Source organism: Lynx rufus, unplaced genomic scaffold (genome assembly GCF_022079265.1).
Source record: "Lynx rufus isolate CCGP_SWC_20201006 ecotype Redwood Valley unplaced genomic scaffold, mLynRuf1.p SCAF_4, whole genome shotgun sequence".
NCBI lineage: Eukaryota > Metazoa > Chordata > Mammalia > Carnivora > Felidae > Lynx > Lynx rufus.
The window spans coordinates 15,447,796-15,517,565 of NW_025814856.1; the positions used below are offsets into that span (position 1 = coordinate 15,447,796).

Here is a 69,770-nt window from a genome sequence, read left to right on the forward strand (position 1 = left end):
GGTAGGTCACGGTCCTACTTGGACATCCGGGGAATGAGCAGAAGGCAAGGGCAGCTGGAGCCGGTTTTAGGACAGCTTTTCCCTAACAACCGGAAAGACCGCCTTCCACCTCCCTCAACAGGAGGCGCGACCCAAGGAAGGGAGGGAGGGGACTGAGTCGGAGTAGAGGAAGGGTCCGGGGCACAGTTCCATCCACCCCACGCCCCTCACTTTGTGGGCCCTCCTGGGCCCACCCCTCCTCTGCCCCAGTCCTTAGATTGACAAACAGGCTTGAACTCATCGTGACTTTCAGGTTCTGACTCCACTCATCACATCCTGGGTGAAGACACCTGCTCCCCGGCCCAGGGGCGTCTGTCATGGAGGGAGTTCCGTATGGGCCATGGATAAAGTCCAAGTAAAGCGAACGCCCTGAGCGGGGAGGGAAAATGTGCAAATTCAGACATTGGGATTCCGTTCACACGTGTATCCCAAGGTTCCAAATACCTCCAGCTAAAAGGCTACCAGTCTTGCCACTGTTGTGATTAAATCAGGTCACTGCTTTCCTATCCAAGGGAAAGACAGACTCCTCAACAGGAACATCGGAGTTTCATTGTTGACTTTCTGATGAAGGCACAGGAGATGTGGAGATGTGAGCAAGGGACGTGGCCGTGAACGACCGGACTGCTCTCCTTCATAGCTTGTTCGCACACCCCTGCTTAACCTGAGAGCGTGGAGAACTCCCACACCCTGAGATGCTGCCGATCCTGAGAGGAAACAGAGTTCTTTTGCTTTTAAGTAAAACTCACTATGAAAGTCTTGCTTGGTATTTTCCTGAAAGACAGCCAAACTTGAATATTTCTGTAGATAGATGTTGCGACGGTGCCGTATTTTCTTTTCTTTTCTTTTTCTTTTTAGATAGAGAGACAGCGAGAGTGAGCACATATGGGGAGGGGCAGAGGGAGAGAGGATCTTAAGCAGGCTCTATGCCCAGTGCAGAGCTCAACGCTGGGGCTTGATCCCACGACCCTGGGATCATGACTTGAGCCGAAATCATGAGTCGGACGCTCAACTGACTTGAGCCAGCCAGGCGCGCCGTGCCTTAGGTTTTTGTCTACAAGCGTTTTTTCCAAGGCTTACTTATTTTTGGCTTCATATTGTCACTACTTTAATTTGATCATAAGTTCTGTGTCATTGTGGTTCCGTCATGTTTCAGGAACTTGGTTGAGTTTCTTTTTCTTACGATGGTAACTCGTGTTTTAAACGCTTGAAAGTCTTTTCAAAGGAGCCAACGGAAAGGCCTTCCAGGCCATTGAGAATCTTGGGCTATACTGCCTCCCTGTGGTCACCTTGGTATCCAACAAGGGCGTCCCGCAGCCAGCCTTGACTCGGGTGGTTACACATTCGGCTGGTTCATGTTGGTCTCTGCTGCTACCATTCCTGTTGTGGACAAGAGATGGTTCCACAGCAGCTCAGGGTAGATAATGCTCAACTCACTGGCCAGGAAAAGGAGCGCCAGTGGAGGACACGAGTCGATGCCTGCGGTGAACCGAAGGTCCCAGCTCTCTCGGGCCAAACTCTGCAGATCCCTGAACCCACAGCCTTGCAACAAAGTCACAAACTGTTTTGTGACAAAGCATTTTTCGCCATCCAATGCCACGAGCCCGTCTTGCATGACTCCCATGTGTATCCAGCAATGGCTGTGGGTACCTAGTATTCGAAGCGATCCAATACGGTTGCCATGTGGGTGGATTTCTTCTTTATTCACACTTCCCTTTATTACTGTGTTCCCCTCACTTCGATTCCTCTTAATGGTATCGCATCATCTGAAAACAAGAAGGTTGCTGAGGACCAGTCAGCCTGACCCCTCACTTTATGGAAGAAGAGCGGAGCCCGCCCGCCCCCAGTGCCAGACGCACTGACACAATAGGTGTGTGACATAACAGTCCTGGCCTCAGTTTTCACAGGTTCCCCCCATTGCACCTGCCAGCCAGCGATGCACCATTGAGGAGAGCAGGTGGGAGCCGTTCTAACTCCCCTGACAGCCGGCACCCACATCGATGAGGGAGAGCGAGATCCGGAATTCGTGGGGACCATGCTTACGGCCGCTGGCTTCGTCTTAGCTGCTCCTTGGAGTTACCTGGGGGAGTTGGACAAATAGTGATACCCAGCCCCACCCGCAGCACTCCGATTTGATGGGTCTGCAGAAGCTCGGAGTTCTAGGAAGCTCTAAGCGCAGCCAACTTTGGAAACCACTGCTTACAGCCCATCAAACCAAGCCTGCTGGATGCGGGCTGCTGTCTGAGGGAGAATCCTGCCGGCCTAGAAGTGGGTGGCACACAGGCCAGGGAGGGTCCGGATTCGACTCCTCGATCGTCCCAGCAGAACACGAACTCCATCTTCCCACAAGCTGGTCTTTAAAGCATATGCATCTAGCTTTAGTTGGCAACGTAAAACATCTCTCTTTGAGGCACCAAGCATCATGCTTTCATTTCTGCTTTCGGGTTACGTTTTAACCCATCCATTCCAAGTGAACAGTAAATAAAGATGGGGTGTCTGTTGCCCACGCGGAGCTTGGTGGCTTCAAATTCAAGACAGAAGAAGTCTCTCGGGTAGGAAAGGTCTGTTTGCGATGTGTTACAAATGAATATTGGTATTGCTCATGTTGGCAAAAGAGTTCTCCCCCCACCCCTCCCCGCCCCATTTCCTTGTCCCTCCACGAGCCATCCCTTCAACTGCGTCCAGTAAAGCATTACCCCCGAAGACCTGGAAAACTCTGGAAGTCTGTGTGAGCCCTGGGTAAGGCGACGATAATCGTACAGAGGAAGCAACAAGTCAGCCTCAAAACAGCAACGGCCCGTATTCACCCTAGAATTCCTGTGCTTTGGTTTATTTCCACTAGCTAATATTCTTCAAAAACCCCTTTCAAGAAAATTATGATTTTTTTGAAAATATTTATTTCTATTTGGAAGAGCATCAGCGGGGGAGGGGCAGAGAGAGGGGGCCAGAGGATCCAAAACGGGCTCCGCGCTGACAGTCTGACAGCAGCGAGACTTGCGTGGGGGCTCGAACTCACACACCACGAGATCATGACTTGAGCCGAACTCAGACACTCAACCGACTGAGCCACCCAGCTGCCCCAGACAATTATGATTTGTTTCCCAACAGATCATCAAATCGGGACTCTCTGTTGATTGATTATCTCACTCCTTCCAAAGGGTGGAAAGTGGAGCCTGGTGGACAAAAGAGTGGGGAGTTCAAAGTCAGACTGATTTGAGGTCCAGCCTTGAGGCTGTAGGAGCTTGGGGAGGTGACTCAGAGTCCCTCTGTGGACCTCAGAGTCCTTTCCTGTCATTCTGGATACTATTCACGTCTATTAACATCTGAAAGTTATGTCGGTATATAGTATCTAGACCAGCCCTGACCCGAAGGACGCTCTGTAATGACGGAGATGACTCCAGCCTGGTGCAAAACGTGCCTAGTGTGACTACGGGACTGGATTTTTCATTTCATTTCATTTTAAAACATTCAGTGCATCTATGAACGGACAAGGCTAAGTCTGGCATAGAGTAAGTATCCAAGAAGCATCAGTATAACTTGGACTCTGGGATCAGGGGTCCCTAGGCAAGTTGTAATGCTTCTAGCCTCCGTTTCCTCATCTGTGATATGGGGCCAATAGCAATACCTACTACCTCATACGTTTGAGGATTTAATGAGAAATCGCACATTGGTTTAAGGCAGTGCCTGGCACACGGAAGTTCTTGGAACCGTTAGCTACTTTCCTAATAGGGGCTATTTCTTCTTTAAATTGGAATTGCCCTCCCCTAAAGAAGGCTTCTCAGCGTGGTGGGCAACCCAGCTCACTTTCTGCAGTGGAATGGAACCCCCCGCGGACCCGAGGGGGCTCTCGGGCGTGAACTCAAACACCGTGGATTTACAGCAATGGACGGAAAGGGTCTCCCAACTTGGTGGCGTCGTGTTCAATACGTCCGAACTTGTGTAGTGCGTTTGGAAAGGCTTTGGGTGGGGGTGGGGGGTGGGGGGATTAACCTGAGAACGAAATTCTGGCCGGATGTCGGCCCTGCAGCTCTAAGCAAACTGGGAAATGAGGGAGGCAGGCCAACTCCCCACCCCCTCCCTCTGGGATTCCGACAGAAGCAGCAAGGTGGGAACACGGTTCTCATGTGCATTAACTGTGGGCAGCCCATTCATGCATTCATTCATTCAGTGAACATTCGTGGAGGGCTTGTGCAAGACACGGGGCATGGGGTAAGGGAGCTTGCCCATGGGGTAAGTGGAGGCACTGTGTGGTTGAGTGAGAGCTGCATAGAAGCACCGTAGGTAGAGGCTACGAGAAGGCACAACTATGCCAGCGAAAATAGGCAAAACGGGGCAAGGCACCATCCAGGTGCCTAAAACGGCACAGCCTTGTGAGTGAGACAGACAGACGGACAGTCAGTGCGTCCTCTGACCATTCCGTAAAGAAAGCCTGGCTACAATTGTCTCTCGGTTCCGTGCGTCCTTAAATAGCTTACGCTGAACAGAATGTTCTTGTCTCTGATTGTCCCAGCACCCGCTGCCCTTTGGGGGAGGGGGGTCATCGAGGGGTGGGGAGAAGACCTGTCTACACACCGAGACACCAGCCTCCTTGGGTTCCTGGGGCTGGTTTTGTAGTTTCCCTGTCTCTGCGTTTGCTTTCAGTTTGTTTGTACCACAGGAAATAAGTGGAACGTCTCCTTCCCACCCCTGCTTCTGCCTGCTAGGTCGTCTGCCCTGGAGGCAATAAAGTTACCAGTCTCTTATCATTTGGGAGGTACTTCCTGCGCATCTAACCAAAATCACATCTCTCCCCTTATCTCCTGTGTTTCCACAAATCACAAACGCTTGGAGTATTCTTTACCGCACCTTGGTTTTTTCCACTTTACGATCTTGGGCAGATTCTTAAGCTCTCCGTGCCTCATTTTGCCCGTCTGTGGAATGGGGATAATGATCCCAACCTCACTGATTGTTCCAAGGAGGAGATGAGTTAATAGGCTAATTGGCATATGACAACCACCCAGTGAATTTTGGCTATTAGTATTTCTTACTGTTTGCCAGGCAGATTCTATTTTCACGCAAGTGAACTTATTTTTCGTAATGTCTATTTATTTATTTTGCGCGCGAGGGAGCATGCGTGCGCACACACGCAAGCGGAGAGGAGTAGAGAGAGGGGGAGGGAGAGCCCCAGGCAGGCTCTGCACCGTCACCACAGCCCAGTGTTAGGCTGGAACCCACGAACCGTGTGATCATGACCTGAGCCGAAATCAGGAGTCGGACCTTACCCGACGGAGGCCCCGAGGCGCCCCACAAATGAACTTATCAACTTTTTCTTTGATTTCTGGGTTTTATGACATGGTTAGGAAAGCCTTCCCCATGCTGAGATTGCAAAACTCTCCCGGTTTTATTTCTAAAGCTGTTATGGCTTCATCTTTTACAATTTGTATCCTGGAATTCATCTTGCAGTGCGGAGTAAAGTGGGGATCCAAGATTTTTGCCCCGGATGGCACCCCATCCTCCCAAGATGGTTTATTAAATTATTTTCCTACTAACTTAAAATGCCATTTTTTTTTTAGAGTGGAAATGATGCTTTCCCCGTTTCCCGTTCTGAGACTCACATGTGTTCTCTAAGCTACCATTTTATTTATTTATTTTTGAGAGAGAGTGGGGAGAGGGGCAGAGAGAGAGAGGGAGACACAGAATCCGAAGCAGGCTCCAGGCTCCGAGCTGTCAGCACCGAGCCCGATGCGGGGCTCGAACCCACCAACTGTGGGATCATGACCTGAGCCGCAGTCAGATGCTTAACCGACTGAGCCGCCAGGCGCCCCCTAAATGTCGTTTTTATAATATTTTCTCTCCTGCCCCCAGGGTTGGCCCTATTTCTGTATTTCCAGTTAAATGACTACGTGCCCAAGCATCATTTCAGGTGCTTTGCTCCTCGGGGAGGCCCCTCAATGCGTGGGGCGAGTCCTTCTGGTGCCCCATACAGGGCACACGGCCACTCTTTCCGTGATGTGAACATTGACCAGTGGAGCCAGGAAGTCAGAGTCCCCCGCCCGCCCCGGACTGGTGATCTTGTCCTTGCAGTGGTCACAAATTAGAGCGAATGCCTGGTCCCGCAAAGTCCAGGTGTGTGCCGTGTGCTGCCCGAGGTGAGCCAATCACATTCTTGCTCCTAAAAGCGATGCCCACGAATGCACCCCAGAGTGGCCGGCAGTGCCCCAGAGGGGGGACTGGAGACCGCCGGGGGAGATGCCCCAATGCAGAGCTGACTGGTGATGAGGAACCTTGGGGTAAGCTGCGGGCAAAGTCCGGGCTAACAGCACAGCCCCCGCCCCCAGCGGGGACGGGAATCTGTGTGATTTTCCTCAGATATTCCCGGCTACCCAAGAGCCAAGGAAAGGGGTTTCAGTGCTTGCCATGATGATGTGGGAAACTAAGGCAAATGAAAACTGAAATTCCCTTACTGCCTGCAGCCCGTTGGCGAGTCCTTGCAGCAGGCAGCGTGACCTCCCTCCAGGAGCTCAGCTGCCTCAGTGATGACACTTTGCTGGGGGCAAAAAGGAATCTTGGCTTCACATTATCCTGACCCCCCCCCATCCTATAAGTCTACTTTAACATATAAAAAGTCCTTTGGAAACTTCCTTTATCTCAACTCCCCCAAGATATATGCTGGCAATCATACTCCAAGCATATGGCCCCTGATATACATCTGAATGGTCTCATGACTGAGGTTTTACTGAACGGTAATAAATGACGTTTTCCTAACACTGAGGCCCTCAGGGTCCTGGAAACCTTGCTTTGAAAATTCCTTAGACCCTTACGCTGTCTCTAACCCCCTCCCAGCCTGAAGGTATATAATCAGTTACCTGTCACAACCCCAGTGCAGCTCTTTCTGCCCACGGTCCTGTCCCCGTGCTTTAATAAAATCACCTACGTGCACCGAAGATGTCTTCAAGAATTCCTTCTTGGCCTTCGGCTCCGAACCCCACCATCACCCCGAAACCCCATCACCTGGGGCCCCGTCTTTCCCAAGAGAAGACACCTCGCAATTCCTTCTCTCCTGTGATCAACCCCGGGGGTGTCCCGGCTGTCCCCATCACTGCTAGGGGAGCCTGAGCCCTCCCTAGTGCAGGCATAAAGTCCCCACTTCTCCCACACTCAACAAGGCTTTCCACTCACTCCATATTTTTTAGCTGCCCTTTTCTTTTTCCAGACGACTTGATGGGTTTTCATGCACAGATTGTTTGCCAGCAGTCGTAGACTGTTTGTGACACCCCAAAATTCATATGTGGAAATCCCGCCCCCTGATGTGGCGGTGCTGCAGGGGGAGCTTTGGGAGGCGATTCGGTCGTGAGGGTGGAACCTCACAAACGGGATCGGTGCCCTTGTACGAAGGGACGAGAGAGCCTGCCCCTCTCTCTGCCCTTCCCCTGTGAGGATAAAGTGAGAACACGGCCATCTGCAAACAAGGAAGTGGGCTCCCACCAGACACCGCATGGCCTGGCAACTTGATCTTGGACTTCCAGCCTCCAGGAGCGTGAGGAGCGCTTCTGTTCTTTCAGACCCCCCGGTCTGTGGGATTTGATATGGCAGCCAGAGCTACGACCCTCTCTTCTACGAGGTGTGCGCCCTTTAGGAAATCGCTTTCTTAGGGGACCTTATGTTAACTACACTAGACTATGGCTTTTGGAAGACGAGCCCTTTCACCCCTCTCAAAGTACTGCCCCCACCCCCCACGGTGCCCCTCGTCTTTGCTCCTCTCCCCCCTTCACCCGGCACGGAGTTAACTCACAGATGACAGTGGAAAGGGTCACGAATTCGGGACTTGCATTTTACATCATTCAGTTCTTTACCTAACGTTTAGTGAGAAGCTGCCCATGCTGCTAGGGCACAACGTGGGCTGAGTCCTGTGATCAAGGAATGAGGGAATCCAGAGCCAGGAGCCAGCGAGCCAGCCGGACAGTCCCAGGGAGAGGGAGGGAGGGAGGGGAGGCGCGCCCTCCGCACCCCCCCTACCCCGCCGAGGAGGTGTCTTTGTCCCGACCCTGCCTCCACGCCCCCATCATTCTACCCCTCCCCCCCACACACACCCCGCCCAGTGCTGCCCTATCAGAACTGGCTTCCTGGCTGCAGCCTGTGAACAAAAAGGAGCCACCCAGTGTCTCAGGGTTATTTACATCAGGCCCGTACACAGAGGCACCAACGAAACTAGTCTAGAGCCCAACCGACTTTCCTTTGTTCTTTTTTTTTTTTTTTAATTTTTTTTTAGTGTTTATTTATTTTTGAGAGAGAGAAAGAGCACGCATGTGAGCAGGGGAGGGGCAGAGAGAGAGAGGGAGACACAGAATCCGAAGCAGGGTCCAGGCTCCGGGCCGTCAGCCCAGAGCCCAATGTGTGGCTCCAACCCACGAACCACGAGACCATGACCTGAGCCAAAGTCAGGTGCTTTAACCAACTGAGCCCCCCAGGCGCCCGCGAACTTTTCCTTGTTCTGAGCCCACACACCCACATTGAGTCCCACTGGGGGCAGCATACTATGCCCTCTGACCCCACATTTGTGAGCGTGTGTCCCCTGTCTCCCCGGCAAGGTGCCCTTGGAACATAGCCATGCCAGGCATTTTTCTCAGTGATCCAGCTTGTGTGTGTGGGTGGGGGGTGGTCACACAAGGAGGAAGTACAAGGACAAGTGTGTATATGTGGGAGGAATTTCAGTGGAAACAGTGTGTGAGAAACACAGAGGAAATTCAGGGAACCGTCGATGGTTTTGTGAGAACAGAAGGAGAGAAGAAAGCGGGAAGAGACAGGACTGCAGAGGGCAAATGAGGCCGAGGCTCACACAGGGTGCCGAGGGGTGCGGCTCGTGGCCGGGTGGGGGGTGGGGGGAGCGGTTTGAAGCCAGGGTACTCAAGACATCTGATTGGCCTCGCCTTGCAGAGAATGTACTAGAGGGGGGGATGGAGTCAGAGACCCCAGGCAGAGGTTTGGCTGTGCTCCTTCTGGGACAGAGCAGAGGCCCCCGCCAAGGTACAAAGCTCTGGGTATAGACAAGTGAATGGATCCAAAAGCTCCCGGGGACAAGGACTCATCAGGACTTGGATTGAGGGTGGAAGGGAGGGGGGAGGCCAGGGCCTGGGCCGCAGCCCAGGCAGACGGGAAGTACCGGCTTCAGGTGCAATTTTCAGGGCAGGTTGAGTTAGAAATCCCGGGGGACACCCCGGGGCAGTGTCAGGAGAAGCTGCCTTGGGCCCAGCAGAGCACATGCGCGGAGGAGACCCACAGTCACAGGCAGCGGACATGGGGGGGGGACAAATGGCTCCAGACAGAACCCAGAGGAGGAAGGGCAGCAAAGAGGAGAAGGGATGCCAGGAAAGGCAGGGCCGTGCAGAGAGGAGGCCACCTTGGGAGGGACAGGAAGTGTCCTCAGCGGCAAGGGCTGCAGAGATATGAAGCAAGGTGAGGGCGGAAAAAACATCCACTGACTCTGTGATGCAATCAGAAAGGCAGAATCACTTGATGGCCCCTGCCTCGTCTCTTCCTGCGCCGACTCACGGCCAACGACGCCGAATCGTATTTCCTCTCTCCCCGTGGAAAATCGCGCACTTTGTGCCCAAGTTCTAGACCCTCTGGAAGGGACAGCACCAGCCTATGTGGTTTGAAGGTCCCGGTCAGCTGGTTAGGGGTCCCTTTCAACCACCCTCTCCAGAGGGTGTGGCTGAATCCTTTGGGACAGGAAGGTGATGGGGGCTCTGAACTCTGGTGCAGAGATGGGAGCCCCAAGGGCCATCCCGTCCCTGGGGGAGCACTGGGCTGGGAGGCGGCAAACCTTCAGTCCAACCACAGGGGCTCACAGGGGCCTAGGCCCTACAAGGGTCCCCCGACAACCACCAGGGAAAACACTGTCCTATGCACATAAAATCTGTCACGATTTAATTTTGTTAAAAGAGGGGGCGCCGGGGGGCTCAGTCAGTTAAGCATCCAGCTTCAGCTCAGGTTATGATCTCACGGTTCTTGAGTTCGAGCCCCGCATCGGGTCTCCGCCATCAGCGTGGAGCCCGCTTCAGATCCTCTGTCTCTCTCTCTCTCTCTCTCTCTCTCTCTCTCTCCCCTTCCCTCGCTTGCACTCCCTCCCAAAAATAAATAAAATATTAAAAAATAAAATAAAAGGAGAATGCCACTTGGTTTCTTACCTTTTGCTTCTATTCACAAAAAGAGAGTTTTAAAAATCTATTTTAAATATGGCTGCTCTCAGACGAGCGACTGTCCAACCCGCCTGACCCTTTGGAAACAGGAGTGTGGCCACGTAGGTGGGGAAGAAGAAAGAGGAAAGAAAAAGGTGGAGGATGGGGCCAGGGGCAGGGGATGGCGAGGTCAAGTTCCTCTTCGACTCTTCACTCTCAGACAACAACGGGTGAGTTGCACCAGGATGGTCACGCAGAGTGAGTGGGCCCTGTGCCCTCGCGGGGCACGTGACTCCCCCTCCTGTGCACACAGGGGGCTTGTGGTCTTATGACACGGAGGTTTCAGAAATCTTAGTTTCTGGTTCTTGTTATGCAGGGTAAATGAAATCTGTGGGAAACCCAGGGCCTGCCCACCCCGCCCCTGCAGTGGGTGCCGTGGGGCTCTGCCCGGATGTCCCTTTTCAGGGTCAGTGCACTCACCCTCCCAGCTGCTGGGGACGGGGACCACCTTCAGCCACTGGGACCTTCCCCTCCCGGAGACAACTGAGGCCAGCAGCTGTCTGGTGTGTGATTGGGAAGGCCCAGCCTCCTTCCTTCCTCGTGGGACAGCACTGCAGGGACATCCCAGGCCCAGAGCCCCTCGCAGGGTCAGCTGGGGCTTCGGGGTCCGCTTCACCCTGTGTCCGGTCCTGCCTCACCTACTCCCTGACAGGGATGCCTCCTGGAAGCCCTCCCCAACAAGGCCTCTCTCCCTGCAGCTGTCCTGCTGAGCTCTGGACTCCCGGGAATTAGATCTAAAATAGTCTGTCTCTGTTCCTCCCCCACTTGCACTCTCTGTCTCTCTGTCTCTCTCTCTCAAAATAAATAAGCAAAAAAATTTTAATGCATTTTTTTAAAAAGGGAGGTGGCGTCTGGGTGGCTTAGTCAATGAAGAGCCTGACTCCCGATTTCAGCTCAGGTCATGATCTCACTGTTCATGAGTTCGAGCCCCACATCAGGGCTCTGTGCTGACAGTGTAGAGCCTGCCTGGGATTCTCTCTTCCCCTCTCTCTCTGTTCCTCCCCTACCTGTGTGCTCACTCGCTCTCGCTCGCTCTCTCTCAAAATAAATAAAGAAACTTCTTAAAAAATGCATCTAAAATGGTCTGGTTCCTGGTTTCAACTTCCTCTTCCACAGAAGCTCGGCCCAGATGCCGATAAGTAAGAAAATGTGTCCCCCTTGCCCCATCTCTGAGGTTGGGACTAAAGAAGACGTTAGGAGGAGAAGGGAGGCAAGGAGAGGCCATGGCCGCCCCACCTGGCTAACTCCCACCCAGGCTTTCTGCTTAGATGGCCCCTCCAGCCGGACACCTTCCCCGGGCCCTCTGGACCGGGCCAGGCACCCTTGCTGACGGCTCCCCAGCTCCCGTGTGCTTCCCCCGGGACAGCACGAGACTCCCCGGATTATTATCACTTATGCACCTGACCGGCTCCCGTTAGGACATCGATGTCAGGAAGGCAGAGGCCAAAGAGTCCTGCCCAGGGACTACGCAGAGGCCGCCATCCCCACCGCTAAGATTAAGGAGTCAAGGATCGGGGAGGGGGTCTCTGTAACAAGAGCTGCATTAGGTCAAGGTCAAGGGACACACCAGCAGGAGTCTGCTGTTAAGGAGATGAGCCTCCAGGACCCAAAGCGGGTCGGAAGGCGGTGGAGAGTCCATACAGAAGGGCAAAGGGGAGCGATTTCCCAGACAGCAGACGTGAAATGTCTGCGAAATGAACAAATAATACTTCTCAACAAATAACTCACTGCGCCTTCACTCCATGGGTATTTAGTATTTTGATCACTGTCTGATGTAAACAAAAGGCACACGCATTGAAAAAAGGCCATGGAGCGTTCACTCTGACACGGGAGCAGACAGCAAGGCCTCAGGTCACGAGTAACGGGGACCCGGTGCCGAGAGGTCCCCACAGAAAGCTAGCAGCTGGGGAGGAGGGGGCTGGAGGAAATGCGCCCACAGGCGGGGACAATAAGGAGGCTCATCTGGTTTTGTCTGCACTCGAAATGGTAGAGGGACCATCTCTGAGACCCCAAAACCTGTGTCTCATGCAAACATGAAGTTCAATTTTATAATACCCTCAAAATGGGAGACCCCCAAACTAAGATTCAGCTCAGGCCACAGATGCCCCTCGTGCTCCCAGAAGAAACAAAGGCAACAGTGCTCAGAGGGGACTGTTCCCACTGCAGGGCCACAGACCCTTGCTGCGGGGCCAGGAAATCCCCAATAAATAGGAACTCACACGGGCACTACAAAACAGGCGAGAAGATGAGTCACCATGAGTGGGCAGGCCTAACGGCCCCTCGGATTAGAACCCTGAAAGTCTTCAATAAGTCATTCGTAGATTAAAGGTATTTTTATAGGGGCGCCTGGGTGGCTCCGTTGGTTGAACGTCCAGCTTTGGCTCAGGTCATGATCCCACGGTTCATGAGTTCGAGCCCCACATCGGGCTTCGAGCTGACAGTGCAGAGCCTGCTTGGGATTCTCTCTCTCTCGCTCTCTCTCTCCCCTTCCCCTACTTGTGCTTTCTGTCTCTTATAAATAAATAAATAAATAAATAAATAAATAAATAAATAAACTTTTAAAAAAGTATTTTTAGGGGCACCTGGGTGGCTCAGTCGGTTGAGCGCCTGACTTCAGCACAGGTCACGATCTCACGGTTTGTGAGTTCAAGCCCCGCATCGGGCTCTGTGCTGACAGCTCGGAGCCTAGAGCCTGCCTCAGATTCTGTGTCTCCTTCTCTCTCTCTCTCTCTCTCTCTGCCCCTCCCCTACTCATGCTCTGTCTCTCAAAAATAAATAAACATTAAAAAATGTTTTTAAGTATTTTTAAACCTTTTTTTCCCCTAAGTGTATTTATTTATTTGAGAGAGACAGAGACAGTGTGAGCGGGGAGGGGCCGAGACAGAGGGAGAAAGAATCCCAAGCAGGCTCCACGCTGCCAACGCAGAGCTCAACGTGGGGCTCAAACCCCAGAAACCATGAGATCGTGGCCCAAGCCAAAACCAAGAGTCAAACGCTCAACCGACCGAGCTTCCCAGGAGCCCCTCCCCAAAACATTTTTATAAGGAATCCAAATCCTAAAAACAAAAACAAACCGGAATATCATTACCAGGAGCCACTCGGTGTGTACAAGGGTGTATGTGACTCTTGTGCAATTTGTCCTCTGGCCCTCGCTCAACACACTGCCCCAGAATGTGAGAAGCCCAAGAAACCCTTCTGGAACAGGAGGGCTTTTACTCAGTAGGTGTTTTTCCTGTCTTTTCCTAGGGATACACACTCCCCTTCTACCCACTTGTCTCCCAACGGGAGAGTGTTAGGATTAAGATAACTCTCAGGATTCACTGATTTTCCCTCTTTCTTCAATGCTGTGCCTGTATTAGGATCAGGTTTAGGCATAACTGTAATGCCCACCGTTCAAAGTTTTGAAACAAGGTTGTACCCTATTTCGTGTTCGGTTGCTACTGACAGATTTTGAGAATTTTTGCTGGTGAAGCTGTCGTGTGGTCATTTTATAAGGTACCGATGGGGGGAGAGGCCGTGACCCTGCTTCCCTCCGCCACCTTTACTGGAAAGGTCTGTGCGGATGTCTTTTTAGATTGCATGAGGGTTTCAGAAACTCCAAGCGTGGCTTCAGCTGGGGCAGCCCAGGAGGTAATGGTGCCTACGTGTTGTCCACCGTATCGCAAGTAGGGGGAGAGTGGACACCTCCCACTCACCGGCACGCGATGCGTCAGCTGCCCCAGCTTCACAGAGCAGTGGATGGCATTTCTCCACGGGAGGCTGTTGGTGACCTTGGGGAGGCCGATCTCAGGGGAATGGTGGAGACAGACGCCAGGCTGGAGGGGACTGAGTGGGGAGTGAACGATGATAATGTAGGAAGAGTGGGTTTGGACGACGAATGAAGGCTCCCCAAGAAGAGGGAGGGTATGTCGTTAGAGCGGACTGTGGGGTTAAGGATGGGTTTATTTTTTTTCTGTTTTTTTTTATTTTAAATTTTTGTTTTTTAATATAATTTATTATCAAGTTGGCTAACCTACAGTATATACAGTGTGCTCTCGGTTTTGGGGGCAGATTCCCATGATTCATCGCTTCCATACAACACCCAGTGCTCATCCCAACAGGTGCCCTCCTCGATGCCCATCACCCAGTTACCCCTCCCTCCCCGTCAACCCTCCGTTTGTTCTCTGTATTCAAGAGTCTCTTATGGTTTGCCTCCCTCCTTCTCTGATTGTAACTATTTTTTTCCCTTCCCTCCCCCCATGGTCTTCTGTTAAGTTTCTCAAGATCCACATACGAGTGAAAACATGATACCTGTCTTTCTCTGACTGACTTAGTTCACTCAGCGTAATGCCCTCCAGTAACATCCACATTGCTGCACATGGCAGGATTTCCATCTTTCTCATTGCCAAGTAGTATTCCATTGCAGATATAAACCACATCTTCTTTATCCACTCATCAGCCAATGGACATTTAGGCTCTTTCCATAATTTGGCTATTGTTGACAGCGCTGTTGTAAACATTGGGAAAGATGGGCTTACAGTCTTTATTTAAGGGAGACACCAGGGGCGCCTGGGTGGCTCAGTCGGTTAAGTGTCTGACTTCGGCTCAGGTCGTGATCTCACGGTCCGTGAGTTCGAGCCCCGCGTCGGGCTCTGTGCTGACAGCTCAGAGCCCGGAGCCTCTTCGGATTCTGTGTCTTTCTCTCTCTCCCTGCCCCTCCCCCACTCACACTCTGTCTCTCTCTGTCTCTCAAAAATAAATAAACATTAAAAAAAAAACTTTAAGGGAGACACCAGAGCATTTCAATATCGCGAAGAATCTAATAGATTCTGGCTGCTGGCGATCAGAGTGCAGGAGGAGAAATGAACCTTTACTATCAGAGGAACAACTCTTCCTACGGAGGAGGGAAGAATGGAGATGCCACCATGCATTTGAAGCCAGAGCCCAGGGGGTGGACAAAAGCAGAGATGGGCTCGCCTCCTGAGCGTAAGTGTGGACGGTGGCGGTGGGCGTTCGAAGGCACAGGAAGAGGTTTCGGGTGCTTGGAACAGCTGATGGAAAATAGGAGAAGGGGACAATTTGGGACACTCAGAAGAGTGACTAGGGAGACTAGAGGAATTTCTAGAAGCTAGCTGAGATGGGAGACCACAAATTAGTGATAGGTCTTCTCTTTGTGGCTTAGGTGGTTTCAACCAGCTATCCTCAGACTCACGTACTCAGAGAAGGAGTGAAAAGGAGAAGCGGGTGGGGAGGGTCGATCTAAGGCCGGGGCTTCAAGGGAGGGCCAGGTATTGCCCAGAGAGAGTGGCTAAGTGATAGACTTGGATCCCAGCGAGACAGGAGGGATGTGACCACCCGAGGGGCTCGCGGGCAGAGGCTGGGGGGCTCGAGGAAGGAGCACGGGCAGGAGCAGAAAGTAAACGGCGGGCGGGGGTGGTGGTGGTCAAAGCAGTGGAAGCTGTAATCAGGAAAGTGAGCAAGTGTACTGCAAGGCTTCGGTGGTGAATCGGCGTCAACGGACCTCAGGGAAGTCAAATTCGTGAGTTAATGGAAGTTACGAGCTGGTACAGGACGAGGGTCAACACAGGTGGTTAAGTCGCCGGGGACATGGAGGAAATTGGGATGGACCGAAGTTCATTATCCATGGCTTTAATTTTTAAAAAGTGGGGGGTGGGAGGGAGCAGGCAGGCAGGCGGTGGCAGGGATACAGTGGAGCAGAGGGTGATACAGTTACAGGACTGGGGACCGGAAGCATACCTGGGAACAAGGGTGGGCAAGTTGCACCGGGGCCAGGGACATCACCTCCTGACCCCCAAGATAGGTGTGAGAGGGAAGGGGTACCGCCAAGGGATGAGAAACGTTAGGAACATTCTGGGAATATTCCGTGTCTCTCACGGACTTCAGATTCCAGAGGGCACAGAGGAAGAGCGTGGGGGGGGAAAGGGAGCACGGAGAAGTGAGCTGAAGGCAAAGAGGGCACGAGGGAGATGGTGATGAGAACCAGAGAAGGCACATGACCTGAGGAGTTGAGGAGGATGGGCCATGATGGCAATCCCTGGTCTCATGTGTTCCAGAGAGCTCGAGCTTGGCAGGCCACAGGTAGATGGTGGTGGGCAAGATGGTCAGAGAGGGATGAAGTGTTGCAAAGCGTTATTCTTCTCCAGCAAGCCAAGGGCTCAAGCCTCTAGAGACAGATGCCTCCCTTCTGAGGTTGTGTTAGCTTGGCTCCTTCGAGATGTGGCATAGAAGAAATGCATTAGAGGAAATGTCTCTGAGAGATCGTAGGGAGCCGGAAGAAGCTGGGAAAGCCCCAGATCACAAAGCAGATCTGAGCCCCAAGTAAAGGAGAGAAGGAGGGTCAAGGCTTGGGGGTGAGGGGAAGCACCAGCCAAAGTCACCGTCAGAGGAGCCGACCTCCCAGGACTGGGCCTGCTCCGGTGTCCCTAAAAGGGTCACTGGCCGGAGCAGCCCCCGGTAAGCATGGCCTTTGGAGGGCACGCGAGGATGTGTTTCAGGGTGAGGCAGCAGGGGCCCTCAGTTACACTCCCTTCAGAGTGGCGGAGGCCCGTCCCCATGGCCGCCCCACGACACAGTAGTGTGTGTATGTCAAAAGCAACGCTTCTCAAATTGTGTTCTACAGAACCGTTGGCCCGTAAGGACCTGTTTGCGAACATCAAAGGGGGTTCCGCGATCAAACCACTTTGGGAAACACTGCAGACCCTCTCTTCCTCAGGGAGGATCGCTATACTTATTGGCGTATTAAGAGTTCTGAGAAGTCCTGTAGTAAAGAAACTTGCTTACATTTTTTCGTTCAGTTTAGTTCCCAGAAGGAACACCCTTGGAAGGTGCCTTCCCTCCCAAGGCTGAGATTCGGAGCTGAGATCCGAGATGGTATGACTGCAACCCACTGAATCATGTGCTTTCCGATGTCCCTTAGTAACGAGGGAAAAATGAGATCGCGAGCATTAGTTATCGGGCCCCATCATGTGCCGCTCCTGTGCACACCTGTTGCCAAGCTTTCTCTGAACCATCCTGTGTAAAATGTGAACTCTTGCACCCCCCTGGCCCTTCCTACCCTCTTTCCTGCTTTTTCCCTATAGCACGTCTCTGCCACTACCCTACAATTTACCGTATTCTGCTTTTGTCTGTAGCACGTAAGCTCCCTGAAGTTCAGGATGTTTGCCTGCCTCATTCATTGATGTTCACCTTGTTCACCCAGGATGCGCTGGGCACACACCAGGCACTCCATATACATATTTGCGGAAAAGACGAATTGAATAGATGAGTGATCTGTGTGTATAGGAAAACAAGAGTTCTAGTTTCTTACTCTCTTAGACTGAAATCGGGGTTAAATGACAGTGATAAAGAACTCAAGCAAGGTTTGTGAGCCACATGCCAAGGCCACAGAATGTGGTGAGGTTTCACAAATAGCGAAGAGACCCCATTATGGTTCCAGCCAGTGGAATGGTAACGAAACTCTCCTCTTGCCTCCGCTTCAGACCTCGAAACCATTCCGTCCTACCAATTTAGAAGTTTCTGGAATCCCATGGCCTTGGAGATCTAACACACAGTACAGTGATTAGAGGCGACAAAATTGTCTAATAAACCTCAAACTTGCTGGCAGAGTAGACCTGAATTGTTCCCACTCCTAGTAGAAGAAATGATGGTCGCGTGATGGGAACAGAGGTGTTGGCTAACCTTGCAACGGCAATCCTTTTGCAATATAAACGTATCAAATCAATACGCTGTACACTCTCAACTTACACAATGGTATATGTCGATTATATCTCAATTAAACAAAACAAAACAAAAAATAAAATAAAAGGAAGAGCTCCCTGGCCTGAGTGTGAATAAGCAGCATGTTGGGAGTCAAGCCAAAATAAAATAATACTGAAAGTGAAGCCCGTACTAATATCAGGAAGTTAGGGTGAGCCTGAATTTCTAGTGTTTTTCCTGGGGAAATTCAAATTTCAAGTAATTCTGTGACATACGTGAGGTCCTGCTGGCTGCTGTTTTCCTTTAAATGGAGGAAATAATCATTAAATAATCATGTAGTGTGTGTGTGTATGTGTGTGTGTGTGCATCCACGGGGCTTTTTTAGGTTTCAGAGTTGACTTGACTACTCGCTGCCTCACCCCGGATGGATCAGTGAGCCTCAGACAGTAAGGCACCAAGGTCCTGGGGTCGTAGGGCTGGTGTGGCTCCAAATAGCCCAGGCATGTCTGTTGGTCCCAGAGCTGGGCCCAGGGGGCAAGGCTTCTGGGGGTGGGTAACTCCCACTCACTCACAGAAGCCTGGGGGATGGGGGGGAGTGAGTGGGGCAAGCCTTTTTTGGGAAGTGCTCACAGCTGGGGTTCCCAACGACACCAAACCCCTCCATGCAGAGGAACATCATCTTCGAGGCAAATTTAATGCTCGACCACATGTTCGTCTGAGCTCTTTTATCTATGTTTTCCTTTTCTTTTAATAGCGTGCTCATTTCTATTTCCATCTCCGCAGGTCCACGCTCTGCAGTGAATGCTCACCTCGGACACGTTTCTGGCATTCGTTAACAGGATGTCGTTTAACCAACTCTGTGAATGCTAAACCACGGTGTAGGTCTGGTCCCCAAATTAGGTCAATCACAGGTACAGGGACTTGATCCGGAGGAAGTTCATACAGACTTTCCAGCTGGTTCACGTTCCTCCTCTCCATCCACCTTTCTTCCAAGCCACCCCCATGCAGCCCCCCGCCCGCTAATTCCTCCCACTCTCCCAAATCTGGAATCTTCCCGGCCTCCTCCCTCTCTGGCCTCAGACCTCTCACCCCACCCCTGCCTCAGTCAGGTGGTAGCACGTTCCCTCGCCGCCCCTGTAGCCCAGACTTGGCATTGCTTCCGTGGAATTTCCTGGCATCTTCTCAGAGCAGGGTCAGCACCTCACGGCTTGCCTAACTCCGGGTTTTCCCCACTGTCAGTTTTCCTCAAATCCCACAGCGGCCGCACACCCACTGGTACTGAGCATCTCGGCAGAAACGCCCTTCCCTGTCCCAAGTGACACCCCTCCGTGGCTTCCTTTGTCCCCCAAGTTCTCTCTCGGGACCCCCTCCTCCCTCAGCCACAGCTCAGTGTCTCTCAACAATGACAAGGAGAATCCAAGCACATGCCACTCACTGTGGTTCTCCCCGAGTGTTCTAGATGCCCGGTGGTTTCTGCTGCTGTGGATGAGCCGCTGCAGGGGAGCACCGGGCCCTGGAGTCCGGACATAGAGCTACCACAGGACCCTTTCTCCTCCGCTGCTGGCTGTTACCTGCTCAGAAGAGCCCTCCTGCCACCCCACCTAGTATCACTGGGGAGCAGTGACAACTCAGTTCCCTTATCTAGGGCAGCCAGCCGGACGCCTGTCTAAAGGCCACAGGGAAATCAAAGGCGGGGTCGGGGGGGAACCGGGAGGAGAAAACAACTTCCTGGTTTGGCTCAGAGGCTTGAGAAACACTCTAGGGGTCTGGAGGAGCTTTCGAGCTGCTTTATTTGGGTTACTCCCCGAGACCGGGCACTTGTGGTGTAGACGTAGACCTACCAAGGGCTAAAAGTGGCTTCTCTTGCCCCTCAAGGTCAGGACCGTCTGCTCAGAAGGAAGCCGGTCTCCCAGCGGCCCCCAGGCCATTCCCACAGCAGCTCGGATGGTGGGTCAAGAGGCTGTGCCCTGCCCCCCTGGAACTCGGTCAAGTGGTAAGTCATCCAGTGACGTTCCTGTTGGTGCTTGGGGATGGTTTCACTTTTGCAAACCTTTGTTTCTCTCCTTGGAGAGAAGGACTCAGTCATCAGCCCAGCCGGTCACAGGAAGCTCCTTCACAGGGTGAGCAGGCTTTTTGCACACGTAGAAATTAGGACCGGGACCGACTTCGAGGAAACAAGACCACAGTTCTCAGCTCTCTTTAGAGCTCTGTTTTCTCAGATGGTGTCTTCAGACAGGCAAGTCTTGTTTCCACCAGGAGAGCTGAAGTTCTCTGAAGACGTGGAAGGCTTCCTTTTATTCCCCCGGGGTGTCAGCACCGGTTTCAGTCTCCTGAGATGTAGACCTACTGTGGGTACAAGGAAGCACCAGGAGAGGGTAAGTATGGCTTGCGTGGATGCTAATCCAATTTTTTTTTTCCCCCTGCAGGACCACCCAGCTGTATGAAGGGAAGATAATCCTTCACTTCTCCACAGGGCAGGCTGACGATGGCTAATTACACGTTGGCCCCGGAGGATAACTATGACGTCCTCATAGAGGGGGACCTGAATGACGACGAAATAGAAACGTGCCACCCATACGACGCCAAGGTTCTCTTGAGCCGGGTGGTCCCCAGGCTCTTCATCCCTGTGCTCCTGGCTGGACTGCTGGGCAATATCTTGACTGTGCTCATCCTGGCGAAGCACAAAGGACTCAGGCGCACGGAAAATGTCTATTTCCTAAACCTGGCAGTTTCGAATTTATGTTTCTTGCTCTCCTTGCCTCTCTGGGCCTACACCGCGTCCCATGGGGGGGTTCTGGGCAGCCCCGTGTGTAAAACTCTCGTCGTATTTTCCTCCATAGGCCTGTACAGTGAGGCTTTTCTCAACGTCCTTCTGACCGTGCAAAGGTACCTGGTGTCTTGCAACATGAGAAGGTTTCCCCCGACCAGGACGGTGCGCTGCAACATCGCCTCGACTGTTCTGGTGTGGGGCCTGGCCACGCTGGTCATTTTGCCTGAATCCGTGTTTTACAAACCTCAGACGGAGAGCCAGAAATACGAGTGCTTTGTTAGCAGCCCTCCCTTCCTGCCAGCTGAGGAGACTTTCTGGAAGCATTTTCTGACCCTGAAGATGAACATCCTGGGCCTTCTTTTCCCACTGTGCGTTCTCACGTTTTGCTACACGCGTTTGCGAAAAACGCTGAGCTTTAGGGGGAGGAGGTATGACCCTCACAAGCTCGTGTTTGCCGTAGTGGTTGTTTTCCTCCTGATGTGGGGCCCCTACAATATCGCACTTTTCCTGTCCGCGTTCAGAGAGCGTTTCTCCCTGCACGACTGTCAGAGCAACTACCACCTGGACAGAAGCGTTCAGATCGTGAGGATCGTCGCCGCCACCCACTGCTGCGTCAACCCCGTGCTCCACGCGGCCCTCGACACCACGTTCCGAAGACACCTCTGCCGCCTGTGCTGTCTGCGGGGTGACAGTCCGCTTCGGGGCGCTGAGGGCTCCGCACAAGACGCGTCAGTGGGGGAACATGACGATTCCACCAGAGTGTGACCAGGCTTCCGTCAACGGCGGGATAAATAAACATCGGGTTTTGTATTGCTGCATCGTGTGTGTATTTATTTTTACACATCTGTGTCCAAAATAGGATCCGAGAAGAGGGGCGCCTGGGTGGCTCAGTCGGTTAAGCGTCAGATTCTTGAGCTCAGGGCACGAGCTCATGGTTCGTGGGTTCGAGCCCCTCATCGGGCTCTGCCCTGCCAGTGCCAGACCTGCCTGGGATCCTCTCTCTCTCCTTCTCTCTCTGCCCCTCCCGTGTGCTCTCTCTCTCTCGCTCTCTCTCAAAATAAATAAAAAATAAACTTAAAAATATTTTTAAAAATAGGATATGAGAAGACAAGTGGGGAGCACTGAATTTGTCTTAGGTGTCGTGCGAGGCAGGCCCTTGGCGAACGTGAGCTCCTCCACGGCTCAGTGCTTGTCCGTGGGTGTAGACGGCATTTGTCTCATTTCGCCAAGGAGGAAACTAAGGCTCAGAAACTGGTCTCGGCTCACACAGCTAGAAAGTGGCAAGGCTGGGACCGAAATATGACTGCCACTCATTGCAGAATCTATGCTTTGTCCAGCACCCCAAACTTCCAAACACCGGGCAAGAAAACACGTGAAATAAATATGTGCTCTTACACCAGACCACATTCCAAATTGGAAGCAACCTGTTCATATAAAAGCAATTGTTCAGGCACATTTTCTTGCAGGTAATTAAAAGAACTGGCCGGCTGAAGCTATGGGTAAAGAGGTAAAAGCGACCTGGTCTGTGGAATTCACTAGGTTTTCTTGCTACATGAATAGCCTGCACAAAGTAACCACAGGCAAGAATATTTTCAAGGAAGTTGAGAGAACACTAATTCAGTACAATCTGAAGTGCGATCTGCCAATACGTGTTATAAGCGATGGGAGTTCAAGTCTGTGTTGAGCAGGAAAAGGCTCAGTTGGCCAAATTTACAAAATCTGTAAAAATGGTAAAGTCAATGGTCATTCGCTACCGGTACTCTGTGGGAAGTAATTGGAATTTACGATGTGAATTAAACCAGCAGTCTCAACAGTGAGGTTCATTGGCTGCCATGGGCTTACCTATCCTTAATTCTGTGGATTTTTTTTTTTTTTCAGAAATAAAAATTTCGTATCGTGACTCACCCTACCACACAGCAGTTTTGTGGCTTAGGAGTGGCAGATTGCGTTCAGGGCCACGACGGAAATTTTTCTGAACAAGAAGGATGGTCCGTATCTACTTAATAGAACACGGAATGGCTTTTGAAAACCAAATTTCTCTGCCGAATTCACTATGTTTCTTAATAAACTCAACCTGACGTTACGAGGCAAAATAGCACTTACATATGAAACATACACTGTAGGGGCGCCTGGGTGGCGCAGTCGGTTGAGCGTCCGACTTCAGCCAGGTCACGATCTCACGGTCCGTGAGTTCGAGCCCCGCGTCGGGCTCTGGGCTGATGGCTCGGAGCCTGGAGCCTGTTTCCGATTCTGTGTCTCCCTCTCTCTCTGCCCCTCCCTTCCCCCGTTCATGCTCTGTCTCTCTCTGTCCCAAAAATAAATAAACGTTGAAAAAAAAAATTAAAAAAAAAACATACACTGTAGTAAAGTCACTTGACAACTAATGTTTGAATCACAAGAAACGTCAAGACACTTTATATACTTCCCATGTGCCATCAAAGTTAAGTCAAAGATAGAGGAGGCCCTAGAAAGTGTTATGCTAAGTGAAATAAGTCAGACTCAAGACAAATGTTATAGGACCTCACTCATAGGTAGAATCTAAAAATCAAAACAGGGGCACCTGGGTGGCTCAGTCGGTTGAGGGCCCAACTCTTGCTTTCGGCTCAGGTCACGATCTCGAGGTTTGCGAGTTCGAGCCCTGCATCGGGCTCACTGCCGTCAGCTCAGAGCCTGCAGCCTGCTTTGGATCTTCTGTCCCCCTCTCTCTCCCGTGCTTGCGCTCTCCCTCTCTCAAAAATAAATATTTTTGCAAAATGTCTTAAAGGTTTTCACCTTTCCCTATGATCCTTGTAGTTGTCCGTTCACTGTACCTGATGCAATTTATTTAAAACACCAAGTACTCAAAAATCTTTGTGACACCCAGTTCTTCTCACCAGTCCTACTCCCTATTCCCTCGCTCTGCCCTAGAAACCCATGCACACGCGAACGCACACCCACACACAGGTACAAGTGCACACACAGACACATGCGCACACGCATACACGAGCACACGCACACACATGGCACCGATCATGTGAACGACCGGCCAGATGCCCCTGAGAAAGCCAGCTGCCGGGCCTGTCCTTTGGCTCCAGACCAGCAGGCCCCGAACCCAAAACTCCAGGCGCTGAACCTGGAAAACACGCAAGGACAGGCCCAGCTGTGCTCATATTCGATCGGACACAGGATTTCAGTATAAAATTCTAGAGAAGATGAAAGGACGCCTTCTAAGGAATGACAACCGACAGCCTCTCTCATTTCCTTTATTGCCGGGATGACCGCTGAGGGCCGCGAAAGCAGGTGACTGGCTGGGAAGGGGGACAGCCCAGCCCCCCAGGCGGGGCTGAGAGCGGGGCGGGCCTGGGGTGCCGCAGGAGGGGAGGCCACGGAGTCTGCGGGTGGGTTTACCTCCTCAGGAAGGCGCAGGCTTCCAGAAGCGCTGTGGGACACACCAAAGCAGAAGAGTCAGTAACTGATTTCTTTTAATCAATAGATCAATCAAGGAGGGCACTAAGAAACAGACCCTCCCCTGCCTTCGGCGGTGCCGGCTCACTTGTCTCCCTGTGCCTTCCTCCTCAGGCCAGCCCAGCCGCTCGGGCCCTCGCTAACCCGGGTGATGTCCCGCCCTGGCCCGACGGACGCCGCCCCCACCCCATTTGTCTCTAACGGAACCAACTGTCACCCTCAAGTTCACGTGACACGATGGTCCTCTCACTTCTGAAATGTGGGCAACCCACGCCCTCGTCTTTACGCAAATCTGTCTCCACTCGTGTTCACCCAGCCCTTCACAAATACTCGCGGGGGCCTGCTTTGCGTGAGTCACTGCGCTAAGTGCTGGGGGCTCGGCAGGGACACACAGGCCCTGCCCTCAAGGGACAGGCAGTCTGTGCAATCCTGAGCCGGCTGCTCCCAAGAATAGCCCTACAGCCTCTGTCTCAAAATGTCGTCAGTGCTAGGACCACCCGACCACGATCCCGAGACGCCGGGTGGTTAAGGACAGTGACGCTATTGACGTTTGGGCCCAGGCAATTCTTCATCGAGAAGGCCGTCCCGTGCTTTGTTTGGTAGTATCCCTGGCTTCTGCCCCCCAGACACCAGCAGCACCCCCCTAAGTTGTAAGAATCAAAAACACCTCCAAGCGTTGCCAGATGTCCCCTCGGTGCGGGGCAGGGGAACTGTGCCTGGTTGGGAACAGCTGATCCAGAGATTCTTGGCCCCGCCCCACCCCTGGACCACCCCACCCGATGCCTCCAGCTGTCCGGACGAGGTGCCAGAAATAAGACTTTGGGTGATTCCCTGCCCGGCCTCCCCCGGCACAGGGGAGGCAATGCCCGTTGAAATTTTAGAATCACCGCCTGGAGCCTTACAACGCTCTGCGATGTCTTAGAAATGTTTTTGGAGGGCCAAGTTATTTGTCAATATATGTTTTCCTGGCTAAGATACTTTCTGAGAATTTGTAGTCTCGACAGTTGGCATATATGGTAATTGTCTAGAGACCGGGGTTTGTCCTTTCTGAATACATACACGTATACACATACATATATATGTGTGCAGGTGTGTATACTTACATATAGATATACACACGCTTCATTCTACTGAATACAATGAATTCTCAGTGTCTAAAACCTCCCTGACAGGCACTTACAATCAGGATTATAAAAACTTAGCATATTATCTACTGCTTTACTTTTCCTGAGTGTCTCCACCCCATCAGTGAGGCTGTAACTTCCCGAGGTCGGGGGATATCACATTGCCTTCACATTTTTTTTCCCATCTTCCCTCCTGGAATGCTGTTTGGCCCTCCAACCTTGCCCTTCACGCGCGACGGTTTCTCCGGGACGTCCTACTTACGGGAGGTTGAGCACTGTCTCAGATTACCAACGGCCGTGACATATGCCGATCCCAAATATTCTTCATACGTCGTTTCGCCTTGGAGTTTGGCCAGGCACTCGGTGTTGTCATTGAACAGGAGGTTTTTGGTTTTGGACCGGAACAGGCAAAACTCACTCGGGCATTTGTCTCCGTTTGTTCCAAACCGAGTCTGTACCAAAAGGGCAGACAAGTAAGCGAGTCGCCGAGGGAAACAGGAGAACGTGTGGACCAGGAGAGGCCAAGGACATTCCTTCCAGCCAGGCTCAGCCCTGAGTTCTGGAGCTGAGTTCTGGAGTCCTCCCACTGCCTCAGCTGAGCCTCCTGCCACCCCCTTGTCATCCCGCAGCCCGTGCCCCGGGTGGCCTGGGCCCCCCCCACTACCTCTGACCCACCTCCCACCATCGTCCCCTCCTTGTTAATCTGTGGTCTCTTCCCTTAGAACCTCTGGGTGGCCAGGTGACAGCTGAGGATTTCCGAGATCACCTACGGCATTCCCACAGGCCAGCTTTCCCGGAGAAACTGTCTGCGTTGGAAATCTTCTCTGCCACTGAGCAGGTCATTGCCTTGGGCGGGCCGCTCAGCCTCCCGTGGCCATAGATTCTCCTCTATGCCCAGGAGTCAGAGCAAAACACCTCGATGATTAAAGACCTCTTATCAGCCCCAGCGAGTGTGCCAACAGTGAGATTACCGCGCCTTTTATTATGAGGCCGGGGTACTGTCTTTAAAGCACACTTAAGACGCATGGGGTTTTAATACAAAACTAGAAGCTCTAAAAGAGAATCCCAGGGGCACCTGGGTGGCTCAGTCGGTTAAGCATCCAACTTCAGCCCAGATCGTGATCTCACGGTTCGTGGGTTCGAGCCCCGCGTCGGGCTCTGTGCTGACAGCTCGGAGCCCGGAGCCTGCTTCGGATTCTGGGTCTCCCTCTCTCTCTGCCCCTCCCCGCTCATGCTCTGTCTCTGTCTCTCTCTCTCTCCAAAATAAATAAACATTACAAAATATTTTTAAAAAACAAAAGAGAATCCCAGACTTTAAGGAAATTGCACAGTTTGCTTCAAACCACTTTCCACAGACAGCCTTCAATCTATGGGAGTTCTGGGTCTGTTGTTGTCCTTCGAGATTACAGAGGCGGATGCCTCTGCTGTTCTCACGGAGACTCCGGGCAGCTCCTCGGCATGAAGCCAACACATGAAGCCACCGGCGCCAGGCAGAGGGACAAGACAGAAGGGCCGTGGGTAGGCGGCTTTACCTACAACCGCCCCGCCCCCCAAGAGCCCGGCCAGTTAAGAAAGGGCCGGAGGCCCTGGGGATCCGCACCTGCTGTTGGAGCAGCACCTGCTCCAGGTGTTGAGCCTTATCTTCCCGAGACACCACGCCGTGGTTCGGAGCCCTGGCCAGGTGGCACCTCTCCGCCTCCTTCACAGGCTTCCGGGTGCCGTCCAGGCACAGCAGCTCAAAGTCCTCCAGCCTCAAATCCTTAGCCCATGCCTCAGAGCTCCCTCCTGGGGAGAGAGAAAAAGAGGCAGCATCAGCCACGGCTGTCCAGCTTAGGCAAAGGTCCGCCCTGGGTGGGCTGGACGAGTCCACCGGCCTCTTGAAACGCGCACAGGCGGGTCTCAGTGACGCGAGAGAGAGGGAAGGAAGCTTTGTCGGCACCGACGATACGAACTTCCAACATCTCAAACGTTAGGGCTGCTTCCGTTCAAGGGAATTAGGAGTCAACAACCAAAGAGAGGGAATCATTGACACGTTCTACAACGTGGATGGGCCTTGAAAACACGATGCCAAGTGAAAGAAGCCAGTCTCAGAAGGCCACATGGTTCCATTTGTGTGAAATGTCCAGAGCAGGCCAATCTACAGGGACAGAAAGCGAGCTGAAGGCTGCCAGCTCTGGAGGAGAGGGGAAGGGCACAGGGTCACTTTATGGGCTTGTGTGAGTATTCTAGAATCGGACTGTGTGGGCGGGTCACACAGCTCCATGAATGTGCTGGAGAGACCACCGAATCGCACACTTTGAACGGACGGATTTCGTGGCGTGAATTCTCTCTCGATAGAGCGGTTGATTTTTTAAAGAGAAAACCTTCCATCTATGCCATATTTTCTAGTGAGCTCCAGAAAAAGAACCATCTGGTTTATGTCCGAGAAGAAATTGCTTTCTCCTTCCTTTCGTGTTCGAATGGTCTTACTGTCACTAGGAAAAGGAGAGGAACCTCTATACATTTCTCAAATATGTTCAGTCAATTCCAATAAAACGCCGTTGTGAAATCCCAAAGAAATTGACAGACTATTAAATCTGACACCACTCTAGGGGATCAAGAGTCCCCTGATTGGGATGAGCACTGAGAAGTATACAGAAGTGGGGCGCCTGGGTGGCGCAGTCGGTTAAGCGTCCGACTTCAGCCAGGTCACGATCTCGCGGTCCGTGAGTTCGAGCCCCGGCGTCGGGCTCTGGGCTGATGGCTCGGAGCCTGGAGCCTGTTTCCGATTCTGTGTCTCCCTCTCTCTCTGCCCCTCCCCTGTTCATGCTCTGTCTCTCTCTGTCCCAAAAATAAATAAACGTTGAAAAAAAAAAAATTAAAAAAAAAAAAAAAAGAAGTATACAGAAGTGTTGAATCCCTATATCTGAAACTGTTATCACATTGGATGTTAATTATCCTTCAGTATAAAAAAAAAAAGCTGACATCAGTCTGATCCTTGGACATCACTTAGAGTGACGGTTCGCAAATTCAAAATGTAATTGTATGCGTGTCTGAGTGTGTGCAAATACAGGTTCATTGCTCAGACCCCTGCGTCTCTCTTTCCACTCTCTCCCCTGAAAAAAAGGGGAGCCTGGGTGACTCAGTCAGTTGAGCATGGGACTCTTGATTTTGGCTCGGGTCATGATCCCAGGGTCATGGGATCGAGCCCTGCGTCAGTCTCTGTGCTGAGTATGTAGCCTGTTTATGAGGCCCTCTCTCTCTCTTTCTCTCTCTGCCCCTCTCCCCAGCTTACATGCTCTCTCTCTCTCTCTAATTTAAAAAAAATTTTTAAAAAACACTTCATCCATTCTCTTGGCTTTGTCTATTTGATACTGAGATCATTCCAAATTTATATGGCTGTCCTCAGTCCATCTCCACGGAGAGGGGCAGGAGGAGGGAAGAGGGGCTGTGAGTGCCGATGTTTGAAAGACAGAGGCAGGAAGTCCAGGTGGCTCTTCCTCAGGGGATGAAGTGGCAAGTTATCTGTTGGGAGCCGTGGGGGCCGAGTGGGGCTGCAGTTCGGAAGGCAGCCGGATGTACGGGTGCGGAAGTTGGCAATTATCACCATTTATCTTCCATTATCTCTATCTGCCTGTGACTTTGTCTCCAGTGACTCCCAAGGAGTTTCCAGACTGAGGGCTCCCATGAGGTCCCAATGAAGGCCCTTACTTCCTTTTTTAAAAAGGGAAGTTTGGGGCACCTGGGGGTTCAGTCGGTGACACGTCCGACGTCGGCTCAGGTCAAGATCTCGCAGCTCGAGAGTTCGAGCCCCGCGTCGGGCTCTGCGCTGACAGCTCAGAGCCCGGAGCCTGCTTCGGATTCTGTGTCTCCCTCTCTGCCCCTCCCCCACTCACACTCTGTCTCCGTCTCTCAAAAATAAACATTTAAAAAAAAGGAAATTGTATTCATTGTATTTGCGCATATCAATTTTTCTTTCTTTCTTTTTTTTTTTTTTTTGGTAGCATCTACATTCAGTTGTCCATGTGGGAACAGGCAGATGGTGTGCTTCGTGGGTGACTAGACAACGCCAGGGAGACATTTGTTACTGAGCACGGCTGGTGCGTGTTTGTGTGCATGTGTGTGTGTCCGAGAGAGAGGGAGACAGAGGGAACTTGGTTTCAAAGTCAACGTGACACTCACAGATGCACCATGTTGCATATGAGGTAAAGAATTTTGGAATGAACTTGATCCAAAGCCTGGAAAAGGTTCTAATAGCTTCCCGACTGCACATCTGAACACTGGGATGTATTCACCCACCATTCGTGTTCTGCAGGACAGTGGAGTCTTTCACAAAGGCGACGTCTCCAGCCTTCTCAGCCAGGCACCTAAAATAAACACATTGCCCGAGAAGAAAAACTATTAGGGTTTTCATAAATATTTGTCATATGCGTGGCACAGACGAAAACAAATATTCCTGGAACTTAGGATTTTAAATGGTAGCTTGAACACACATGTGAACCTTCCCTGCTTCTAAGATCCCAATAAAATACCGTTAGTGAGATTTTTTTTTTTTTACAGTAGTGAGATTTTTTTTTTTGTAAGCCATAAACCATGAGCAAGAGGAGGGCAGCAGGGAGAGAAGATAATATGACCATGTTTGGAAGGTGGAGAGCAAATCAATGAGCAGTGATTTCCCCAGCAGAGCACAGAACAGCGGTACCATAAGCCGGAAGTGTAGGAAGCCCAGAAGAAAACGGATGTGCACTGCAGAACTCCAGAAAGACTCATCAGTTAGAAGGACCAGGCACCCCTGAGAGTGGCTGACACAGGAGGACTGGGCAGGTACCCTCCTATCCCATGCACCCGGGAGAGCACTCCCCCTCCCCCCACCCAGCAGAAGACTGAAGGTTTGTTCACAGGAACTTGAACCTGAACAACACTACGGACAGACAGCCAAGCACCGCAGAGGGCAGAGGCCCAACACTAAAATCAGAAAAGGGATTGAAAGGGACGCCTGGGTGGCTCGTCGGTTAAGCATCCGACTTCAGCTCAGGTCATGATCTCACAGTTCGTGGGTTCGAGCCCCTGTCCGGCTCTGTGCTGACAGCTCGGAGCCTGGAGCCTGCTTCGAATTCTGTGTCTCCCTCTCTCTCTGCCCCTCCCCTGCTCACGCTCTGTCTCTCGCTCTCAAAAAATAAATAAAACATTTAAAAAAAAAAGAAAAGAAAGGGGATTGAAAATCTCTATTCTGGAAGATTAAATCATAGCCCCTTTCCCCTACTCAGCCTCCCGAGAAGCATACAGGGTGATTCGTTCTCTGGAGAAGCTGATCAACCCAAGGAAAACGCCTATCGATTCTGATATTTGATGCCCCACAGCGAAATGATACAAACCAACTGCACCACAGGTGAGGCCCCTACTTGCCAAGATGTGGTAACTGATGCAGAACTGTGACAGCGCCATTATTTCCTTCTTAAATAGGGACAAAGGGCCAGAAACCGCTGGATAGTTGAAGAAATACCAGAAAAAATAAATGGAGACCAAAGCAATACTCAGAAGATACAGAGACAATATGGGAGAGAGAGGAACACTTTTTTTTAAAAAACGACAATGAGTGTCTTTAAAGGGATGAGAGAAGGGGCAGCATTCATGAAACAAGAATGCAAAGTCTAAAAAAGGAGCAGTCGGAACAAAGAGTTCTTAGAAAGTAAAAAAAGAAAAAATCATCATCATAAAAATTCTTAAAAACGATAGAACAGTTAGAAGGTTAAGCTGAGCAAATATCCCAGAAACTGGAAGATAAAGAAAAGCAATTATGAAAAAATAAATAAGAAGAAAATGAGATGCTAACCCAGGAGTCTGTAATTTACGAATCACAGTTTAAAGAGAAACCAGGGGCGCCTGGGTGGCTCAGTCGGTTAAGCGGCCGACTTCAGCTCAGGTCACGATCTCACGGTCTGTGGGTTCGAGCCCCGCGTCGGGCTCTGGGCTGATGGCTCGGAGCCTGGATGCCTGCTTCCGATTCTGTGTCTCCCTCTCTCTCTGCCCCTCCCCCATTCATGCTCTGTCTCTCTCTGTCTCAAAAATAAATAAAAAGTTAAAGAGAAACCAGAGAAAACAGCGTAGGAATCGTCAAAAAATAATGAAGTAAAATTTCCCAGAACGGAACACCTTGAGCTTCCAGATGAAATGGGCCCACCAATGGCCCAATCCCAAAGGATGAAAAGGAGACCCACGTACAGAAATACTAGCGTCAAGTTTCAGAATACTGGAGATTAAAAGAAATCATGTTTTTAAAAACTCAGAAACTTTGTAAGAAACTCGTTTTCGAAACATGTTACATTGGATAAAACCCCAGATGAATTTTTCCTAAACGTATTTTTCATTACCGCTAAATCTCTGTAAGTTTAGAGAGAAATACACATATAAGAGAGATGTGTTAGGTGTCTGATTTCTTCACTCTTCACAAAATATCCTTTGCATAGACTTGTGTGTCCAGGATGCTTTCTAAGCCTTCTAAAGCTTATTCTCTCAGGAAATTATACATAAAGTATTCCAAATTCAAAAATAGAGTTTTTTCAAGATGAAAGTGTCATATACAAAGAATCAGAAATCCAAAGTGGTATCCGATTTCTCAACAGAAACTCTAGACTTAGAAGACAATGGATCAACGCATTTAATTTTTTGAGCTTGCTGTATATTCTGTCTTTCTGCTAAATTCTGGATAGGTTTTTCACAAGTCTTCCTTCATTCTCCTTTTACTGTGTCTATGCTGTTAATCTGGTCAATTGCATGGCTAGTTTCAACTGCTGTGTTTTTTCCCTTTCCAGAAGTTGTGTTTATTCTTCTATTAAAAGAAATACTACCTTGTTTTTTCTGCTGGATTTTGCTTCTGGTAGTTTTCCCGCTGTGTGTTGGTTAATATTATTATAATTATTTTTTATTGTGTACTGCTCATCATTATTGAGACAGGATTTCTGAGCAGTCTTTGGAGGCCCACCATGAAAGTGCTGTCTTTCAGGCATGTTTCTAGAGGGACCACTAGGCTGGGATCTTTTCTTTTTTAATGTGTATTTGTTTATTTTTATTTTTTGAAAGAGAGAGAGACAGAGCACGAGCGGTGGAGGGGCAGAAAGAGAGGGGGACACAGAATCCGAAGCAGGCTCCTGGCTCTGAGCTGTTGGCACAAAGCCCGACGCGGGGCTCAAACTTGCAAACCACAAGATCGTGACCTGAGCCAAAAGTTGGACACTTAACCGACTGAGCCACCAGGTGCCCTGGGATCATTTTTAAAGACATTTATGGGGCGCCTGGGTGGCCCAGTCAGTTGAGCGTCCGACTTCAGCTCAGGTCACGATCTCATGGTCTGTGGGTTCGAGCCCCGCGTCGGGCTCTGGGCTGATGGCTCAGAGCCTGGATGCCTGCTTCCGATTCTGTGTCTCCCTCTCTCTCTGCCCCTCCCCCGTTCATGCTCTGTCTCTCTCTGTCTCAAAATAAATAAACATTAAAAAAAATTTTTTAAAGATCTTTGTGAGTCGAGAATTTCTGGACCATCCTAGGGGATACAAGTTTGAGCTACAAATCCATGCAGAAGCTAGCTCATGGTTTCAGGTTCTCAGGGGGGTGGTATGCATTCTCCCTCCCTGTTCTCCTCGGCATCCATCAACTTGATGCCCTGTAGGAGCGGAAGTTACTTCTGGTTCATTCCTACCTTAAAGGTGTAGGTAACCTCCAGGTTCATGTCTGTCATGAAGGTAAATGTCCTGAGGAAAAAGTGGGCACTTAGCTCTCTCTGAATTCCTAGTCTCCCTTAGATTTTAGTCTAATGATCCTTTACTACTTTGTCAGTTATTCAATACTCTTAAGAACACGCATGTGAGGGTACAGCTGGGTGGCTCAGTCAGTTAAGTGTCCAACTTCAGCTCAGGTCATGATCTCACCGTTTGTGGGTTCAAACCCCGTGTCAGGCTCTATGCTGACAGCTCAGAGCCTGGAGCCTGCTTCGGATTCTGTGTGTGTGTGTGTGTGTGTGTGTGTGTGTGTGTGTCTGCCCCTCCCCTGCTGGTGCTCTGTCTCTCTTGCTCTCAAAAATAAATAAAAATATTTCTTAAAAATGTTTTTTAAAAAAGAACGTGTGTGTGTGTGTGTGTGTGTGTGCACGTGTGTACTAATCCAGCATTTTTGCTTGTTTTTAGTGAGAGAATCAGTCAAAATAGCTAACACTGCCATTTCCCAGACATGGAAATCCTGTCAAAATCCTTAGGGAGAATGTTTTTCAACCTCCACTTAGTTATCCAGCCAAACCAGAAATCATTTCAAAGATAGAAGAAAGACGTTTCCAGATGTGTAATACTCAAAACACAGCAAATCCAAGCCACCCCTTCTCAAAAAGATGTGTTCTGTGCCAACAAAACCAAGAAAGCGAAAGATACGGGATCCGGGAAGTGGGCAATTTAACACGAAGTACAACAAAAGGAAATCCCAGAAGGACCATCAAGGGGAATCCCAGGACCACAGAAATCCAGGGGGCCTAGAGAAAACCAGTCCAGACGGGGCAGGAGCAATATTCCCCATCACCTGATGAACCCCGGCCAGCACTCACTCTGGGTATGTATTGTTAGGAGGTTTACGCTCCTGGCTAGGGGTTTTGAGATGAATTAGTGATTTTTCTTTTTAAGCACAGAAAATTAAGCAAACAAAAAACGAGACACCGGTTAACTCTAGAGTAAACAGAAACTTTGTACAATAAGGGAAGTACAACCTTATTATACCACATATTTAATAGGAGAATAATATTTACATATCCATGGTCACGTACTGAACATGACATAAATTTGTGGGAGGCTAAAAGCAGGTGAAGTTTGTGGATGTGAGCGGAACAGGCACAGGAGAGGCTAGGACCTCTTCTTCCAGAATAGAAAGTCCGCGGAAAATAGCTGATGGTTGAAAATTAAGAACCAGCAATATAAGGACGTTGGTTAGAAATACAGTGGTAACAGGATTTTCTGGTCCCAGCTCTCAGTGGGAATAAAAGACAAACCATTTCCTTCCAGTATAAACAGGAATACCAAGGTGTAAGTGTTTCCAGTGAAATAATACCTTCCCACAGGTTTAAGAGAGAAAACCACATGATTCTTTTGGGTTTTTATCGGAAACATGTCTATTCAATGTTTCTGAGCGGAATCACATCACAACTCTTCCATTTGCAAACCCTTAAAGATATTCTTGTCCGTCTGCAAAATACTTTTATGGGCCACTGAGACGAGAGTAAAAGCTACTTCTGTATCCTCCCATCACTGGAGAAAAGGCTACTGAATTTTATTTTATTTATTTATTTTTTTAACGTTTTATTTATTTTTGAGACAGAGAGAGACAGAGCACGAACGGAGGAGGGGCAGAGAGAGAGGGAGACACAGAATCGGAAGCAGGCATCCAGGCTCCGAGCCATCAGCCCAGAGCCTGGAGTGGGGCTCGAACACACGAACCGTGAGATCGTGACCTGAGCTGAAGTCGGACGCTTAACCGACTGAGCCACCCAGGCGCCCCTGGCTACTGAATTTTACATACTGAAAAGCTCAGGGACACACGGCTGGCTCAGTCGGTTAAGTGGCCGACTCTTGGTGTTGGCCTAGAGGGTGGCGGCTACAGGAGAGAGAAGTCTTCCCCCTAAAATTGAATTATAGACGGGACTTAAGGGGCCACGTACTCTCCCCATTTGATTCTGAGGATGAGGACCCTGAGGCCCACTGACGCCGACCTTGGCCCCAGGCCACAGGGAGGCGCCCGGCTGAGCTGAGGTCAGACAGCACCCTGTCAGCCTCCACTGTCTGCAGTGGCTTGTGTGGGGGAGGAACAGTCCATCAGTGGACCTCCAGGCTGCTCCCTGCCTCTGCCGTGACAGGCCATACCTGACCCTTTAGAAATGCACTGCCAAGATACCAGAGGATGACGGACGAAGGACAAGTCCCTGTCCTGGGGAGGCTCGGCCGCGGCACTCACCTGAAAGCCCCAGTGTAGCCAAAGTATCTCTCGCTGCTGTTGGGCACACACTTGTTCTCACCCCTTTCGTCGCCAATGCACAGCGCACAGAGATTGGAGTTGGGGTCGGACCCGGGGGCACAGCTCTTACTAAAGAATTCACCTGCGGGGAAGGAACACCGGGAGTCAGCTCTTCCTGCCCGAGTCGACGTAAGAGGCCTTCGCCCAGCAGGCGACGCCACTGGGTCTGGGTTCATTACGCGGCCCAGGACAGACAGAACACGCTCACCGTCGCGAACGGCAACACGGACCCACCCACCGAGGGCCCGCCAGAAATCGGAGAAGCTTCTCCCTGTAGGCACCGACGGGAATCCTGACTGCGGCCGGAGAAAAGAGTCTGTCACTGGACAGAGGGTCCCATGATGACAGCCTCGAGCTGGGGACTCAGCTGATGAACTTGGTGGCACCCTGCAGGACCTGATTTTCCTTTGCCTCCGAAATAGAAAGCCAGCTTTTGACCCGGGCTCCTGGTCCCTTAGAATAAAGACCGGCCTCCCCCGCCACCCCGTGCCCAGTAGAGCCATGTGGCTAGGGACGCGCCAGGGAACATCAAGCAGGAGTGCTGTGTGCCAGCGTCCTGGAAACACCCTTAAAAGACAGTTGGCACCTGCCTTTTGCCTCTTCTTCTCCTTCCCCTCCTTCATTCTGCACATGGAAAGCAGAAGCGGGAACTAGACCTCCACGGGCCATGAGGTGACCTTGAGCATGGAAGCCACGTTGTCAGAGCCCGGGTTGCTGACACTGTGCTGCTGTCCCAGTAGCTGTGGACAAGCCACCTCTGGATTGCACTTGCACGAGAGGGAAATAAGCCTCTGCCAGTCAGGGTTTTCTCTCCCAGCAGCTTAAACGTAACCTGCACTAGCCCATCGTGTGATTTAACCCGCGTTAGGGAGCCAACATGGATTAATGTGGGTTGAGGAGAGAGAACACGATGCGGACAAGAAAGCCCCGCCTCGATGAGCGAGAGCCCGTTTTGAGACGTGTGCAGCCCCCGCCCCCGGAAGAGCCACCCCGCGTGCCAACCTCCGGAGGAGGCTGGGGAGCACCCCGCTAAGGTCCTGGCGGCTTCCGCCCAGCTCGGAGGAGGCCGCGGGGGGTGTGCAGAGCAACCACAGCGAGCGCTCGCGGTGAGGAGCAGAGCCACGTGGAAACCTGCCCGAACCAGGGTCCCTAACCCATCCAAAATGCAGGAGGGCCCCACTCGAGGAGACCCCTGCACGAGAGGTGAGCCCCGGCGGGAACATGCCACATACTTCCACGGCACCAGGCCCACAGCAGGTAGGGCACGGGGTGTGAGCCTGGGGTACGGCCGGGACAGAAGGCCCCGGAAGCAGGTGAGCCAGAACCCTGGAGGTCTAATTTGGTTTCCTTGCCATGTGGAGCAAGAAGGCAGCTTCATGAGGCAGGCAGGTGCCTTTCCCCAAGTTAGGAAGCCGGCGCCTAAGGGAAATTCGGATCCAGAGCTCCAAGAGATTAAAATAATAATAATAATAATAATAACATCCGTACTTCTCAGAACCTGCCTCCGTTCTTAGGGTGCAGAGAAACAGACTGATACTCCAGAATTTTTATCTTGGGTCGGGGGGGCTGGGGGGGCTGGGGCATGGGACGTGTTGGGTAGAGACCCACTCAGTGCTCCTATGACTGTAGGAGGCAGCCGCACAGAGAACACGCTTTACCCCAAAAGCGGCCCGCGGGCCGCAGTCAGCCTGCACATCCCCGCCCCTGCCCTTCCCTGAGGTTCCACAGCCCGATGTGCCTACCGCCCAGGGTGGCCCACCCACGACGCCCTCAGGCCTCACCAAATTTGCAGGAGCCTGTCTGGCTGAACAGCAGGCCCATGGGGATGTTCCAGCCGGCAGTCCTGTCCACGGCGGTGTGGCAAGACTTCCTGCCTCTCAGAGAATTCCAGGTGATATCCGCATCTGATTTCCTGACAACTGCCACGGCAAGGTACCCTTGAGCAACAGAAGAGCAGGACTTAACCTCCAGGGTGCCTGGCATGGGACTCTAGCTCATCCGTCTGCAAGCCAAGCCAAAGTAAGTCAAGAAGCATCACCAGGCGATGATGCCCCCAGATATCCGGCCACTGCCTGAAGCTTCGGCTGCCGTTCTATGGGAAGGTGAGAACGATCTAGGCTATGAAACGAAACAGTAAGAAAAGCTGATCCTTCACGTTTATTTATTTTTGAGGGAGAAAGAGACAAAGCATGAGCAGGGGAGGGGTAGAGAGGGAGACACAGAATCCGAAGCGGGCTCCAGGCTCTGAGCCGTCAGCACAGAGCCCGAGGCAGGGCTCGAACCCACAAACTTGGGAGATCGTGACCTCAGCCAAAGTCGGACACTTAACCGACTGACCCACCCAGGCGCCCCAGGAAAAGCGGATCCTTTAAGTGATTGCTAGGGACTGTCCTTGGCCAGGCACACATTGTGAGCTACTAAATTAGACGTGAGCCACTAAGGCAAAAAAAAAAAAACCCACTGAACAAGCGTGACCCCAGTAGTGCATACACCACCAGCTGCAACAGACACTGGGCCACAGCCACGATGGCCACCAGACTAAGTGCTGTGTAGGTGCGGGGAGTGTGTCTGCAAGGACCCCCCCCCGTGCCGAGTCCAAACCAGCCCCGCACCGTGAGAGGGTCCACATGGTGGCAATCCCTCTCCTGACGGTGCGTCACTGACGGATTCCAGCCGTGGACAAGTGCAGAGCTCCTCTGGCACTGAGCAAGCCCAGGCTCCAGCGGGAGGGTGGGGGTACCGCTCAGAGCACGGGATCTAGCCCGGGAGACCCGGTTCAAGGCCAGGATCTGCCGCAGTACCGTCCATGGCTGTGAGGACAGTGAAGAACTCTGACAGTTCTCTGCCAAGTGTGAAGGTCAATACAACATTAATTACAATTACTCGTCTATGAATTATTTGCCTCTTCAAAAGAGCTTACGGCTTCTGTGGCTGTATCTCTTTCTGTGAGGTGTGTTTTTTTTTTCTTTTAAGTTCCCGGCCGCCTCCTCCTCCTCCGCCAGCAACGAGAACTTACCCATGACCCTGAAATTAGCAGATTCCAACTCACCTTCCACTCGTCTATCCTCACAACGTTCATTATTAGGGATCTGTGATTCTGCAAGGAGCAAAAACAAGCAAAATGTCATTAAACACTCAGCTTTACTGAGAAGCCACAAACTCTTAAATCTCAGCGATGCGGGATCAAATCCGAAGAGACCGTCCAGCAATCCCATGCAGCAGAAAGGCACAGATGCGTGCGTTCAGCAAAAGACACAGACGCAGATGCCACCAATTGGAAACGACCCAAACAACAGCCACCAACTGGAAGTGACCCGAACGCCTCTCCCCCATAGATGGACGAATAACTACAGAATACCATACAGCAGCGAGATTCAATACTCTTTGGATGAATCTCACGGACATAACACTGAGCAACAGACGTACAAAGCACGTGTCTCGCACGGAAGGTTTAAAAACAGGCAGATATTGGGGCGCCTGGGCGGCTCAGTCGGTTAAGCGTCCGACTTCGGCTCAGGTCATGATCTCACAGCTCGTGAGTTCAAGCCCCGCGACGGGCTCTGTGCTGACAGCCCAGACCCTGGAACCTGCTTCGGATTCTGTGTCTCCCTCTCTCTCTGCCCCTCCCCTGCTCACGCTCTGTCTCCATCTCTCTCTCAAAAAATGAATAAAAATTTAAAAAAATATTTTTTAAACAGGCAGAATTGATCTGTGCCATTTGAAGTCAGGGGTTACTGCCCTCGCTTGAGTAAGGCGGCTGGTGGCAGGAGGGCGCCGGGGGCCATCTGGAACTTGCCGTGATCGGGGCACTAGGGCATGGGGACCCACCAGTTTGTGACACGTCACTGAGTTGCACTTACGGGCACTTTTCTGTATGTATATTGTACTTGACTAAAATCCCGTTTTACACGAAGAAGAGGAAACCAGTCTGTGCTTTGTCACTTCTCAACACACAGGCCGTGTGGGTAAAGGCCCTTTTCAACCGTTCTTGCTCCCCCTCCCCGATTCTCCTGTTTGAATGCATCCGTCCATCTCAGCATCTGCCCCTGGACCCACCAAGTGGGGTTACTGCTCCCATGGGCCAGACGGAAGAAACCAGAGAGGACACCCCCGCCCCCCCCCAACACCGACTTACTTTGGTTCTCTGCCAGGACAGGCACCAAACCACACTTGCCGGCGACATAGATCAGTCCTCCATCCAGGCTCAGGGCGTCGGCTTCTCCTTTCTGTAAAACCAAAGCAAATCGTCGGCACCATACAGAGGGGCGCTTTCCCGTCTCGCCTGTTTCTAGGCTGTCTGAGAGAATGGCTTTAGGTCAGGGAATGTCAGGTGCTCCGACGAGGTAGCAGAAAGAGACAGGGCCTGTTTGAACTGAGCACCCAAGGAAACACTTGGCACACTCTCGATTATCAGCCCCGCGCACCCTTCGTGCGGTCGCTCCCAATGGACAGACCAGGCACAGGTTGCATTGACCCTCTGTCCCCCAAACGCTCTTGGGACGCCCTCCTGGACCAGCCTCACTCAGTGAGGAGACGGATCGAACAAGCCGCCTTGTCTGGTCTCAGCCCCTTGGCGTTACGCTCAAGTTCGACACAGAAGCTGTTCAACAAACGAGCAGAAACGACTGAGCTGCCTCGCCAGGGGAATGAACGCACCCGCACCCCAACATTCGAGTATGGATTCATCAAGACTGCAAACTCGCTCTTCGGCTCAGTAATAATTTTCTTACAACTCTATTTAAAAAAAAAAAAGCTGGAGGGGCGCCTGGGTGGTTCAGTCAGTTAAGCGTCCGACTTCACCTCAGGTCACGATCCCACATGAGTTTGTGAGTTCGAGCCCCACATCGGGCTCTGTGCTGCCAGCTCAGAGCCTGCTTTGGATTCTATGTCTTCCTCTTTCTCTGAGCCTTCCCCACTCTCTCTCTCTCAAAAATAAATAAACGTTAAAAATTTTTAAAAAGAAACTGGAGGGGCACCTGGGTGGCTCAGCCGGTGAAGCCTCTGACTCTTGATCTCGGCTCAAGTCATGATGATTTCACCAGTTTGAGCGTTCGAGCCCCACATCAGGCTCTGTGCTGACAGTGTGGAGCCTGCTTGGGATTCTCTCTCCCTCTTTCTCTGCCCCTCCCCCACTTTTGCGCGCACGCGCGCGCGCGCACACACACACACACTCTCTCTCTCTCTCTCAAAATAAATAAACTTTAAAAAATTTTTTAAAAACTGGAGATAGGAAGATATGGATGAAAACTTCTATTCAGGGATGCGGCACGGGGGGCAGGGTGGGGGGTCTAACGGTAATAACAAAATAACGGGCCAAAGCAGAATAGGTTCGTGACTGAACAGCCACAGCCACGGGAAAGACATCCTCAAATCATTTTTCAGTGTTTTCAGGGAATATTCACGTGGGAGAATGGCCACGATGTACCGTTAAGTGGCAAGGACTCGAAACCAACCGAACTGGCACGATCCAGGACGGTTGCGGGCACGCGCACACGTGTCCGGAGAAATCCGGGGCTAGGAAATTATCAAGACTTTAGCCGTGGTGTATCTCTGCTGTTTGTTTTTCTACGAGCTACCTTTCTATGTCCTCCCAGCGCCCTGCAACAATCACGACTGTTCCTCGAAGCAGGGGAGTGGAAAGGCCACAAGCATTCTGGGCCGCCCCCCACCCCCGGCGGAGCCCGCGCCCCTACCAGGACCAGGGCGATGCAGTCCTCGCCGGTGGGCGCTGAGACACAGGTCACGTTCCTGAGGCTCGCCTGACTCCACTGCTGGCACTTGCGCTCCTCCTCTTCGCCCACCGCGCACCAAGCGACGCGCGCGCGCCTCTCCGCCACTTCCGCAGCCGCTGCGCACAGGGACACAGCGGTCATGGGGCCCAGAGCCTGGCGGGGACACCCAGGCTCCGCCCACCGCCCGGAAGCCCTGCGCTCGCTGCCCCCTGCCCGCTGCCCCCTGCCGCTCTCCCCCTCCACTCTCAGGGGCCCAACCCCTTCGCCAGGCGCGCGTAACCCCAGGCCTCCTATTTCGGTTCCTTTGGAGGCTTCCCTGGCTTCTAACCCACCCTTCAAGCCTTAGTGCGGTGACTTGCCTAGTATCGGGGTCCCACGGGATTAAAGCTCCAGGACACAGACAGCGGCAGCCCCAAGAGACGGCCTAGGGGACTGACCTCCCCTCAGTCAGGCACCACCATTAACTGCATCGCAGTGTCCTCGCTCAGGCTGACTCCATCTCAGCCCCCCAGGAGAGGGGGAGCCATGGCTGAGCTGGCCCCCTGTGGTATCCCGGCCAAGTCCAGGGCCCCAGTCCAGAGCTGCGTTCACCAGGCCTCCAGATTCATCCCAGGAGGGGCCCTGGCTCTCTCGGTTCATGTGCGTGGTTCTTACTTCATAGGGAGGCAAGTTGATTGTTCTGTCCAGGCCGGGGAGCCGGGGACATACAACCACATTAACTGGGTGTCTGTCACATTAGTCCGGAGACCCTCCCGCGTGTTAAAATGCCCTGGCTTGCTTCACAGCACATTGGCATCTGCCTCGAATGGACAAGGGCCGCTCCAGAGCAGAGCTCTGCTGCCGGAGAAGGGAGAGTACTTTCTGGAAGGCCTGCCCCTTGGCTTAGCACCCCCACCAGCCTGCCCGCAGGGCCTGCCCGGGCCTCACTCACTTTCCCTCAGGCCCTGGATGGCAGTGAGGTAGTTGAAGCCAAGGTACAGCCCAGAATCGACCTTCGAGGGGACCCTCAAAAACCCAAGGGCAGAGTCTTTGAACAGCAGATCCTTCTCATCCTTAGGGGAGCCAAAGAGCTGGAACGCAGGCGACTTGTCTTTTCCAAACTTTTCCTAATTAAGGAAAAATGGAATTACAGCGTCAGTGGGAAATAGACAGGAACGAAAAGCACAATGTTGAACCACAGCGCCCGGAGCTTGGGGATGATTCTGAGCGTTGGGGACCTTGGTTCACTTCCTCGTGTGGAGGGACTGGCCCCGTGGCTCATTCAGCTGTGGCTTCAAAAGTCGCTAGGGCCCAGGCACCTTAGAGTCCTGAGAATACCGCCTCATCGTCCCCCTGTTGCTGCTCCAGCCCCTGAGACACCGTTCATCAGTAATGCTGGAGAGACCGCTATTGTTTCTGCTGTCCAGAGCGCATTGAATCTGTTAGCCTTTGTGCAGAGAGGCCGCAGAAAGACTTGTAGAGCAGCAGGACATTCGGGAAGGAAGCTCCCCACGGCAAATCCAGGCAGGTGGGGAGGGCCTCGGGAGCGGAGGGGGGGTGGGGGGTGGGCGAGGGGTGGAGGAGGTGGACACCTGCGCCTTGTTGAGAAGCTCCCAGATCAAGTCCTCCTTGCCGTCCACACTTCGGGCCACCACAGCGTGAGAAGGGATCCGGGCCAGGTGGCACTCCTTGAACGCGTCCACTGGCTTCCGAGTGTTGTTTAAGCAGAGCAGCTCGTACTTGTCCTGGTCGGCCTTGTCTGGCAGGCTCTCTGGAGGAAAGGTGGAGGTGGAGGGGAGCCCGGATGAGCCCACTGTAGGCATTAACCGTGAGCTGGAGCTCCCCTTCTCCCACATCGTGAGCTAGAGGAGACATCACAGGTACTCTACAAAACTGGGCGAGGTGGGGGGGGGGTCAGAAAGGCAGTGGATTGCTCCGGAACACTCAAAAAAAGTAAAGATAGTAACCAGAAAGCCTTGGGGGCTAGCCCAGTGTTCCTCTGGATCATACAGGCTGCTCTGGGATTGATGCACCTTCTGCCTGGCCAGCCAAGGAGGCTGAACCAGACCCCATCTGTTTCCATGGCAACCCCTCCTAGAAAAGGGTCCCAGGGTAGAGGCAATCCCAGCGCACCAGCCAGGGGGCGCTGCCTTACCCACCTCTCTAGAAAGAATAAAAAGTTACAAACATTTTTAAGGCAGGATGTACAGTTGAATCACTTCCCAACATGAGGTGTTATCAAAAGAAGGGGAAAGTCTGTTTTTATGAGTGAGTTCAGCCCAATTTGGAACTGCCAATGTATCTCATATATGAGCATGTATAGTGACAATATGTAAAGTGACAGGAACCTGCCCAAGTCCTTTTGGGAGATTAGTGCAACCTTGAGCTCAAAATCAGAGAGAGCAGTACAGGAGAGAAGAATTACAGGCCTATTTTCCTTATGAGCATACGTGCAAAAATCTCAAATATACGTTAGCTAACTCAACCTAACGGAGTATTTTAAAAATAGATCAGGGTTAAGGTTATCAGCTTATTTCATTAACAAAGAACGGTCCATCATCTAAAAAGCCAGAGTACTCCACGTCATTAATAAGCACCATGAGATAATCTTAACAGATGCAGAAAAAGCAGGTGTGTGTTCAACATCTAGTTGTGGTTGGGTTTTTTGTTTGTTTCAGGAAACTAGTAATATGGAGAATTTGGTAAAGTTCTTGAACTTGAGAAATGCCTTTCATCAAAATGGCTGCAGCAAAATCATACTAGCAGGAGAAAATGCAAGCATTCGCTTCAAAATCAGGAACAAAGCAAAAATGTCAGCTGTCATATTGCCAACACAGTGCCGGACGCAACTGACAAAAGAAACGAGATGGAACCACTGGAAGGAAGAAGGCAAACTCTATTTAAAGATGATGCGATCCACGGGGGTGCCTGGGTGGCTCCGTCTGTCGAGCGTCTGACTCTTGACTTCCGCTCAGGTCATGATCTCAATGGTTGTGAGACTGAGCTCCCCGCTGGGTGTGGAGGCTGCTTGGGATTCTCTCTCTCGCTCCCCCTGTGCCCTTCCCCCCACCCCCCCCGCCTCAAAAACTAAAAATAAAAAAATAAAGATGATGTGGTCATCTACATAGAAAAGCTAACAAAACCAAGGGAGAAGGAATAAAACCAATAACGGTATCCAGCAGGGTAGAACTTCCAAAACCAAGTATTATCCTCATTAGCAAAAACCAAGCAGAAGCTAATATAGAATATCAGACTGTAATGGCAACCCGAACCATGAAAGAGCTAGTAACTAACCTCGCACAGTAAGACCGACAAAGAGAAACTTTGTAAGTTCCGTTAAAGGACATAGAAGAGGTGTGATCAAAGGAGGAAGATTCATCGTGATCAGGGATTGGACAACTTGACATTAAATATAGTTCCCCACGGACCAATTTAAACTCAAAACAATTCTAATTAAAATTAAAGGATGACGTTTTTAGAAAGCCAGCAAAAGAATTCTACACTTTTCGTTGAACGAGATTTGAAAACGAACAGCCAAGTGTAGGGTGAGATCTCTCTCCACCAACCCACGTCGGGCTCTGCACTCCCATCGCAGAGCCTGCTTGGGATTCTCTCCCTCTCTCTCTGCCCCTCCCCTGCTCACTCTCTCTCTGTCTCTTTCAAAATAAATAAACGAAAGAAAGAAGGCCTCTCCTTGAATCAACATCATGAAGAAACAGGCATTAAACTCAATAGGAAAATAGTCAAGATTAGAAAATGACTAGCAAATATATTGAGATGATCAATGTAAGCCTATCTCCGGAGGTCTCGGGTCAGTGGGGTGGGTCTGTCTCTGGTGGTCCTGGTAAGCATGTGTTCAGCCCGTGCACACCCAGCAGGGTGCATCAGCATGTGGTATTTCAGGAATCTTCTGCACAACAGTAAGGGGACACACAGGAGAACGTGAGTCATGGAGCTGTTTGTGGTAGAGGGAAAGGCAAGGTGACCTAGGGTGACAGATAAGTAGAACCCGATGAGCATTCCTCAGCTGTCAGAAACACTGAACTAGACATACGACACAGATAAATCTCCAAAACAAGACGCTGAATGGAAAATCCTGGCAGCAGCATGGTTTCTAATGCCGAAACTTTTGTGGTCTCAGAACCCAAAAACCTGTGTCGGGGACAGAGGCGGGGGTGTCTCTGAGGAAAAGAAAGGTAGTGGGTATTGGGGGATTTAGAGAAAGCTGATGGCTTAAAATGGGAAATAAGGGGCGCCTGGGGGGCTCAGTCGGTTAAGCATCGGACTCTTGATTTCGGTTCAGGTCATGATCTAGGTTTCGTAGGTTCGAGCCCCACTTCGGGCTCTGCTCTGGCATCGTGGAGACTGCTTGGGATTCTCTCTCTCTCCCTCTCTCTGCCCCCCCCATGCTGTCTCCATCTCTCAAAATAAATAAATAAACTTTTTAAAAAATGATAAAATAGGGCACATGGGTGGCTCAGTTGGTTTAGCGTCCAACTTTGGCTCAGGTCATGATCTCATGGTTTGTGGGTTCGAGCCCTTCGTCAGGCTCTGTGCTGACCGCTCAGACCCTGGAACCTGCTTGGGATTCTGTGTCTCCCTCTCTCTCTCTCTCTGCCCCTCCCCCGCTCGTGCTCTGTCTCTCTCTCTCTCTCAAAAACAAATAGACAGTAAAACATTTTTTTAAATAAAAGCAAAACATATCAAAAGGAAATAATAAAAGTAAAACATATCAATCAATAAATAAATAAAAATAAATAAATAAAGTAAAACATATCAAAAGGAAATAATATCAAACAAGAGGCCTGCCCCGTAGAGAACCTTGATAATAGCGTGCCAAGAAGTGAAGAGTCCAATTTGCCCAAGGCTCAGAATTATGGGAAAATAAAACCAAAGGAGGCTGTACCCTAGGTCTCCTCCCACTTCTTACCAAACACTGTAGTGTGCCTGACAAAAGCCACATCTCCACCTCCTTCATGCAGACACCTGTGAAATGAGAAAGTCGCAGAAGGGTCAGCACAGAGCCAGCTGTCCCCAGCTTCTTCCTCAGGCCTCCCAGGGCAGCAGGGCCCCGGGCTCCCCTCCTCTGAGGCTTTGGAGCGCACCTGTCTGGGAAGGCGGCCACCTCCAGATAGATTGTGAGGAAGGACGGCTTAGGGGCTGGCCAGAGCCCCCCACCTCCTGCGTTAGGGCCTGAAAGGGCAAAACGGCTCTTTCTATATAAAAGGATCTGAAGCCTCTATATGCCTGAGTATGTGGTCCTTTCTCCCAGGACCGAGTGGGCAAATGTGCTGCGGCCAAGCGGGGAGGCCTCCGTGTGCAAAAATGCCTGAGCTCAGGAGGCAGATGTGGGGAGAGAAGCAGCATCCGCCTCAGCACGGGGCATGGGGGGGCAGGGGGTGCAGGGGGCAGTCGGGCAGAGCTCGCTCTCTCCCGGCTGGAGGAGGAGCCCGCGCGGGGCAGACCACATCAGCCTGGACGCTCCAGCTGTCCTTCCGGGAGCGAGGGACCGGTTGTCTCACGACAAGACCCCTTCAGTCCCTCTGTGGCTAGGGAGAGGGCGGAAGTCAGCAGGGAAACACAGGACATCCCAGTGCAAACAAAGCCACAGCCTCGTCTATGGGGACAAGGAATGACCCCTGTCGGGGTGACGGCTCACGAGGCTGGGGTAGAGGTAAGGGGCCCGTAGAGGGGGATCCGGGGGGGAGGGGGCTGGAGGGGCACGGGCACTGGGCAAAGCCAGTGCCCTCTTTGGACTCAGGAGAACGACACCTGCTCTGCGGTCCCTGCCGGCAGGCTGAGCTGTGACTGGGGCCAGAGAAAAGGCCTCCCGGCCTGAGGACACAGGGTGCTCAGGCCACTGGGGAGAAGAGGGCCTTCTCACTCACTTGAAGGCACCGGCGTAGCCAAAGTATGGTTCCTTGGAGGAGCAGGCACATTTGTTCTCCCCTGTCCCCGCACACAGGCTACACAGGTTGGGGTACTCTTTCCCATCCGCGCAGGGCACACAGCTGGCAGAGAAGAAGTTGGCCGCAGCTGTTGAACACAGAGAAACAGGCCACAGGGTGTGAGCCAGTCCGGCCGAAGCTCATCACACCTCCCAGGGACGGGCACGAACTGGGGAAGGGCTGGGGGGGGTGGGGGGGGTGGAGACAGAGCCCCTTCCTCCACCCCTGCGGGACAGCCTCTTACGTGAGGCTGGGCGCTCAGAGCCGCACCTTGGCCGACAGCAGACTCAGCTGCCGCCTCCCAAAGGGCCGCTGGTGCGGTGGGCCCACTGGGGCTCATCCCACGTTTACAAAGTGGCCTGCACGTGCAACCAGCGTGGAGACCCCCCTCCCCCCGCCCAGAGACTGCCCACAGTCCTCCAGTCATCTTACCCTTCTCAAGGGGCTCGGGCGGCCCTGCCCAGTTTAAGAATGGACGAAGCAACCCCATAGGGATGTTCCATCCGGCGGACCTGCCAAGGCCTGTGTGGCAGGACTTCCTGCCTTGTAGCTGGTTCAGCTGGAAGTTGGTTCCCTTCTTTGCTATGGCCACAGCATAATAGTGGATTTGTGGCTCTGCAAAGGGACAGAGAGAATTGAAAGCTCTTAGCCCAGACCGGAGGGAGAAAAACAGCCCAACGTGACCTTGCCCTGGTGGAAAAGGAAGCCATATGCTAGCTTTTCCTGCTCTGTTTCCCCAGGGAACACACACGTGTCCTCCCGCAGCGGGTCAGCATCGGGTCCAAAGAGCCCAGGGACTCAGTTCCCTGCAAGTGGGATGCCGTCCGTGAGCCCACCTCTAGGTCTCATCCACTCTGCACAGAGCCCGGGGCCAAGGCCAGGGCCACCCCAGCTTCTGGGTCTCCAGGGAGAACTCACCCTCTTGGGTCCCATAGACCTCAGCCGCTACAGGTCGCAGTTTATTGGGGTCCAGGCCTGCCTCGTACACCAGACCACCATCAAGGGTCACAGCATCTGCCTCGTTCGCCTGAAAGCAAAGAGGCCAGGCCAGCTTCAGGAGAGAGCCCACCTCAACCCAGGCAACTGGATTTCAGGAGGTCAGAAAGATCTAGAAGGATCTTCAAAAGGGTCTCTTTTGGGGCATACTCACTCACGTTCGCTTGGTGGCACGAGTCAAAGTTCCCTCTTTTGAGGGCAATAGCTTTAACTACGGATGTTGGCATATTGTCTCTTTCTTATAAGCGTCCCCGCCTGTATCGTCTCATGGTTCCTGCCCTTCACAGTCATTTATACTTACAGTTGTTTATTCTAGGGGCACCGGGGTGGCCCAGCCGGTTGAGTGTCCAACTCTTGATTTTGGCTCAGGTCATGATCAGAGTCATGGGATCGAGCCCCATATCAGGCTCCAAGCTGAACGTGGAGACTGCTTGGGATTCTCTCTCTCTCTCCTCTCCGCCCCTCTCCCTTGCTCATGCTCTCTCTCTCTCTCTCTCTCTCTCACATAAATAAATACAAGTAATAATAAATGAAGTTGTTTATTCTAGATGCTTTCTCTAGAAAGCCCTATATTGATTTAACTTCTTTTTTATTGAATAGAAAATAAAACTATTCCGCTATCTTAAAATTATCATAATAAATCATGTTCATTCTTTTTAGCGTATTACTTCTCATATGTTTCCATATGTCTTATATTTGCAATCTGGTACAGATAATATGTTGTGGACTGCTTTCTTCTTCTAAAATGGCATGCATTTTCATACTTCTGCAGGGCCTTTATTGACTTCATAATGTTTTATCATAATGTGGTTGTTCCATAGTTTGTCAAATAACCCCTCAGATGTTCAGCACTTTCTTTTTGCTATGAAATCTATGCTCTCATGGGTAGCTTTGTCCTCGTAGAATTTTTTCCTTCCGATGGCCTGTCACCTTGGGATAGGCAACTAAGCGTGGACTCGCTCAGACAGTGACCTTGTTTATCTTCGTGGCCCTGGCTGTTCTTGTTATTCTACTTTCCAGAAGATTTGTAATGCCAATTTGGAAGGCCACCAACCAAGAAGATCAGTTTCACTATAAAATCACCAGCAAGGTAGGCTTTCGTTTTATTTATAAAATCACCAGCAAGGGAGGATTCGTTTTATTGCCATTACTTAAGAAAATGCAAGTTCCGGGGCGCCTGGGTGGCTGAGTCCGTTAAGCGTTCAACTCAGTTTCCGCTCAGGTCATGATTTCACAGTTCAGGTGTTTGAGTCCCATGTTGGGCTCTGGAGCTGGCAGCGTGGAGCCTGCTTGGGATTCTCTCTCTCTCTCTCTCTCTCTCTCTCTCTCTCTCTCTCTCTCTCTCCCCCCCCCGCCCCTTCCCTGCTCGTGCTCCTCCCTGCCTCTGTCTCTCAAAATAAATAAATAAACAATAAAAAAAAGGAAAAAAATTGTGTTGCAACCACAGTTTCCCCACACGTGGTGTCTCCGCTTTAGAATGTTAGTATCTGCTTTCCAAATAGTCTTGTGTCCTATGAGGAAGGAGCACTCCCAACCCATCGGTGCCCGGGAAAAAAAGCAGAAGAAGGGGGAAATACATTTTTTACTTTATTCCCTTCCCTTCCCTTCCATTCAGTTTGGTTCCAACCAACACATGGTACTGACTTACCTTGATGGCCTGGATACATTCTTGGCGAGAGTTTTTCCTTGTGCAGGAGACATTGGGGCCACCCACTTTTCTCATATTCTGTTGGAATTTGGTGCATTTTGCTTCCTCTGCTTGTGATATGGTGCACCACCGAACACTTCTCCCAGGGGTGCCCAGACACAGTCCTGGGAGAAAGAAACCCAGGAGTAAGGGCTCAACCACTGCCCATGGGAGAGGCCACCTCACCCCCTGCCAGACTTATCCAGACTCCTTCATCTCTCTGCTCCTCCTCCTTCTGCCCCATTCGGCCACTAAGTCAGGCCGGTCTCCTCAAGTGGAAGTGTCTTGACTGTCTAACGAGCGTTCTCTGCCGGCCAGAGGGCTCTGATTCTCCGCAAATTCAAGGAGACAGTCAGAGACTCTGGGTTATCTTCCTTCCTGTAACTGACACATTTCCTACCTCTAAGAACTGGTGACGCTCCTTTGCCTCAGTTGGTGGAGCTTTGTCCCGCTTGAAGCTGGGAGGTAGGCAGGAAAGGGATTCTTGCTCCTGTTTTGTTAATGTGGAATCTGGCTTTTGAGGAGGCTGAGGGACTGACGGCTCAACAGTGGCAAAATCTAGCCAAGAATCCAGGTGTCTCTAGACGGTTGTAACTGCAAGAACCGCCCCCCGCTGATGCCGAGGCAACTTAACCGCACCGGACTCCTTGTCAGTAGCTATACCGAGTGGTGTACCAAATGGGTCAATGTGCCCGAGTTACCACCATTCGCCTCTGTATCAGAAAGACTGGCTCTCCTACCTTGCTGATAGGATCGATGCAATTAGGAAGGAGCCTGGACCAGATTTGCTCACAGCTCTTAACCAACACATGGTTGCCTGATAAATGGCATCTATGAAAAACTTACAGTTTTTCACCATTAAATTAAAATGGTGAAAGACTGAAGGCTTGCCCCCGGAAGATCGAGTCTCCACTCTCAGGTTTCCTGTGCAACAAAATACTGGAGATCCTAGCCACGATAATAAGAAAATGCAATAGAAGTCATCCAGACCAGAAAGGAAGGAGTAAAACTGTCTTTATTTGCAGATGACGCGATCCTCTAGAAAATCCTAAGGAGTGCACAGAATGCTATTAGAACGAATACACAAATATAACAAGGTCACAGGATTCAAGGTCAATATACAAAGAGCAATTATATTTTTGCAGATAAGCCTTGGATGCTCCAAAAATAAAATTAAGAAAATAATTCTATTCACAAAAACATCAAAAAGAGTTAAATACTTAGGGAAATATTTAACCAAAAAATACAAAACTTACGCTGAAAATTAAAACTTTGCTGAGGGAAATTAAAGATCTAAATAAATGGAGAAACATTTGTGTGCACACTTTATGAATTCAATATTGTTAGGATGGTAATTCTCCTGAAACTGAGATAGAGAATCAACACAAACCCTATCACAATTCCAGCAGGCTGGGAGGACGGGGAGGTTTGCAGAAGTTGACAAGCAGATTCTATAATTTATATAAGATAAATAAATTGATGCAAAATAGCCAAAATAATTCTGTATAATTTACATTTACAATTTTTTTTGTATAATTTATATATAATAGCCAAACAATTTTGAAAAAGAACAAACCTCGAGAAATTTTACTTCCTAATTTCAAAACATACTATAAAGCCAAAGTTATCAAAAGGGCGTGATATTAGCATAAAGACAGACATATAGATCAATGAAATAGAATGCTTATATGTACATGCAGTTGATTTTAGACAAAGGCACTAAGGCAATTCATTGGCAGAAGGACAGTCTGTTAACAAAGGGTCCTAGCAGAACATGTATCCACATACAAAAACGATTAACTTAGAGCCCTACCTCACACCATACACAGAAATTAACTCAAAGTGGATCATAGAATTTAGTATAAGAGATAAAACAATTAAACTTTTAGAAGGAAACACAGGGAAAAACTTTGCAAGCTTGGGATGGGCAAAGTTTAATCAGCCATGACACCAACAGCACGGTCCATAAATGAAAAAACTTGATAAAGTGACCTCTCAAAATCCAAAACTTCTGTGTTTCAAAAGTCAGTTAAGAAAATACAAACACAGGGGCGCCTGGGTGGCGCAGTCGGTTAAGCGTCCGACTTCAGCCAGGTCACGATCTCGCGGTCCGTGAGTTCGAGCCCCGCGTCGGGCTCTGGGCTGATGGCTCGGAGCCTGGAGCCTGTTTCCGATTCTGTGTCTCCCTCTCTCTCTGCCCCTCCCCCGTTCATGCTCTGTCTCTCTCTGTCCCAAAAATAAATAAACGTTGAAAAAAAAATTTAAAAAAAAAAAAAAAGAAAATACAAACACAGAGGTGCCTGGGGCGGGGCTCAGTCAGTTGAAGCCACTTTGGGAAACAAATTGGCAGCTTCTCAAAATGTTAAACATTTTGACCCAGGAATTCCACTTCTAGATATGTACCCAAAAGAAATAAAAGCATATGTCTGCATAAAGACTCGTGTATGAATATTCACAACAGCATTATTCAGAAAAGCCAAAAAGGGGAAACAGCCTGAAAGTCCAGCCATGGGTGAATGGCTAGACAAAATGCGGTGCATGCACACAACAGAGTGTGATTTGGCAGTAAAAAGGAAAGAACCAGCAGTATGCACTACAACATGAATGAGCCTCATTCACGCTAAATGGAAGAAACCAGACACACGACACCACCTGCTGTACGACTCCGCTTGTATGTGAAAGGTCCTAAAAGGCAGACTGATGAAACAGAACGTAACTAGCGATTGGCCGGATGCTGGGGCGGGAACGGAGAGTAACTCTAAATGGACATGAAGAATCTTATCAGCGGGGCGGAAATGTACTAAAAAGATTTCACAGTGATGGTTGTGCCTCTTGGTAAAATTCCTAAAAATCATTGAATTGTACACTCGAAGTAGGTGAATCTTATGATATGTAAAATATAGCTCGATAAAGCTCTCTCTCTCTCTCTCTCTCTCACACACACACACACACACATGCACACACGTGATTGCAAAAGCCCCTTTCCCACTTGGATAGGCTTTAGAGTGGAACATTCAGCCCTCTGCTACCTCCTGTTCATGAACCATCCCCTGCGCAGTCGGACCCGCCAAGGTATTTGAGGCTCCCTGGGAGGGTGAGGGGAGGAGGGCAGCGGCTCCCAGGCTGAGTCAGCGGAGGCTCAGGGGCATATGCTGCCACACTCCTTCCCCACTGACCGTCGTCCCAGGAAATCCCAAAGGATGTAATCGATCCCGAGGCCCTCGGGGAACTGTCCTGCCATAAAAATATTAACCTGGTCCTATCCGGCCACTCGTGACCCAGTAGCATTTACTGGAAGTCTGTATACACAGCACCGTGTCTCATGTAAGCAGACGGGACAAGATCTCCCCTCCCATCTGGAGAGGAAAAAAAGTCAAAAAAGAGGAAGCTAAGGATGATGAACGCTCTAGAAGAGACAAATGCCAGACCAGAAGTGAGCTCCTGGGGACCAGGAATGACGGTGGTGGCGTTCCTGGAGGCGAGAACCATGGACCCATGTGCACACAGCTAATGCTGCAAGCATTTCACATCTTCTGTGGACATCGAATCTCCCAACTCTCTGAGTTCTGCTAATATCATTTCCAGGTGAGAAAATCGTGTCTTTAGCTAGTTACGTGGCTTGCCCGAGGTCCCACAGCTAATAAGCATCGGGTCTAAGATTTGAATCTACGCAGTCAGACAAACCCCCCCCCCCCCGTTCTTACCACAAGGCTAGCCAGTCTATTTAGGCTGGCTAGGTTAGAATCGGGCTGCCGTGGAGATGGGGCTAGTAAAGGACTTGGGGCCAGAGCGTGGAAAGCCCTCCAAGCTGGTCAGAAGAGGTCTGGTTCCAGAGGGAGTAGAGCTCGCTCATGAAGAGAGTAGAGATAAGGGCTCTGCCTAGAATGGGGGAGGGAGTGGACTGAAAGCCGGGAACCAAGCAGAAAAGCACTGGGAATGGAGAAGGGGCAGGAATAGGGAGCGGGCGTCAGAAATTAGCTCGGTGACGGATGGGATCTGGGGGTGAAGAGGGAGAGCCAAACAGAAGGGCATGCTTCAAGGTGGGGGGAGGGCACGAACAGCAGCAGGAATGGGGAACCCACGGGTAGAGCTCATTTCTCCCTTGGCTGAACTAGGAGACTAAAGGACTACCGAGGGGTTTTCCAAGATCCACAGTCCCAGCCCCCCAAACACCAGGGGCACCAAGTGCACCACAAGCTCATCCCCCGCCCCCCCCAAGAGCTCTCACCAGCCGGCTCTGAAGCCACACATCCCCCCCCCCAAGATGATATGTTCCCCAAAGCAGGTGTAGGGCTGGCCCCTCCTGTATCCCCAACCTAACATCTGAACTATCTGCCCCTCAGACGCTGCCCCCATGAGCCTGGATGGAAACTTCTTGAAAGTAGGCATCCTGTGATTGCTTCCATGCAGACATGCGGTGTTCTGACCTCAAAGGGCAGGGGCTGGGATGGAGTTGCCCTTCTCGGCCCAGCCAGCCTCTGCCAGCCAGCACAGCCATGGGGGCAGGGCAGGAATCCCCCAGGGCAGGTGCCACTCCTTCCGCAGGGGACGACAGGGTTTCAGTGACGCTTTAGGATGCTAGCCACCATTCTATTGACTGTAGGACTTAAACTGCGGATTCAGCAGGGGGGAGGGGGTGAAGGGAGGGGGCGAGGCAACCAAAGATTCAAGTGAAAGTGGAACCCAAGGGTGCAACTCTGAGCCAGGATCCGTGGCTGCGACCTGTGGCCACATCCAGGAAAGCAAGGTTTCCTGCTTCTCGGTCTCTCCCAAGCAGCCCCAACCCTGTGCTGTGCTCCCCAGCAAGCCCCAGGTCAGGGGGCAGAAGGGAAGTTGGCCTTGGCAGACCCGATCCTGCCTCAGAGAAGACAGGGATGACAATACCATAGGAAGGAACTTGGAGAAGGGGACCAGAGGTGGGGACAGGGATGGCTTCACAGTCCCCAGGTTTGGGGGCATAAGGTCACTGTGGGCTCTATTAGTCTTTTCCACCCAGGGAGCGCCCAGCTCAGAGGAGGCTGACCTGGGCTGGCAGGGGCCTGGGAATTGGGAGACACCTGTCCTTCGCCCCCGACCCCCCACTTACTGCCCCAGGCACTCATGCCCCTCACAGCCCCGCCCCTCCACTGCCGGAAGCCCCGCCCTCACACATCTACATCACTAATGTCTACGACTGGTGAGTGCCCTCTGTACACCCCCGGAAATTGTTTCGAATAATTCTAGTCTGGGCACATTGAAAACCAGAAGTCAGGGCGAGGGGGGGTGCCCCTGGGTGGCTCAGTCAGTTAAGCATCAGACTCCTGATCTCGGCTCAGGTGGTGATCTCACGTTTTGTGAGTTCGAGCCCTCCATCGGGACCCCTGCTGGCAGTGCGGAGCCTCCTTGGGATTCCCTCTCCCTCTCTCTCTCTCTCTGCCTCTCTCTCTTCTCTGCCCCTCCCCCACTCGTGCGCGCACTCTTTCTCTTCGAAAATAAATAAATAAGCTTTAAAAAGAGAACAGAAATCAATCATCTTTCCCTTAGACCCTCTGACAGTGGGGTCCGGTGACGGGGGGGGGGGGGCGGGGGGGGAGGCTGTCTGTGCCACCAGCGCTGCCCTTCCGGGGTGGGAAGCCTGTGCACCTTGGCCCACCGTTGAGCAGCGGGCAGCCGGCCTCCACCTCGCAACTGTGTGGGCAGGTGGCCGGACTCGTTTTTTAACTGAAGAAACTGGGGCTCTGTCTTGCCCATGTCGCACAGGCCTGCCGGCGCTGGCTTCTGACTCCCGTCTCCTGTGTGTCTTGGGCAAGTCGCTCATGCTCTCTGGGTCTCATTTTCCTCCCATGCAAAAAGCCTGCAACAGTCCTACGGCTACCAGAGGTCCTGCTGGGACGCAATGGGACAGGGTCCCAGAAGGCTCTTTGGGACGCTTTGCGCAGCTCTGGGAACTCCCGGATCCCCCTGGAGGAGCTCGGCTCTGGCTCCTCCCCAGGCAGGTGGGCGGGGCCCGGCCCCAAGACCCCCCAGCACCCCCGCACCCCCGCAGCCTCCCACGCTGCAGGCTCTGGGCGCCCACCCGGCGGGGCGCAGGGACAGAGGGGCACCGATCCCGCGGGGCGCAGGGACACAGGAGCCCATCTCGTGCGACGCGGACACACGGGCGCCCACCCCGCAGGGCGCGGGGACACGCGCGCCCATCTCGCGGGTTATGGCGACCGCGGCGCCCACCCGGCGGGCGCACCCCCAAGTCCCTGCACTCACCAAGGGCCCCAAGGAACAGCAGCGCAGGAAAGACTAGCTTCATTCTGGGTTCGGGAGGCGACCAGCGAACGAAGGCTCTGCCACCTGAGCAGTCTCTGCACCCCTTTATCCAGGGCTGGGTGACCTCACGGGGTGTGGCCCGCCCTGTGGCCCAATCGGCACCCCCTGCCCTCCCCCGCTCAACCCCCAACTAGTTCCTCAAGGCCAAGTGGGGGGGGGGCGGTGAGGGGGAACAGTGGCGGGTGGGGAGAAGGACCAGTGAGTGCCAAGCCGCTCAGAAAACCCAGCCTACAGCCCCTGCGCCGCTGGTCCCGTCCGCTTACTGGGGTGGTCTTTCCGTCTGTCAGTCTGCAAGCCCCTGGGGAGTCGCGGCCCCTGAGTCTGGTCTCAGCGCCTCCTAGACGGTTGGACACAGAGCCGGGATCCTAAGGGGAATATCTGTGGTCATCTGTGAACAGAACTGTGGGACTTGCCTAGCCTTTAGCAGATGGGTCTAAAGCGCGGGGGAGCCGGTCAAGGCAGGGGGACCGCCCCTCCCCGGCACCCCGGCCAGCAGCCAGCCCACAACTCTGCAGAGGACCCAGCTGCCTGGGGTCAGCGGCCTGGGACAGCTAGCGGAGGTGACAGACGCTGCCCAGAGTCTGACCCCAGCTGCCCACCAGGTCTCTCCCGGCCCCACGGAGAACACAGTACAGCTCCCAGAAACCAGAGCCAGCGGTCTCAGAGGAAGTGACCGCCACCCACTGCCCACCGGCTGTCCCCTTGGCCCCTCATTTGCCAGTGAGAAGGCTGTCCTCTCTCTTGTTTTATTTTTGTTTTGTTTTGTGGCAGCATGAGGTGGGAGATGGGCACCTCATTTTTTATTTTATTTTTATTTATTATTTTTTTTTTTTTTTGCTTAAATCCAAGTTAGTTAACATATAGGGCAGTAATGGTTTCAGGAGTAGAATTTAGTGATTCATCACTTACATACAACACCCAGTGCCCATCACAAGTACCCTTCTTAATACCCATCGCCCATTTATTCCCCACCCACCCCTTCTCCAGCAACCCTGAGTTTGTTCTCTGCATTTAAGAGTCTCTTATGGTTTGCCTCCCTCTCTGTTTTCATCTTATTTTTCCTTCCCTTCTCCTATGTTCACCTGCTTTGTTTCTTAAATTCGACGGATGAGTGAAATCATGTATTTGTCTTTCTCTGACTGACTTATTTCCCTTAGCATAATACACTCTAGTTCCATCCACGTTGTTGCAAATGGCAGGATTTCATTCTTTTGGATCGCTGAGTAGTATTCCATCATATATGGATACCGCATCTTTATCCATTCATCCGTCGAGGGACATTTGGGCCCTTTCCACAGTTGGCTATTGTGGGAACCTCATTTTGATAAATCCCCCTTTTTGTCCTCATACATCAGCGGACCGTATTTCAGGAAGATGTTTTTAAAGTCTAAAGCTAGGATTCTGCTGAGAATGTATCTTGTAAAAATACACCCCCATGATGCACAGTGGCTCACATACAAGGGTCTCCGGGGCAGCACTGTGTGTCATTAACCAAATGGAAGCAAATTAAACATCCGTGCCTGGGGGGGTGTCACCGAGTGTGGCGCCACGCATGCCATGGGACACGCCATCCTGTACGTGCCTGTTCGGGCCATCCTGTACGTATCCATGTGAACTCGGCACCCAGAGATATGAAGTGAAGAACTAAGGCAGCAGGAGGGAGGGAGATCAGAGGCACCTGGACATTGGCTCTTGCCAAGTCCGTCTTGCCAATACATTAGTCTGGAATCTGCTCATCCGGGGAAGTTGCTTTGGGCTGTTTGCTTACGTGGTGCACCAAGGAGTTCCTGAAGCCGCCGGGCAGTAGCTAGGGAGGCAGCCCTGTGTAGGGTGGGGGTACAGCAGGCTCTCGGCCACAAAGAAGCAGACCTGGCCCGAATCCGTGAGACCCTCAAGGAATCCGCGGGCCCCCTCTGCCCCAGGTGTGGAGCCTGGCCAGGCACAGAGTAAGGTCTGATCGGGCACCCTGCTGCCCGGACACGAGAGTGGGGACTGGGGTTCAGCCCTAGAAGCAACACCTGGGTTTGGGGGTGACAGATCCAGGGTCTCCTATGGTTTGGAAACATAGTGTCACAACCTTGAAAGTTGCTTTCATCAATAATTGCAATAAGCCATTTCAAAATTGGTGAAGAAACACGCAATTGACTAATTCTCGAGAGTGCCGAAGCATCTTTGTGCCTCAGTCAACAACTCGGCTCTGCCTTTCCGTGATTATAGAAGAATGAAGAAATGTCACATCCCACGTGTCTGTCCCTGAGTGCAAGGGACACGGAGAAGAGGGGGCTGTCCTTGCCCTCAGGAGCCCACAGCACAGTCAAGGAGCGGGGGCCAGGCACAGGCACCTGGGAAAAGGCCAGGCAGCATAAACAAAGTGAGGGTGGGGACCACCCGGGTGGCTCAGCAGGTTGAGCGTCCGACCCCGGCTCAGGTCATGATCTCGTGGCTCATGAGTTCAAGCCCCCCATCAGGCTCTGTGCTGACAACTCGGAGCCCGGAACCTGCTTTGGATTCTGTGTCTCCATCTCCCTCTGCCTCTCCCTCGCTCGCACTCTGTCTCTCTAAAGTAAATAAGCATTTTTTTTTTTTAATCTTAAAAAAAAAAAAAAAGTGAGGATGGCAGGAGAAATGACCGACCAGTTCCCGTCACGAGGGTTCCAGAAGAGTTCAAGGAAGAACATTTGACCCGGGTACCTGGAGAAAAGACAGCATTTCTGTAAGGAGACTATTCAGGTGGAGGAAACAGCCGAGTAAAGGCTCGGGAGCGTGGGCACGCCGTGACCAATTAGCTGAGCGTGAGGAACAACGGAAAAATACTCGGGGCTCTCTGGCCGGGAACTCTTCTTGCAAGAAGGATTAACAAAGTCACCTCCTCTATCCTGAGCGCCACACCACGTGTCTATCTGCCTCTGAGCCACTCCTCTCACAGGGCCTGTAGGTACCGAAATTCGGTGCGTCTGAAACGAAACTCATCCACCCCCTCCAGCCCGGTGTCTTCTCTCGGATTTCCTACCACCCTCCACCAAGCCCTCCAAACAGAGAGCCTCAGAGTGGTCCTCAAATCGTCTGACGAGCTAGCCCTGTATGTGTGATGGGCAGCTGATGATCAATACTGGTTGAATGAATGCGTGAATGAATGGGGAGGTAGGCCAGGAAGCGGGGGAAGGATCCTGGTGGCAATGTGTCGAGTCTGAAAGACAGCGAGGCCCAGAGCTGGCTATGCCAGGGCCTCCCCAGAGCCAGTGTGCATGGAGTCATTAATTTGCCTGTTTGCCCGGCGTTGAACAGCGGGGGCAGATCGTGCACAGCCTGCAGGGAAGCAGGGGACGGGTTTCCCAATGCTGAGACGGTGGCATGGCGTGAATATAAGGAGTGCGAAGCCGGGTGGCTATGGTACAAACCGCTGGGCGGTGGCGGGAGCTGGCGTTTGGCAGGCAGGCGAGGGAAGTCAACGAACTTCTCCCGCATCCTCGCTTCCTCTCCACCCCTGAAATTCACACGGGGACCCTTGGCCGGGACAAGGACTGGCACAAGGTTAGCCCTTCCCCACAGGCAGGCCGTAAGCCCCACACCTTGCCCTCTATGGAGTCCTCTCGCTTCAAACCCAAGAGGAGCTCTGGGAAGAACCCCCGATCTGGGCAGAACCCACTCTAGATAGAATAGACGAGAGAAAAGGAGTTCTTGAGATAGCTACTCACCCGGGGGCTCCAGCCTGGCCAACAGGAGAGACCCCAGACCAGGGATCCTGCCCCTGCCGATGTGTGAGGTTACCGGCTGGGCAGAGAGCCACCTGTTAAATATTTAGGAATTTCGTGGCGGGTTGTTGGACCATCGGCAGCTTGAAATCATTCAGGGTGGGAGGATTTACACCACGGAAACTAGCAAACGCTATGCATCAGGGCCTTTTTCCCTCCTGGAGAGCCAGTTCACAGCACATCGCTGCCTGGGTCTGTCCCTGTTTGGAGGCATGCAGTGCCCACGTTAGCGTGGGTATCTGGGGCTGGGGTGCCATCCCAGGAGAGAGACAAGATGATAACCCAAAACCCTGAGTCTCCCCTGAGGCCCACAACCAATCCGTCACCCTCAAGGGCCCAGAACTCCCTGAGAGCTCAGGATGCAGAAGCCGAGATCCGGCTTTTGATCTCGTCAGGAAGGAAAACCCACAGGTCCTGAGCCCCTTCTGTGGAGCAGAGGCGCTATCCAGATGCTTCTACACATCGGCCGGGGCTTTCGGTCCTCATCGAAGCACCGTGACCTGCCTCATTAGGCCTGCTTTCCAAACGGGGCGGAATCAGGCAAGGCAACTTGCTCACGGTCACCCACTTGGTCAGATCTAGAAATCCGCCACGGACCCCTGACCCTCATCCAGTGATCCTCTATTGCCATCGACCCTTCCTTTGCTGACCACCCTGAAGGGAGAGCAGAAAGCGAGCAAAACTGAGGATGAGGTGGACAGGGAACCCCCTGCTCGTTGGCCAGCGTGATGGTCATGATTTCCAGAACAAGGCCCTAACGTTCGGCCCCAAGGCGGCCCCCTGCATGTAGCCGAAGGCCCTGGAGAGTCTTCAGGTGGGTCGGTGGGCGGTGGGGGCTGCTATGGGGAGAGAAGCTGAGCTGAAGGGTGGCGGGCAGGAAAATGGTGGCTTTATTAACTAATATGCCTTGTTGCCAAACCTTGCCTAATTTACAAAGAACCCACAGAGACAAAGAGCTTCTGTCTCCTTGGACAGCACTCTTCCTCCTTCTCCTCCTCACCTACCTCCCCTCGTAATCAGGACCCTCCCTTCCTGGGACCCTCCCTGCCCCTCTGGACCCTCCCTTCACAGGGCCAGCACCCCACAGACCTCCTGAGTGCCACTGCACCGTTCTGCCCGACGGTCCAAGGGGCAGTGGAAATTGGCTTTTCCACTTGCACATTTCCATTCTCCCGGCCAGAATAGAACCCCATGTCCCTGGCAGAAATCCCAACTCCACGAACGCCTAATCACCGTATCCACGGAGATGAGAATGCGCAGCAGGCCAGGCCCAGGGAAAGTCTTCCTGGAAGGTGCCAGCCAAGGGCAGCCTGGAAGGTGGCAGGGGCTGGCCCGGCGTCAACCATGCAAATTTCTTCCCAGCAGGAATGAGGTCCCTGCCAGAGAAAGCCCCGGGGAAGGAGGCACCTGAGCCTGAGGCCACCGCAGCCGCCTGTCCCAGGGGGCCGCATTCTGGCGGGAAGGAGAAGGAGCTTGAGCGGGCTCCCGGAGGAGCCAGGAGCCACTGTCGGTCTCCATCCCCCTGGGCAAGGCCGGCGCTGCTCCTCCCCAGCTCCCCGAGGCCGGGAGTGGCCAGCCCCACCTGCTCCAAGTAGACGTCTCTTCCGCACCCCCCCCCCATTCACTGCTTCACCGGACGGCCTCTCGGGCCAGCGGGCACAGGGACACACGGTTAGAAGCATGGGAGAACCGGCTCCACTCTAAATAGCCACCTGGACCCGTGCTAGTCTCGTAACCTGTCTAAGCCTCAGTTTCCCCACGGGTCAAAGAGGCATAAACATGATACCCGCCTCATGAAGTGGGCAGAGTTAAAATCTGGTGCTTGAGATGCTTACGAAATGCTCAGCAGACACTCACGAGCCCCCGATGAGTGGGCTTTGGCTGGGCACGGGCATCCGGGGGGAGCAGGTGGGCAGGGGGAGGTGGCCCCCGGAGCGGAGACCAGGGCAGAGTTATTTTTCCCACATGCCCCTCCTTCTAACAGAGCACGTGGCTGCCCTCAGCTGCCCGCATTTTCTCGAGTGTGGGTCTTACCCCGCCCTCCTCTCCAGCTTCTTCTCCGCGCCCTTGTCTGATCCCGGCCTCTTCCCCTCTCCTCCCTGCCGACCCCGCTGAGCCTCCTTCTGTCGCGGTGCCTGTAGCACTGACCCACCTGCCTGTACCTGCCCCCGGATGCCGAGCTCTCGGAGGAAAGGGCTGCAGCGGACCCATCTCCGGATCCTCAAGGACAAAGGTCCACTCATGGCCTGGCTCAGAGGAGAGCCTCGCGGGGGGGGGGGGGGGGGAGGCGGGGGATCGTCCAGTGGGTGAGTGTGAAGAGAGGCAGGTGGAGAGGCCAAAATCCCCACCCCCAAATCCTTCGATTACAAGTCTGACAGCACCCTTCTCATCCTCACGAGGTAGGAAGGCTGGCCTGTGAGGGTGACCGGGGCGCTGAGCTCCAGCGCGGCAGGTGTGGGGGCGGCCACCCCATCTTTCCTTCTCCCCAGTCTGTGCCCTGCAGAAACCTCCCAGCAGGTGGGGCATTCTAGTCCTGCCCCTGGCCTGCCCCGTACAGCATCTGAGCAGCCTCAGTATGAGGACAGCAGCTGGGGGGAGGGGGGGAGTGAAGGGGAGGGGGGTGATGGGAAAAGCTGGGGGAGAGATTCCTCCATCACGCCCAGCACCCGGCCCCCTCTCCTATAGGGAGGCTAAGACCCCCTTCTACTGAAAGCCCTCTTCCCTCCCCCACAGCCTGAATCAGCTTCCAAAGACGAGGCAGGGGGAGCACCAGGAGAGCACCGGGGAAATAGCAGACATGAGCTGAAAGGACTGCGGAGGCAGGGGGGCCAGACCCCCCCAGCTCTAATGCACCCCCTTTTCCAGACCAGAGATACTCTTATTTTAGGGAATTAGTTTGCAGCCAGAGGCCTATTGGCATGACCTCTCCTTCTAGCTCCTTCTCGGTGCTCTCTTCTCTCCAGGGACACCCACCTTTCCCATCCCCCCACCTCTCCCTCCCAGCTCCAGAGTCAGTCCCCTTCCTCCCCACCCCACCACCCCCCACCTACTTTGGTTCAGCTGAAACCAGAGGTAAAGCTTGCACTAACCCAGGTCCCTATAGGGCGTGCCTGCACGTGAGGTGCGATATTCAATCCTACAAATGGATGTTATCACTGAACTTGCACTCTGCCAAGGGTGCAGAGAGCACTAGCCGGGTTCTCTCTGGGTCACCCTGTCTGCTCCTCCTTAACCTCCTGTGTGCTCACGTGGAGTGAAAGGAGGGGCAGAGGCCGTGAACAAGATGCCCCCTTTTCCGGATCCACCAAATGTGTCTTGATCCCAAGCAAAATCTTCCTCCATAAAGTATTAACAACTTCCAGAGAAATCCATCTGGGAAAAGACAAAACTCAGCCGCCTGCTTGGCCCTCTTGAAGACAGAGCTGAAACCAACCCCCCATCCTGGCATGTGTGGTGTTTGAGGGAGGATTGGGGGAAGCTGGGGGGGGTGCGGGTGGGGGCCGGGTACGGGGAGCAAGGCTCTGACCAATAACATTGTTGCCCAATGTTGCCTCATTCGTAAAGGAAACTCAGCAATCAAAGAGCTTCTCTCTGCTGGTCCTTCCTGCCCCTTCTCCGTGCACTCCCGCCCCCTTATAGCTTTCTCTTCCCTCCAGTCTGGCAGGCCTGGGCCTGGCTCCCAATCTCTCTAGATCAATACTTGTGTGTGTTTTCGGATTCCCCCTCTCCTTCACTCGCTCGGTGCCATCTGCCGCCCAAATGCACCCAGCCTTCCTGCATCCTGCCTCTCGTGCCCATGCGTCCCTTCCCATTCTGTGGTCAGGAGATGGTCCTGGGCTCCTGCCTCAGCTCTTGACACCCTCCCGCCTCTCTCGACCCCAAGGAACTCTCTGGAAACCACAGACCTGACAGCGGTTCCACGGCTTCTTTCCTTGGGCCTCTCTTCTCCCTAGGCTCTGTCCCAGAGGAAGCTCATCCCCCCTTCTCCTTTGGATTGAACTACCCTCTCTGTGCTGAACGCTCCCAGGACTGCATTGCCCACCCAGAGCTCTCGTCTCCCCTGATGGAGGTGTGCTCAACCATGAGCTGGGCAGCTCAGCTTGGGGGTCCCAGCAGCACCTCAAACCAGCATGTCCGCCTTCCAGTTCTGGATCAAGATGAAGCAGACACATCTCTCCCTACCCCCCCCCCCCGCCCCAAGTACAGCCAAAAACCCCTGGGGAGGATAGCTATTGTGGCTCAAAACAACACAAATGTATCATCGTAAAGTTCTAAAGGTAGAAGTTCAGATCACCCTCAGTGTGCTAAAGAACGCATAGCTGTGTTCCTTCTGGAGATTCTCGGGGGAATCTATTCCCTTGCCATTTCCAGCCTCTAGAGGTTGACTGAGTTCCTTGGGTCTTGGCCTCACATTACTCCTAATTCTGTTCCCATCGTGACACCTCTGTCTCTGACTCCCCTGCCTCCTTATACAAGCACTGTGATCCCATTGGGTCCATTTGGATAATCCAGAATACTCTCTCCAGCTCAAGATCTTTAATTTAATCATACCTGCAAAGTCCCTTTTGCCACATAAGGTAACATATTTGTAGGTTCTGGGAATTAGGACATGGACATCTTTGGGGACCATTACTCAGCCCAACAAGCCAGTGGATTATGATAAATCGTGTATGCAAAGTAATTCCTAGAGCGACCACTAAGTAAGCTATACAAGGAGATACACTCAAAAACTACAGATAAATCAAAATGGAATTGTGAAAAATGTTTAAGTCACCCACAGGACGGTAGGAAAAGAAAACAATGAAAACATAAAAACAAAGGAAACAAAAAAATTAAATCGCAGAGGTAACCCTAGTATATCAATAGTTATATCAGATGTAAATAAACACTCCAATTAAAAGACTACGATTGGCAGAGTAGTTTTAAAAAAGACATAACCCAGCTGTCAGCTGTCTGTAAGAAACTCACTAGAAAATATAACAACCTAGCTAGGTTGAAAGTAAAAGGATAGAAAAAATATATATCATGTAAATATTAATAAAAAGAAAGTAGTAGTGGTTGTATTGATACCAGATAAAGTTAAATTCAGAGCAAAGAAGACTGTTGGGGGACAGAGGGACATTGCATGATGATAAAAGGGTCAATATACCAAGAGATCATAGCAATCTTAAACGTGCATGCACCAAAAAACAGGGCTCCAAAATACATGGAGTAAAAACCAATAGAACCGAAAGAAGAAATAGACAAATCCACAATTATAATGGGAGACATCGAACCCCTCTCCCAACAACTGAGAGAACAAAGGGACAGCAGATCAGCAAGGGTGCAGAAGAACCCGACGTCACCATCAACCAACAGGACGTAGGCAACATTTATGAAGCACTCGGCCCAACAGCAGCAGAACACAATTCTTCTCCACGGCACGTTCACCAAGACTACGCGTGTCCCGGGACACGTAAAACAAACTTCAACAAATATAAAGAAATTAAAATCATCCAAAATATGTTCTCTGATCAAAATCAAATCGAGCTAGAAATCAGTAACAAAAAGAAGAAAATCTCCAAACCCTTAGAGACTAAGCACTCAAGGGGGGGAGGGAGGGGCCAGGGAGGGGGAGGGGGTGCAGGTAGGACCAAGGACAGAGTGGGAGCTGCTTTCCCACCATCTCCCTCTTGAAGCTGAACCAAGCAGCGTGTCCCCCATGCTTGACCCAGGACATCTGTCTTTCTGATCCCTGGTCCCATCCTGTTATCTTTCTGTAACTCTCTGTTGTTCCTGCATTCTCTCTCTGGTATCACTTCTAGCTCTTTCTCCATCTTCAGATTTCTCTCTGCCTTGTCCTCTCACTACATCTGTCTGTCTCACATCACCCCTGCCCCCTTCCTTCAGCCCCACAGCCCCAGTCACTCTCCTCGGCACTGTCTGGTCTATCTCCCAGCCTGCTGCCTCTCGGCTCTCAGGTCCTGCCTCTGCTCTATGATGCCTTCTCCTTCCCACTTGCAAGCTTCCCCGGGCTACGGGGGAAGCTTTCCTGGAGTCCTTGAGGCCACTTGGTCTCTTCCCCAAGAGCTGAAGGTCACTGTATTGGTGACTAAGGACAGGTGACGTGCTTTGCCCATCAGCAGGCGATGGCAGGGGCCACGGATAGCCCCAGGGACTGGGTCCAAGTGAGTCCACGTGAGTCCAGGCCCAGCTGGTTCTCAACCACCATTCCCTGGTCACCAGGGAAGTGACACCTTGATGGGAAAGCAGCGGCAGCATACAACACAGATGCCAGAGGGCCACTGTGAGGACATAAAGGCAGATGACTTATAGAATGAGGAAGTGGTTGGCAAAGTAGATGGGGACCTGGTAGACGAAGCAGAACCTGATGGCTCTTTGGAAATGGAGGAAAGAGCCAGGGAAGTGAGCAATTTCCAGGATATTTGGAAATATTTTGGCTTGACGTTGTGCCCATGAAATAAGCTGACCAAAAAAATCAGACCCTTTCAGAGCTGCATGGCTCCCCTGACACCATTTTAAAAATGGAGCCTCTGTGCACAGAAGGGGCATGTGGCCTCCCCAGACCTGCCCGGGTAGGGCGAGGTGGACTCTGGCCTCCTGACCTCTTGCACGAGGTGGAGAGAGGAGAGTGGGGAGCGGCAGGGTTCCCTTCAGCCGAAGACGTCCTCACAGAGCATTTGCTCTGGGCCAGGCCCTTATCAAGTGCTGTAGGTCATCAACACGCATCAGACTTGATCCCTGCCCCCAAGGATGACAGACAAGAGTGGTACTGGGGCAGCTCCGGAAGGGGCTGGAAAGCCCTCACACTCCCCCACCCTGGCATCGTCCAGCAACCTCCAGAAGGTGGGCCTGGTTAGAAGCAAGTGAGCGAGGGAGAGGTTACAGGGACCAGGAATTGGGGGTCCTTGAGAGCAACCGGAAGAACTTTTGCATTCACTCTGGGGGAGAGAGGGGCCTTTGGGGGGCTGGGAAGAGACTAAGAGGGAGGGGCAGGAGGGGAGCAGAGAGACTATTGTGGGGGCGGCCGGAGGAGCTACAAGAACAGATTCGCATTGCTGAGAATGGGAAGACTGCAGATGGGGAGTGGTAGACCAGAAGTTCCGTTTTGCACGCTGTCAGTAGGACGGACCTTCAGACCTCTGGACGGGGGGGGGTGATGGGAGAAGCCCCCTGACCCGCTCCCACCCAGAGTGGCTCTGGCACCACAGGAGTCAAAGATAGAAGTCTGGCACTTGACTTAAAATTTATTTTGGAGCATGGGTCCATTTTCTCCCCCAGGATAATGCTGCTGTCTAGCGACGCAAAATACCACTTCTGGCTCCAGGGCTCACGAAACACTCCGCATCCTGTCCGTGGGTCGTTGTCACGGGCTGGGAGTCTGGGGCTCCGCGGCTCTCCTGACCACTCCTTCAAGCCCCACTCTGACCTCCGTGCCCCCCTCCCCTCCCGTGCCCGTGGCCGTGGGGCGCAGACAAGCTCCCATTCCGGCCTCTGGCTCATCTCACTGGTCACGGACGTTGGTTCTTTCCTTGCACAGGAGCTCCGGAGGAGGATGAAGTTTTCTCCGTCAGGCCCATGTGGAACGCAGAGCCTGTCTCTTCCGGTTTCACGTCTAAAACTCGTTCGTGATTGATTATTGACCCCACCGTGGCCTCCGCATAAGAGAAAGAGCAGGAAATGTCCACCCCGGCCGCAAGAACAACGGGCACATTCACAAGCCTCAGGGGCTTGTGTGCATTTGGGGACAAAGTTTACTCATTAGGTACGGGCCACTCGCTGTCGCCCGAGGATGTCAGTGCACAAAAGAACGTATTGAGGTTGGAACTGAGCGGTGATGCGCAAGACATGAGGAGTGAACGTGCAAGAGAAGGCTTGAGAAGGAAACAGCTTCCTCAAACCAGGCTTCTGCCCCAGGGACAGCCCCCCTCCCCTGCCCATTCGAACCCTCGGGGCCATCAGAGGGCGGCCCCCTCCAGGAAGTCGAGTGGCCACGCCTGCACCCCCACTTCCAACAGCGGGCCCGACGGAAGCGGTATTTGCTCACGGAATCTGTTGCCAATAATCACCAACCAGCCCACGTCGGCTTGTTTGCTCAGCCGTCGCCTTAGTTTCTAGGGAACTGCTGGTCCTGAGATGGGGGGACAAAGTACAGCTGAGTTTTGTAGTTAAAAACCCACCAGCAGACACAGACACAGGCAGAACCGTGTTTCGGAGAAGGGTTTGGCAGGCCCGGCGGAACGCGCCCTCTGCTCAGCGCCAGGCAGATGGGCGCTTGATCACGGCTGCTTCTGGGAGTGCGGCTCCAACAAAACCACTGGGGGGCTCAGTTTTGTTTGTGTTACAATGTAACGCGAAAGAGAGACAGCCTGGAACGTCACTCATTCGTCACCGATGTGAGCAACTGACCTCTCTCCAGACTCAGGTCACGGTTTCCCGAAACTGGAGAGCCATAGCCTGCCTTGCTGCGCCAGTCACAATGTCACCACTGTGGAGGTAGCCCCCTCCGGAGCTTAATCGGCATTATCCACATTTGCTCTATCACCCTTCCCTTAGTCTGACCCTAGACCATCAACCAAACGAGGCATCTATTAAGCCTTGACCGGTAACATTTGCCGAGTGCCGCGGTGTAAAACCTCCCCCGTGGCTGGTTTCACGCCACCGACGTGGATGGTTGTCTCCAAAGAGGGGGCTGGAAAGAGAGAAGTAATATCACCTTATATGGCATAGATACAATAGGCGTAAGCAACCTCGGGAGCCCCAGGAGTGCAAGGGAAGGAAGGTGAGAAGGGGGCAAAATCTTGCAAATTCTTGACAGTCTAACAGCAGGTTCTCACGAGCCAGGAGGGGCCGGGCCCAACACAGCACAGCTCCTGTCGCAGAACTCCGCCCGACAGATGTGAGCACGCGAGAGCACCCAAAACGCAACAGGAGAGTGCATCAGGGCTTTTCCCCAACCATCCGAAACGTCTGCGAGTGATAGACTTGAAAAGACATAAATGATAAAGAAATCAGCAAAGTAAATAATAATACTGTAAACTAAGCCAGGAGCACGAGGCCCTTGCTGCTACCTGCTACTGTATGGCTGAATCTCACAAATACAGAGCTGAGCAAGAGAGAGGGGACAGAAAGGAGCACTGTCACCTTCCTGCATCTACAAAGCTCAAAGGCAGGTCAAATCAGCCTGTGATGTCACAAGATACAAGAGTGGGAGGGGAGCCTGGGGGGCTCCATCGGTTAAGCGTCCGGCTTCGGCTCAGGTCATGATCTCGCGGTTTGTGGGTCGAGCCCCGCGTCGGGCTCTGTGCCGACGGCTCGGAGCCTGGAGCCTGCTTCGGATTCTGTGTCTCCCTCTCTCTCTGCCCCTCCTCCGCTTGTGCTCTGTCTCTCTCTGTCTCTCAAAAATAAAATAAATGTAAAAAAAAAAAAATTAGAATAAGACCTGTCTGTTGTATCGACCATCAAACAACCGAAGATGATCTTTAGACTCCGTCAGAGACATGAGACTAAGATATTCTGTTATTCAGAAGACATATGTGCTGGATATGGGGGGTCAGCACATTACACACATTTGGTAGCAGTTACTAGAAAAACTAAACAAGTTGGATTTCTCTAAACAAATTGACCTTCACATGTCAGATAGCTTTCCGGGAATATTTCAAGTGTGGGTGCTGATTTTCATAGCCCTTGATTATAGTATATCAAACATTTGAAATCTCTCTGGATCATCTTTTCATTCAGCTTTATTTTATTTTATTTTTGGGGCGCCTGGGTGGTGCAGTCGGTTAAGCGTCCGACTTCAGCCAGGTCACGATCTCGCGGTCCGTGAGTTCGAGCCCCGCATCGGGCTCTGGGCTGATGGCTCAGAGCCTGGAGCCTGTTTCCGATTCTGTGTCTCCCTCTCTCTCTGCCCCTCCCCCGTTCATGCTCTGTCTCTCTCTGTCCCAAAAATAAATAAACGTTGAAAAAAAAAAAATAAAGACCCTATTTTATTTTATTTTTTAATTTTTTTAATGTTTATTTTTGAGAGACAGAAAGAGTGTGAGTGAGGAAGGGGCAGAGAGAGGGGG

The 69,770-nt window shown here is 52.1% G+C and overlaps 2 protein-coding genes and 1 long non-coding RNA gene across 7 annotated transcripts; 1 reads left to right on the forward strand and 2 right to left on the reverse strand.

Annotated features, from left to right (window-relative positions):
* Positions 1-15,865: 15,865 nt before the first annotated feature.
* LOC124523230 (uncharacterized) lies at positions 15,866-19,578 on the reverse strand. Its single transcript, XR_006964961.1, has 2 exons — positions 17,034-19,578; positions 15,866-16,460 (listed from the first exon to the last, which is right to left on the reverse strand). It is a non-coding gene; the product is annotated as an uncharacterized LOC124523230 (long non-coding RNA).
* Positions 19,579-19,668: 90 nt separating this feature from the next.
* CCRL2 (C-C motif chemokine receptor like 2) lies at positions 19,669-21,528 on the forward strand. 5 transcript variants are annotated; one of them, XM_047095073.1, is made up of 3 exons: positions 19,669-19,941; positions 20,375-21,146; positions 21,240-21,528. In XM_047095073.1, the coding sequence occupies exons 2-3, from the start codon at positions 20,434-20,436 to the stop codon at positions 21,481-21,483; spliced, it is 957 nt and encodes a 318-aa protein (XP_046951029.1). In that variant the 5' UTR covers positions 19,669-19,941; positions 20,375-20,433; the 3' UTR covers positions 21,484-21,528. The 5 variants fall into 5 exon arrangements, with proteins under 5 accessions (XP_046951029.1, XP_046951030.1, XP_046951026.1 ...); XM_047095074.1 differs by having other exon boundaries at positions 20,375-21,086; XM_047095070.1 differs by having other exon boundaries at positions 19,670-19,941; positions 20,375-21,528.
* A 2,416-nt stretch (positions 21,529-23,944) lies between these two features.
* On the reverse strand, positions 23,945-55,994 carry LTF (lactotransferrin). The gene is made up of 17 exons (XM_047094804.1): positions 55,889-55,994; positions 49,610-49,773; positions 47,884-47,992; positions 47,398-47,580; positions 46,906-47,053; positions 45,948-46,003; positions 42,610-42,788; positions 41,970-42,144; positions 41,000-41,154; positions 39,442-39,532; positions 38,356-38,403; positions 37,088-37,243; positions 35,247-35,388; positions 29,565-29,632; positions 26,887-27,071; positions 25,549-25,738; positions 23,945-24,136 (listed from the first exon to the last, which is right to left on the reverse strand). The coding sequence occupies exons 1-17, from the start codon at positions 55,929-55,931 to the stop codon at positions 24,102-24,104; spliced, it is 2,127 nt and encodes a 708-aa protein (XP_046950760.1). The 5' UTR covers positions 55,932-55,994; the 3' UTR covers positions 23,945-24,101.
* Positions 55,995-69,770: the final 13,776 nt, after the last annotated feature.

Bases quoted from the DNA above. Each gene is read 5' to 3' on its own strand.
- CCRL2 (XM_047095070.1), top strand. From the start codon at position 20,434: ATGGCTAATTACACGTTGGCCCCGGAGGATAACTATGACGTCCTCATA.
- LTF (XM_047094804.1), bottom strand. From the start codon at position 55,931: ATGAAGCTAGTCTTTCCTGCGCTGCTGTTCCTTGGGGCCCTTG. The intron at 49,774-55,888 runs GTGAGTGCAGGG...TCTTTCTCCCAG, and splicing joins GCTGTTCCTTGGGGCCCTTG to GACTGTGTCTGGGCACCCCT. The intron at 37,244-38,355 runs GTGAGTTGGAAT...CTGTTGCTCAAG, and splicing joins TGAGGATAGACGAGTGGAAG to GGTACCTTGCCGTGGCAGTT.